This window comes from Choristoneura fumiferana, chromosome Z (genome assembly GCF_025370935.1).
Source record: "Choristoneura fumiferana chromosome Z, NRCan_CFum_1, whole genome shotgun sequence".
Taxonomy (NCBI): domain Eukaryota; kingdom Metazoa; phylum Arthropoda; class Insecta; order Lepidoptera; family Tortricidae; genus Choristoneura; species Choristoneura fumiferana.
In genome coordinates, this window is record NC_133472.1 from 7,418,014 (window position 1) to 7,472,509 (window position 54,496).

At 37.4% G+C, this 54,496-nt stretch overlaps 4 protein-coding genes across 11 annotated transcripts in view; 2 read left to right on the forward strand and 2 right to left on the reverse strand.

Annotated features, from left to right (window-relative positions):
* The window catches only part of LOC141445302 (protein obstructor-E-like), an 11,462-nt gene extending 6,458 nt beyond the window's left edge, over positions 1–5,004 (reverse strand). Inside the window, exon 1 of the mRNA XM_074111102.1 lies at positions 4,874–5,004. Within this exon, the coding sequence (XP_073967203.1) occupies positions 4,874–4,916 (43 nt within the window). The 5' untranslated portion in view covers positions 4,917–5,004. The remainder of the gene's footprint in view (positions 1–4,873) is intronic.
* Positions 5,005–21,641: 16,637 nt separating this feature from the next.
* Positions 21,642–24,119, forward strand: LOC141445339 (uncharacterized). 4 transcript variants are annotated; one of them, XM_074111155.1, is made up of 3 exons: positions 21,642–21,865; positions 22,024–22,206; positions 22,931–24,119. In XM_074111155.1, exons 2-3 carry the CDS (start codon positions 22,164–22,166, stop codon positions 23,302–23,304), a joined length of 417 nt encoding a protein of 138 aa, XP_073967256.1. In that variant the 5' UTR covers positions 21,642–21,865; positions 22,024–22,163; the 3' UTR covers positions 23,305–24,119. The 4 variants fall into 4 exon arrangements, with proteins under 4 accessions (XP_073967256.1, XP_073967266.1, XP_073967276.1 ...); XM_074111165.1 differs by having other exon boundaries at positions 22,032–22,206; XM_074111175.1 differs by having other exon boundaries at positions 22,058–22,206.
* A 95-nt stretch (positions 24,120–24,214) lies between these two features.
* Positions 24,215–40,445, reverse strand: LOC141445311 (uncharacterized). 5 transcript variants are annotated; one of them, XM_074111117.1, is made up of 17 exons: positions 40,318–40,401; positions 39,302–39,809; positions 37,560–37,722; positions 36,539–36,719; positions 36,404–36,457; positions 34,886–34,972; positions 33,533–34,052; positions 32,482–32,631; positions 31,613–31,668; positions 30,223–30,496; positions 29,339–29,510; positions 28,301–28,481; positions 27,276–27,368; positions 27,027–27,086; positions 26,889–26,948; positions 26,102–26,316; positions 24,215–25,455 (listed from the first exon to the last, which is right to left on the reverse strand). In XM_074111117.1, the coding sequence occupies exons 1-16, from the start codon at positions 40,361–40,363 to the stop codon at positions 26,147–26,149; spliced, it is 2,775 nt and encodes a 924-aa protein (XP_073967218.1). In that variant the 5' UTR covers positions 40,364–40,401; the 3' UTR covers positions 24,215–25,455; positions 26,102–26,146. The 5 variants fall into 5 exon arrangements, with proteins under 5 accessions (XP_073967218.1, XP_073967234.1, XP_073967210.1 ...); XM_074111133.1 differs by lacking the exon at positions 24,215–25,455 and having other exon boundaries at positions 25,948–26,316; positions 40,399–40,445; XM_074111109.1 differs by lacking the exon at positions 24,215–25,455 and having other exon boundaries at positions 25,948–26,316.
* A 2,693-nt stretch (positions 40,446–43,138) lies between these two features.
* Positions 43,139–52,757, forward strand: LOC141445354 (uncharacterized). The gene has a single exon (XM_074111192.1). The coding sequence runs from the start codon at positions 43,483–43,485 to the stop codon at positions 44,080–44,082; it is 600 nt and encodes a 199-aa protein (XP_073967293.1). The 5' UTR covers positions 43,139–43,482; the 3' UTR covers positions 44,083–52,757.
* Positions 52,758–54,496: the final 1,739 nt, after the last annotated feature.

The window sequence follows — 54,496 nt, forward strand, 5'->3', positions numbered from 1 at the left end:
AAAGTCTGAACGGAACATTTTTCCGTAAAAATATATTAACGATTTAAGACTTTAGGTATTTACTTAAATCCTATTATAATTATTCTTTGGAAATTTATACAATACTTTTTATTTATTGATACTTTACCATACTGTAAAGTTTTCTTCTGGCTGAGGAATTACTGTTGGGGTCCACTACCTTTATTTCCTACACTAATAGGTACAAGATAAAAAGTGGTTGGTTTTCGGGATCTGGAGACAAAACGCTACTAAAATCATGGCTATAGTTTTAATACCCTACACGTTTGTGTCAATGAAAATTTTCAAATATATAAATGAGATAATGTACTATGAATTATACCCAACACTGCAGAAGTAATACATAGGGGATTTGGGGGAATACAAATGCAACGCGAGCTAAGAAACCCGTATAACTAAATAATAATTACGTGCAGAGAATAGGTACGCTTCAAAAAAGATCACCTGGTTGCGACCACAAGATCCCAAACTGACTTAGCGACATTAATTGGTGTTTAGCCTCGTTAAAAACAGTACTGAGGGGTACTTTTGCTGGTGATATCAGGATAGATCCTTCAAATCGTATTTCCTAACCTGTACACGTAGATGCATTGTTAACACATGATTATATCGACGCTATTGCAACGCTCTGACGCAACTGAGAAGTGAAAGTGAAGTCCCAGTTACAACACTGCATCGCCACTGCATCGGGTCGGGTTAGGAGTGACCCCTTGATCGCTAATCATTGACCAGTCACACTAGTTGAATGTCAATATGACACGAGACTCCGAACATTGGAGTAATTATTTATATAGTTTCCCGCGTCGCTTCAACCCGCGATGTACAATTAGCGTCAAAAGTAGCGGGTCGCTTTTTGACTTTGTCGTTGTAGCACTTGTCAAATTTCTATGGTGTTAAGTATGTTGTTGTAAAACGACAAAGTACAAAAGTATGCAGCTACTTTTGATGCTGACCGTACTCCATGGCTAAGGCTAGCATTGTGTAAGGCTGGCGTCGTCGTGTAAGCGACGTGTGAAGAGTTCTACACAAAGTTATATGCCAGCACTACTTAATCGATAAAACGTGTACGATAAAAACTAGCCAAGTGCGAGTCCGACTCGCGCACGAAGGGTCCCGTACAAACAAGGGCGAAGATATCGACACGGCCAAAGTTACAAAAATATGTATACACGACTTTATGCACTTAACATTAAGGCCGTGTATACATATTTTTGCAACTTTGGCCGTGTCGATATCTTTGCCCTTGACTGTACCATCTATACAACACTAGACATTAGCAAAAAACGGCCACAGTTGTACATATCTGTGAAAATTTCAACTGTCTAACTATCACGGTTCATGAGATACAGCCTGGTGACAGACGGACGGACGGACAGCGAAGTAATAGGGTTTCCGTTTTTACCCTTTGGGTACGGAACCCTAAAAATCGAGGAGGACTGCGACGTGTGAACAGCCAGAGTCTGATTGATACGAAACTTAATGTCGATTATGTGTTTAGTGGCCGTAACATTCGCAATCGCATTCACCATCTCTTTCTATACCCTTGTTATACCGTGTGACAGAAGAAGTGGTGAAAACGATTATGATTCCAAGTGTGTTAGGCAATAAGGCCTCAGCAGGGCTACTACGAAATTCGAAAATCAAACTTAGTGTCGTTCGGTTCCTCTGACACTTATACTATTTAATACGAGAGCGAGAGGGACGGTACGATACGAACTTCGATTTTCGAACTTCGGAGTAGGCCCTCTGGTCGTCCAGTATGGCATTAATTGTAAACGAAAGTCTGTTTTTAAGGAAGAAAATTTAAAGATCCACATACGTGCATCTCGTTGATATTCTAAAATGTAAGTACGGTTCAAAACTATCAGATTGATTTGTGTCTAAGTTATCACGTGTTATCTCTTAGTGTGAAATATATTTATCGGGCGGACTTCATGCAGTAAAAGAAAAGTTTATGAACTGAACTGTTTTAAAGATCCTGTTTGTAAAATTAAATACGAGTATGTAATTATAAACTTGAGGTACCTATACATTTGATTATGTGTCATAGTTCAAATGGATCATATAAATAGAGGTAATGATTAGCGTGAATCATATAATGCCGGGTAGCGACAATAATGTTAATTCTATGCCAATAGTTTTAATATTCATAAAATGAGTCTCTAATAAACTAGCCTGATGGATTTAAAATGACATGCCTTATTTCTTGCTTCGTAATTTATGTAAGTAACAATAAGTTTTCCAATATAGCGCAAATGACTCGTTTCTCAAAAAGTTGTCCATTTCCAGTTGTTGTTCACTTATATAAACAAAATCTGACGCTATTTCAACGCAAAACATATTATGTTTAATTATATAAAAAAACTTTGTGGTAAAGGTGATAAAAATCAGATAATCTTTGTTGTTGGATCCAATAGAGTTTCAATGTAGTTACAAAATTGCGATTTTTTCCTCACAAGATTTCGTGAAGTTTTCCTGGCGTCAAGAAATTTAGGATGTTTTATGCAGGTCGTGTTTTATGATCTCGTCCTTAGTGTTAATAATTTCTTGACAAAACTGATTTCTTGGCAATTTCAAGACGGGACACTTTTTTGAGAAATTTATCAATACTAGTATATTTATAATACTAAAAGCTTTCAAGTTATTAGATGTATCAACGTACCTATCTAATTTTCAGAGAGCCACTTATTTAAATTTCATCATCAACTTACTACTAGAATTAACTTGGTCTTTATTCCGAAATATCAATTTCTAATATAGCCATCAATTTCTAATATAGCCTAGACAAATGATTGAATCTTAAGAATGAATATTAAGCTTCAGGTATATCTCTATATATCTTCTGTGAAAGTAGGTACATTGTATAATTATGCTGTACAACGCTCTATTATGTTTACATGAGAAACAATTAAAGCATTCGTAGATTTTATTAATAGATGTACCTACAAAACAATCGAGTTACGGTCATTGAAATCTTAACTTTTTACTTAGAATGCAGAAACTCATCGACGTATACCTATTCATAATCAAACCATTAATGACCTAAGTGTCTAATTATCAGATGCAAATTACACCACCCAAACTGGTTGATAATAGTCATACTTGATGAGCGTGTCTAAGCACCCTGTTTTGTAACCTATCAGACTTATAAATTTAAGACATTGTAGTAGCCATTAGGTACTTTTTTTACGGAAATATCTCTTTTTACAAATCCATTAGCCCTATGGATTTCAAAACAAAATGGCGCTTACAAAATTACCAATATTTGCGTAAACTTTTAATACGCGGAGTGTCAACATAGTTGCGGTTTGAAGAAATTTCTCATTCGAGAAATAAGTGAATGTCAATGTCAAACCCGCAAAATGGAGAGTTATTGCTCTACTATTCTGTGTTAAATCAAGTTTACAATGCAGTCCATAGTGAAATTCTATCGCCTCTATTCACTATGTTTTTGTGTTTAATTGACAATTGCTAAAAAGCTAAATGATCTAAGCGCCACCTTTGTGAAAAATTTGAAACACAGCTCAAATGACGGAGAAAAAATTCACTGATTCAAACTTCGAACATCAAACTTCCGTACTCAATATCTCAAAACATGTCGCTTAGATCAATTAGCCTTATAACCGTGGAACCGTTAGCGTTTGAATATCTATTAGTTTCCACCTACAGATGATAATATGAAGGTAGAAGTAAACGAGGACTTTAAAAATCTACCCTCATTTTAACTTCTCTTGTTAAAATTGGTTGAGAGCTTGGTATTCTACCACAGTTTGTGCATTGTTACAATTTGATGCAGTGACCAGGGTGAAATGCATTCCTGACACCTTTCGAGGTTCATTGAACTATGACAATGTGTTACGCTGCTACGTAGCTACCGATCTAAGTAGGCTACCTCGCAGACTGAATACGAAATAATATAATTCAAGACCAAACTTTTATAGACATGGGCAGTGTAAATAAAGTTGTATTATATATCCACAGTTGGCAATATTTTGCATCCCAAGACGTTTAATAAGCCAAGTTCCTTAAAATTGCAACCAACAAAATTACAGGAATTATCTAACGTGTTCATAATTAATGCAATGCACCGGATTATTAATGTATTACGTTGCATAATCGTCAGTGATAAGAGTTTGTAATTACTATTTGCTTGAACTTCATTGCTATGCAGAAACGAATCATCATTCATACCTACATACAAATGCGCACAAACTGTTTTCAAGAGATTTTTTTTCCATTTACGAATTAAAATTATAGATTAAATTTCTTTACGTGACATAATGAAGGCTCATACTTTTTATGTACCTAATCATTTGGGACTATTATATAATCTTCTCGCAATATTTGTCGTCCGACTTAAAGGTCACAGAACTAGTTTTAGTTACCTACTTACGAAGAAAACCACCTATACCTGGTTAAGCTTTTTTTAGCTTTAGTAAAGAGATTTAAAAATATATATATATATCAATTACTATGCAAAGTAGGGGTTAGTTTGAGCATAACATGTGCAGTACCATTTTGAAATGACTTACTCATGATGACTATTTTGAATTAACACTAACTTATTTAACTAAACGGGAATTTAAAAAAAAACATAAAACACGCGCGTTGATGTCTTTAACAACGTACCCACATAATAAAAACGCAGTCGTTTCAACAAAACATAATAATTCGCCAAAGTCACAAAAGCTTATAATTTAAGACCCGTAAAGCTATAAATTTGCCACGTAGAAAAAGGCATTCAATTTCAATAGCTTTACAGTCTCGCTATGCGATTAACATAGTGCAAGCTTAAAAGTATCAGGCCGGTTAGGATGCCATAACTTTTGAACTTCCATTTAAAAAAAGAACTTACTGGCTAGTGCAGCGACCGCCGCCATTACGATGAACACTTTCATGGTTGCTGTTGTAATTTAAAAAAGTATTTAAAAAAAAAAGTGACTAGATTTCAGTCCGACTTGATAGCCGGCGCTGGCGCAACTGACGGACGGACGCGGCGCGCGCGCCTTTTCTTCCCTCGCAGCAAACCGGTATACTACTCAAATCATTTACAAACACCCGACAAAACCTTTCCTTCATAAACTTTAGGTACATTTTCGCACCCATTAGTGGTAATTGAGTCTCGATTATATTTCTAGCTGAAACAATTTAAAATATTTAGGGTCCTAATCAGTAGGTCGTTAACTAAATATTTGCGTCAGTCATAATCATAAGCGTAATTTATGTAATCAAGATTTATTATGCGGTTGACGGATAAAAATTTGCGTTTTGTTTAACGAGATAAATGAGCACAATTGGAGAAATAATTAGCTAATTTAAATGCTGCGGTTTATTTTATCATCCTCTCGCTGTCTACCGAGGTTCCGCTCATGAAACTGTAGGTATATACTTTACTAATCATTTTTAACCTCCTGTGTCCGTATTGACTTTGGTAAAATTTCACAATTAGTATTGTAATACTTCCTTTTAACCTCCTGGGGTTCAAAGTGATAATACTAGTACATATTGTTAGCAATAGAAATTACATCTTTTGAAAAAGGAATAAAGCGTCATTTTCTCTTTATCATTCATTACAAAAATATAAATTCAACTTTATCTATGAGACATTAAGTTTTAAATTTCGATGTCATATTTTGTTGTATGATGGGACGCAGGAGGATAATTATGTATGTTAATCTACCCAATTTAATGAATTTTCTTTGGTTAACTTATTTTATTTTTCAACCACATTTGTACACCATAAGCTTAAGGCTATGGAATGGAATATTATTTTACTATGTTAAAAATGTTTGCATGCTTGGTTCATTAAGCAGAATGTATTGAATTTATATTAAATATCTACAACGTGACATTGTAATGGGTACTACATTCTCGCAAATAAATGATTTATGTCCCAACGTACTTGTTATGCCGAAAATTTTAAGCAGTGCAAATTCTACAGTGAAATAATGTTGAAATAATATTCAAATTCACTATTTATGTTATAAAAAGGCAGAACTTACCTAATAAGCAATTATCTACTGCAATTCAAGACCTTAGTAACTCAAGGGGAAATTGTGCTCTTTTTTCACCATTGTTCTTATCTTAACCTGCGACCCTAAGAGAAGTACCCTAAAGGGTAATCTTGGTCAGTGGGGTCAACTCAGTCCAGGTTTTACTATAGCATTGAAATTATGGCACATTTTTATACGGGTTGCTTTAGCTGTCCGCGCCCACGTGTTTGTGTATTTTATTAGTTGTTTTCATATAATAATAATAATAATAAATTTATATGTTTCAACAAATAGGATGGTTGGCATACCTTTGTACCTTTTTTGAGACTGCCTATAATAGTAGGTATAAAATACCTGTATCAGGCAATCCCGCTCCTCCAAAGTTAGTACATAATATTATAATTAAGTTCCCTTAGGGTAGGTATTTGTGAACCTATTTAAATTTAAATGATTACAACTTACTTTAAAGGTTACAGTACCTTATACTTAATTTACAGTAACTTACTAATGTGTGTGTGCGTGTGCGGGTGCGGGTGCGCGCGTGTACTGCTGTGTTAGTGTGATCATGTCCTTACCTACATATAATACCAAAATTGCTTTTCTTAATATTACTATTTTCATATTTTGCAATATACGACTTAATATGCGTTAAAGTTACCCTTCATTGGGCCAAAGTACCCCAACCTATAAGTGTAACCTACTAGGGCCGATTTAGGGAAGGACATTAGGAGCTTAAGCCAGGCCCCTACGAATTAAACATGACGAGTCGGCCACTTATAATTTTTTTTCGTGCACTATTTTTCCCTCCCAAGGGGCCCCCACTTATTGATTGCCCCAAGGCCTCTAGATCTCTAAACTCGGCCCTGAGGCCTACCTCAAGTTGAATGAACAATCTGAACCTCAATTAGTCTACGCCTCTTGTTGCGCGTATCAGCAACATTGTTCTAATAATCTTTGATAGATACTCTAATACAGTGGTTCTGAACTTAGGGGTAATTAATAATAATAATTAATAATAATACATAAACTGAATTTTTATGCTCTTGTGCATAAAGTAAAATCTTCGTCTAAGACCAAGGCAGTTAGGTGTAGCCACAAACAAAAAAGTTTCTATATATTTTTTAATACTTTTTTAATTATATAAAACTTAAACTCAATAAAAATAAATAAAAGTAAAAAAAAATATTATTAAGTATATAGCAATGCATGAAAAATAAAAGGTACCCAGTAAGTGAAAAATATTTCCACTGTTGTTATTTCATCTCCTCGCAATCGAAGTGAAAAGCAGTGAAATTCGAGCATTAAACCCGTTTTCCCCTCGACGTGTTTATCAACCCTCGCCATACCGACTCGGGTGGCTTTATGAACGTCTCGGGTAATATGGCTCGTTTTATGCTCTTGTTGTACAATCTACTATTAACTTGGCCTATGTAAAAACTTTTTCACTACATCTATAACTTAAACGTTACACTAACATGCATAAAACACACAATTTTTAAATCTAACTACGTGACAAAACGTCGTAATTACGCTCAAAGGGGTAAAACTGTATCTCGTGAGGGGTCAACATCAGTCATCGGAGCACAAACGTGGCCTAAAACTCGCATAGCACTTGTTTTTATAGGGTAAGGTCAACCGGGGCTAATGCGCCACAATACTTTAAACAGCATATTTATCAGATTATAACAAACACATCCTTAAAAGCTCTAACTTATGATACAAGCTAGCATATTTTATCTAATTTCATATTTTTGTGGCATTTTATGGCAGTTTTAATAACTTCTACGTGTAAATTACGTCTTTGTAAAAGGTGGGCCTTTTAGACGCTATAACCCCAGGTGGGTTGAAAGCGTCTTTTACTAGTATTATGTGTTCGCACATGACAAAGTTTATTATCATGTTGTACGAAATCATATTTAATACTTAAAACCGTACCATAAAAATATCGAGCATGCCACAGTGTTGCGTAGTCCCGTTTTGTTCGGAAATCTCTATCTCAAAACACAGACATTCATTGCCATGTAACGCATATTTGCCATAGGTTATTTTTCTGGGAGCAGTTCGTTATCTTACAAAAGAGAGTAATTAGAGCAATTTATAATTTGAAGACGCGTGAATCTTTAAGATCTTTTTTTAAGGAAACAGGTATCCTAACCCTGCCGTCGCTTTATGTTTTTGAAATAATCATGTGTGTAAGAAAGAACATATGTGATTTTCCCACTAACGTCGATAAGCCAAAGGCTACTAGAAACACAGGGAAGCTTAAAGTTCCATCTTACGGACTGGCTAAAACCAAAAAGTAGTTTCTGGGAAATTGCATATTGCATATTCTATAGTCCCGGCGTTCATTAATAGTCCAAACGGACTTTTTAACATTTCGAACAATTACAGAACTGCTAACGTTTAGGAGGTTGATCGTGCATTTTCTTTTGGATTAGGCTGCGATGAACCTCCTAGATGACGTTAGCAGTTCTGTAATTGTTCGAAATGTTAAAAAGTCGTTTGGACTATTGATGAACGCTGGGACTATAGAAACCTGAGTTTACGGTACGTTTTTATAATAAAATTCCAAAAAATATTATAAATGAAACGGGTACAAAATGCAGATCTATTGTCAAGAAGACATTAATATCTAAGGCGTATTATAAAGTTAATGATTATATCATGGACAGGGATATTTGGAAATAATTCCGATCCGCATTAGCGATCCCTTCAAATAGCGAACCTACTGTGTTAAAAATAAAGTTGTGTTAAATACTTCTGATGTATACATAATAATATCATTTAATAATATTGTTTAAAAAAAATATACCTCGTTGAGTTTCTTGCCGGATTCTTCTCAACAGAGGTTTTACTGAACCGGTGGTAGATTTTTTTTAGACATTCATAAGTGCTTGTTATAGCCTAAATTGAATAAAGATATTTTGACTTTGACTTTGACTTTTCTGTGGGGGGCGCAGTTCCAACATAACCTAACTTACTGTTCTGATAGCAGTGCGTTTTTGCGGGGGACACAATTTTAACCCAACCTAACCTAACTGTTCTGGTAGCAGTTTGTTTCTGTGGGGGACGTAGTCTAATCTCATCAACTTTTCTGTGGAAGAAGCAGGTCTAAGCTAATCTAACCTACTTTTCTGGTAGCAGTTGGTTTCTGTGGCTGGTTTGTGCGAAATGTCATTTTGAACAAACACTTTTTTGGAATACAACATTAGCAAAAAAAAACGTTTGCTTAATAAACGTTTGTCGTAATAAAATTTGACAAGCTAAAATTATGCCAAATGATAATTTGACCAAATAAATAAAATACGAAATGTATAAGATTCGTTTGGGAAATGAAACTACTGCGATAAGTTTTTTGGGAAGTGAAATTTGGCGAAAAATATTTTGCCAAAACGGCAGTACACCATTTCGGAGACCTCTCGCTAACTAGCGCCTCTAGCGGCGAATTCATACGCATGCAGTGACCAATACTTTTACCCGACTGCCAGAAGAAGGGTTATGTTTTTCGATCGTATGTATTTACATATATGTAATAATATAATAAAAATAATAAAACCATTTATTTCAGGAACCTTACCATACAATCCATACTTATATAATATTATAAATGCGAAAGTGTGTGTGTTTGTATGTTTGTGTGTATGTTTGTCCGTCTTTCACGTCGAAACGGAAAGACGGATTGACGTGATTTTTGGCATAGAAATAGTTTATGGGCCAGAAAGTGACATAAGCTACTTTTTATCCCGGAAAATGCACAGTTCCCGAGGGAACAGCGCGCGATAACCGAATTCCAAGCGGGCGCAGTCGCGGGCAAAAGCTAGTATAATATAATCAATAAATGTGATGTTAATCTCACTTATACCAGTAGGAGGTGGTAGTCATAACTAACTGAATCCGGTAGAGTAAGTCCTACCCACATCTCCCGACTTACCCTGTATTAAAGAAAAACATTGGAATAAATTAAGTTTTACACAGGTTCCGTTTCACCGTATTTCGCAGAAGGATTAATAATTTTACCCTCATGAAACAGCATTGTAATCTACAGTTTTCTGTACGGAAGCAATGCCCTTCGGCGTCATCTTAAGTACCTTCCTAGTTTTGATGGTCATTGACTCAGGTATTTTTCTGGTCGCGACAGGGAAATGCTCGCAGCGATTGGAAAGGATTATCAATGACGGCCTTCTGGACGGCAAGTGTGGCATACCTTACATTCATTACTTTAATCAGGCGTTACTTTTACTAAAACCAATTACCTTGCTTCGCGACCTTACGTGCAAAACAGCTGCGTCTATGCGACATACATATTTACATGCAAAAGTATTATAACGTATGTCGCATAGCATAGCATAGCTAGCATCACACGCAGCTCTATCTCTGCAGCGGCCGTGATCATGAGTTGACCATTGACTTTTTGCGATAAAAAATCGTTACAGGGGTATTCAATTCAATGTAACCCGATCATATATAATCATGCTAACGCTATTTTTCCCGATTCATATTAAAACACATTGCAACAGTATTGAATAAAATCTACATAGAACTACGAAACAATACTAGAAGCGACCATATACAGTGTGTGTGCCTGTAGCTCGGTAACGAAATAATTAAGTATGCATATCGAAAATCAGCGCAAACTTGTGGCACAATAATATGCCAGATGACACACGGTCGACCAGAAATAATGGAAAACTCCATACAAAGTGATCCAAGGCCAAAAGTCGAAAAAACATCGGCAATTTCTGTAGGAGTTGCTTACGATGGCAATTAGACGACAACCTAAACCCATTAATGAATCGAAAAAGAACATTCACAGATGCCATTTGGGCATTATCTTAACATCTTATAGTATATTGTTGTAGAGGCTGGAAAGTATGGAATAGATGAACGAGTTAGTTCGAAGGCTGGCCCGAAGGGGAGGCCTTCGATAATACGAGTTTATCTATTGCACTTTTGGCCCAGACTAAACATTGTTTTCACGAGTAGGTACCTACTGCGAGGCCCGAGAAAATAAATTATTACAAAATAAACAATAACAATCGAAAGAATACGTTGCTCCCGCCGATTTTTGTTTCTCTTTTGTTAGATAGTTTTTTTTAAACGAGTCCGCTCTTAGTGGCCAGTATCCAAAACCACCTTTAAAAAATAAAAACTGTATTAAGGTCGCCGCTGACTAGGCAACCTGGCTGCGGCAGCAAGTCGAACATAACGAGGATATACTGGAGCCCGCGCACTGAGCAGCCTGGCTGTTCAGCCAGTGCAGTACAGTGCGCGGCAGGCTTAAAAAGTAATAATGTTGCGGCGTTTTTTCATACTTAAGAAAATTAAAACATTTCTGCATTTAAGAAAAAAAAACATAAAAGTGATAAATGACGTATTCTTGTTGGTCACTTTAATTTCACATACAGCACATAATTAGTTTTTCTCAAACATGCTCGGAAATGTATGCGTTAATGTCACGAAATGGAGACATGAAGTTTCTCATTTAGATCCCTAACCTCCCTACATAACTTCTTGGCCTAGGCCATGAAGTATGTATGAAAATCCATTATTGTCCGCTGCTCTAACTTTTTAATTAGTTATAACTTTTTAATGGTCCCAAAGGAAGACCAGCGCCGTTCGCAAGACCGGCAGATTGCTGATTTGGGACCATTTCGTGATATGCATACGTAACAATTTTTATTTTATTTTTATTATTGTTGCTGTTTTTTTTTTGGAAAATAGGGCGCTGTCCATTGGAGGACAATATTGCCAGTGTCTAGTAGGTTTTGCCGTTGTACGGTAAAAATTCTAGAAAACGAAATATGAGATGTAATGGTGGATGAACGATGACAGCGCGAATTCTATTTCTGTTTTTATTATTATTATTCTTATCCTTGTCACTTCACGTCATGTAATGTCACGAATAAATGTTTTCTTTCTTTCTTTTTAATTTTGCTTACTAACAAAGGAAAAATTACGAACAGCCAACCACCACTACTCTGTAAGCATTTGCGATACTGCGACGCGATGCGATGCGATGCGATGCGCGAAGCGATGCGACGCGATGCGATGCGAAGCGATGCGATGCGATGCGATGCGATGCGAATCGATGCGATGCGATGCGAAGCGATGCAATGCGATGCGAAGCGATGCGATGCGAAGCGATGCGAAGCGAAGCTATGCGAAGCGATGCGAAGCGATGCGAAGCGATGCGAAGCGATGCGAAGCGATGCGAAGCGATGCGAAGCGAAGCGATGCGATGCGATGCGATGCGATGCGAAGCGATGCGAAGCGATGCGATGCGAAACGATGCCAAGCGATGCGATGCGATGCGATGCGATGGATGGATGGATGGATGGATGAAACATTTCCTCACATTGTTTGAGAAAAGCACTATACAAGCCTCGGCCAGAACAGGTGAAATAACTGGCACTTGAGGCATCCCATCTTAGGCCTCTAGGTTGGCAACGCATCCGCAATACCCCTGGTGTTGCAGATGTTTATGGGCGGTGGTGATCTCTTACCACCAGGAGACCCACTTGCTCGTTTGCCATCCAGTCAAATAAAAAATAAATAAAAAAAGGGATTGCCGAACTCGTCCATCAATCCCTTACTTCATGGCCTCTGCAGTAATGTACTATTACTAGTTTTTTTTTTTTGTGGCAATATATTATTTCTTTCTTTCTTTATAATTGGCCTGGAAGTTACCTATTGAACAATGCTAAGGGTGTTGTAACGGCCGAAGCACATCTCTTTCCCTGGACGGAACCAGAAGGGAACCGCAGCTCTTGGGCACACGCAACCAAAATACACGTATCTAGGCACCACGCATTTATTTAACATCTGCTTTTAAAAAAGTAAATTACTCAAAAATGTAAACAATTGGACATTATGTTTCTTATCGAAAATACAAACTGAAACATAGATGCACAGAAAAACCAGAAAAAGAGACCCAGCGCTGGGAATCGAACCTAGGTCCTCAACATTCCGCGCTACGTGCTATACCGCTACACCACCACTGGACAGGAGTACAGACACAGCGCTGGTCTCTTTTTCTGGTTTTTTTGTGCATCTATGTTTCAGTTTGTAGGTATTTTCGATATGGATTTTATGGGATGACCGTAAAAGTAACAAAATTTGGAGTTGAAATACAAAATACAAAAAGACTCCAAAAACCAATCTTATTATGTTGTTTTATTATGTGTCATTGTTTGTCTCTTTTTTAGAAGTAAATCCTTCATATGGAATAATTAAAGAGGCACAGACTGATTGCCTTGTGCAGCAAACACCATGGGTTTCTGACAGAATAGCAGCACTGCAGGTTACTGCAGTATATGCTGAGTCAGCGCCTATTCTAGACATCGTCGCAGGGCTCTCAATTTATCAATTTAAACAATAACAAGTGAACTTTATTTTGGTGCTAGTTTTAAGTTAAAAGGTATTATTGTATATTTTCTATTGTACTTTGAGCTTTGTATGCTGTTTTGAATAAAAATTCTATCTATCTATCTATCTTTTAATATACTTGTACAGTATTTTTAAATCATCAGATTTTATCAGAAATAGCTTTTGGCGTAGTGGGGATAACTGGAAAAAACTTCCAGTAATGCCGATAAAGGGGTACGGATGACTATAGGTAGAGTCATTCACGATGACGCGTGCCGTGGTTCTTATTCCAATGTCATTAATGTCTAATTTTGTCTTCTCACTTCCATTGTTTTTAAACCGAATTGGTGTCATGTTTCTTCGTCAACGTTAACAAAATACGCCTTGTAAAACAAGCGTTTACAAATAAGGACATACTTGGACAAATATCTGTACGGCATGAGTTGAGCTTCCATTGAGTAGTTGGACATCCAGCAGGGTTTCGATGACCATCGTACCCTAATCTTAGCTATGTAAGTAGCGGTCACTTTGCACGTAGCCGCTACTGTTGGTAACAATGCAAGCCTACGTTTATACTTAGTAGGTACGTGTGAGGAACGGAACGTTAATGTGACAATTGTCTTCTCGCTCCCTCATGAGGGCTCTCGCTCTCTCTGGATTTTGGCCTTGTAAAGCGTAGTGTCTAAGTGAATAAAAAACCATTATTAATTAATTAACGCGGTTTTATTCACATATACGACAGTACGTTAGTGTGGCACCGTAATAATTGTTACACGAAAGGGCAATGAACTTGGAAACCAGGGGGCTAATAAGAAATTCGAAAAATCGAAGTTCGTATCGTACCGTCCCTCTCACTCTCGTATTAAATAATGTTAGCGTCAGCGGGACGGCAAGATACGAAGTTCAAATTTTGCACTTCGTAGTATAGGCCTAGCAGCGACCACGTACGCATACATTGCTACGAGTCTGTTGCATTGTTTAAATAGCCTACTTTTTATATGTGTTGATATTTGATTTGGATTGTTTTCGAGCGCCGCATGAGGGCACCACTCTCCTTGTAACTGTCGCACTAAATATTGTAAATATAGCTACGTGAATACGTGCTTGCGTACTTAATGTTATTTTTATGTATAAATTAGGCTTACGTTTGGCCTCAATCTCGCTTGATGGAAGGCGAAGATGAGGCCTAAGATGGTACACGTTTGCGTAGAAGGTGTCTGTTCACTTTGGCCCAAAAGATGTCCAGATTATAGCGTTCTGGAAAATCTGACCTCGTTGTTATATTCTTGCACTCAAAAATGGTAGGAAGAATTGAAATTTGGTAGGTGGGCATTTCTATCTAACGTTGTACCATGAGTTTATCTCTCCGATTTCAACAAAATTTGGTAGGTAGATTCAGTCCATGATTCCAAGCTGGAAAAACAGGGTCTCCAGTGGACATGTGTCCCCAAAATATTGTCTGGATGTTTCTGTTTTGTTACGAATTCTTCTTAATATTTTTTGTAACAAAACGGACACAGTGGAGCTGCAGCCTAACGTTACCTATTAAGTATAATATGCAAACGTCAAACTTGGATCAATAATAAAATAAACAGTAACAAAAGATTAACAAATAAAAAAACCGGTCAAGCGTAGTAAGTCATACTCGTACTTAGGGAATAAATGTAAACTTTGTAATTTCTCTGTGCCTACCTACGGAATTTTCCGTGCGCGCGTTTGCGGGTTCTAGGCAACTTAGTAAAATCCTAGAATTTCAATAGAATTACCTAAAACAGCCAGTCATAAACGAGGCACTAGCCCGAGTGGTAGAACAAGTCCTAAAAAGCGAAATCATACACAATTAATGCTTTCAGTTACCTTAATACGAAAACAGGTTCTTTTAGGGGTCGTTAAGTCGTTAAATGCATTGCGACATTCGCGGGGCTGCGAGTTGAGTGCGTCAAAGTATCAAAAAATTCCATTGATAATTACCTATTAGTATCTGGGCGACCGAGCTTTGCTCCAGCTAAAACTCGATAATAAGCGTTTTCCCTAGAGATAAGACCAAGCTAGATCGATTTGTCATCTCCGAAAACCCCCCAAATACCAAATTTCATCGAAATCGTTGGAGCCTTATCCGAGATCCCTGAAATTATATATAGGTATACTAGCTTTTACCCGCGGCTTCGCCTGCGTGGAATTCGGTTATCGCGCGCTGTTCCCTCGGGAACTGTGCATTTTTTCGGGATAAAAAGTACCCTATGTCACTCTCTGGCCCTAAATTATCTCTATGCCAAAAATCCCGTCAATCCGTCGCTCACACTTTCGCATTTATAATATTATGGGTATATATATATATATATATGAGAATTGCTTGTTTAAAGGTATAGATAGATACCTAATCATTAACATGAAAACAAGAACGATTAATTTAGAATCATGATGCTAATCTTCATATTTCATACCAACCTGAGGCCATATTTTAATGTTTTTTTTTAATGATCTTTCGCCTCTCAAGTAGAGGATCATGATTTCAAACCCCGGCTTGAGTTTTTTGGAATTCATGTGTGAAATTATATTTGAAATTTACAACGAGCTTTACGGTGAAGGAAAACATAATCAGGAAACCTGCACAATACTGCGAAGTAATTCAACGGTGTGTGTGAAGTTCCCAATCTGCACTGGATCCGCGTGGGAACTATGGCCCAAGCCCTCTCATTCTGAGAAGAGGCCTGTGCCCAGCAGTGGGACGTATATAGGCTGCGATGATGATGTATGATGACCAGATAGTCCCAAAGGAAGATCGACGTCGTTCGCAAGACCGCAAATTTGCTGACCATCATACATCATTAGGGGGTTGCTAAAACGATTTTTCGATTCAGTGATTTGTTTGCAAAATATTCAACTTTAAAGTGCACATTTTCATTAAAATCGCGCATCCCACCCCCTCTAAAATCTAAACCGGTGGGTGGTTTTTTTTTTAAATTCAAATTTCAAGTATATCAAACTTTCAAGGAAAACTGTAACGATTAAGTTTGCTTGAGAATTATTAGTACCTAGTTTAAGAGTAAATAGCAGCCTAAGGTATAAAATATACCTAAACTTGGAAGATTCCGTATAAAATACGAAATCCTTAGGAAAATATTACTTATTTTTTCGTAATGGCTACGGAATCCTATTTTGGGCGTGTCCGACACGCTCTTGGCCGGTTTTTCATTTGAAATCAGTGTTTTTAGCGATGGTTCTAAGACATGTTTAATCAAAATCGGTTTAACCGTTTTTGAGATATTGAACTTTGAAGTGACAAAGTCGGGGGTTTTCCAACTTTTGGTTGGTTAGGTTATTGTTTTATTTTTCCCACGTTACCAACAAATGTTTGTTTTTTTCTTTCTTTCTTTCTATGTTGTCTAGCATACTCAAAATCACAACCGTTTCCACCACTTCTTTCAGTGAAACAGTATGGGATGAGCAGGGGTCGGACAAAAAGTGCGGATGACGTAAAAATTACGTAATCTTGCACACAAGATGATGTTTTTGTTTAAACTTCCGTGTGACATGTAGTAACAAAGTAGCATTAATGAAGTAATAAAATAATCGTAAATAAATTAATGGAAATCAGTGAATAAAATAAATTTTATATCGTTTAATAAAGAGGTTGATAAATGATAAGTGATAATTGTTTATTAAAATCAAAAATACTATTTGAAATCATCCTATAATTGGTTTGACGTCATCGGCACTTTTTGTCTGACCCTTGGGGATGAGGGTAGGAACAAGCTTATGCGATCACTAACCGTTAATCGCCTGTTCGCTCGTATAATCCATTTAGATCAGAGGCCGTATTTACAAGCTTTTCTTTAGCTTGCCCTGTTTGTTAGTTTATTTATTTGGGTCAAATCTTACAAGCTAAATTTGTCCCACTTCTAGTGGTACGATCTCAGATCTCAGATCATAGAAAAGATGGTCTGAGGGTCCGATTGACTCGAAGTTTGGCATACTTATGTAAATTTGGTAACAATACAATTATCTGGTATTTGACATCTTGGTAGAAACTTTTTTGTTGGTGGCTGTTGACACCTGGATTACCTTGGTCTTAAGTTGGTCTTAGACGAAGATTTTATTTTATGCACTAAAGCATAAAAAGTCATTTTATGTCGCCTAGATCCTGCATAAACACGAACTTACGAGCATGAGAAGTGAAAATTTAATTGTAGTTCTGTAGCTAATGTCTCCAGTTGTAGTGAATAGATTCCATCTTGCGATGCGATGCTGCAGGCCCCATTAGGAAAATAATTCACAGAATTATTATAGACTGAAGGGGCGTTAAGAAGGAGGATCATACTTAATGATAATGATGTACTGAACTGGGGGGCTACTGCGAAATTCGAAAATAGAAGTTCGTATCGTACCGTTATCCCTCTCACTTTCGTATTAAATTGTATAGGTAAGCGTCAGCCGGACAGCAAGATGCAAAGTTCTAATTTTGCACTTTGTAGTACATACAGGGCTTCGGGCCAGAATAAGGCATCTCCTGTTCTCAGTGAATTGTAGCCACAAGCGTCTAGACTTACTCGTTCTCTTGCATTAACTACAGAATGTCTGACCTTTGCAATATTGCAACCGGAACTAAAAAATATAAAAGGTGCGTACGTTTGCTTAACATCAAATAAAAGCATTACATCACTAAGTAGCCTAGTCGCCTGGTGTGTAACTATCGTTAATTTTCGTTTATGGCTTGTACAGTTCGATGGTTTACTTTGACAAAGTACCATGTTGTATGACAGCAGCGTGCGATGTGGAACCGTGTGATATTGACAAAACGATTGCCAAATTAGTTGCTGTATCGCCACGCTGAAGTAAACGCAATATTGTAAAATATTTCTATAGAATAAATTAAGTACTTACTCTGTACAGTCAAGGAAACCGAAACTCGTACCAGGGAGGACCCTTTGAGCTAGTAGGTACTAATGTCATCTTGACATCCCATACATTTACCAAAGAAATCATAGCGAAATTGATTATGAAAAGATTTCCACCCAAGAAAAATAAACTTTCCGAACAGGAGAGATGAAAATTTAATTTTAAGTATAACTGTGTACCTATAGTAGATGATAATCTATACATTGGTTCCAAGAGTTTATCCAACACGGACGTACAATGTGCGAGAATTAAAACTATTAAAAACATGATTGTATGACAAAGTACATCAATTTTTGATACGACATTATGTTATATAATACTCATAGTACCTACTCATTTCATTGTTATGTATACTCATTTCATGTGCACCTTACAAATTGATACGTTTCTAAAGCTTTCAAAATGACGGGTAGGTTATTAAATATAATAATAAAAATACGCATGATCTATACTTACTCCATTTATTTTAACATTTGAAACTTAACGGTAAAAATGCACACTTTTTTAATGCAACAACGGATCTATTTTAAAATACGGTATTTGACAACTCCTTAATTTGCCATATCTTAATATTATTTTGAAAATATAGATATACAGATAGTGTTTAGCGAAGAGAAAATTTAAATCGGTTGAAAATTGGATTTATAGTGATTTTTTGAAAAATCTGTATACCTGTCTCTTTCTCAAATGCTTTTCTCTATGCAGCAAGTATGGCGGTACTGGCGTGTGACGTCACATGCCAGTATGTCTTTCTCTGTCTAATCATAAATTTCAAATTGTTATTTGTAAAGGTAGCTTAAAAATTGTTTCTCTATTCACTATTCGATAACAGGCATTGTGAATTTTTAATTTATAAAACATATACAAAATAGTCAAATACCGAATTGTGTGAACTTCTATAATAAATAACGCTAGTAAATGTACATGTAAAAAAATATATAGAAACTTTTTTGATTGTGGCTTTTGACACCTTGGTCTTAGACGGAGATTTTACTTTATGCACTAGACGCCAACTGCCTACCCTGGAATCTCCTGGAATCGACCCAATACACACCAAATCCATCAAATGCAGCTAAATATCGCACATTTAGAATGAAACTGACACAATTCAAAATGCTGTCATTATTCTAAAGGTGCGATATGTGCGTAATGCTTGCTACATTCCTAATTTAAATGTAGTGGCGTCAACGAACGACGACACAGCTTCTAGTATGAGGGTCTCTTCAATTCAGTGTCATACATAATTCAGCTGAAAAAGCGAGGTACTGGTATATGTTCGTTTACAAGTTTCAAAAATTTCATCACCATGCCTTATTAGCATGAACGAAACTGGTCCCGCTGCTTTGGAAAGGATCGCAGACAATGTGGCTGATAACGCTCACTTTCACCTCTCGGATTGAAATATCTCTCCGTTACTTTTAGTAAGTGTTCTTTTGTTCCTGTTGCATGTATTTTGTGTATGATAAACACAAAGCGCTTATGAAGATCGATTATGAAAATCGCATCACTCGAAAGTAATGTTTGAAATTAAAATAGGTATCACTCGAAAATACTTAAAGTAGGTATTCGAAAGTAGTAAAAGTCTGTGTTTTGCTACAAAACAACGGCTCAATAGTCATGCATCTAATTGATAATGATAATTGACAAGATTAACAAAATTAGAGCTGTAATTTTTTTCTTTCTTTCACCACTTTCGAATGGTATTTTCGAGTGATGTGATATCAAAAACGGTCGGCAGGCAACTCCTTCTGTCTAAGTACATGGCAAAATGGGTCATGAGAAACATCACATTTTGCATTGCTGTGTTATAACTTATGATACGCGTTTATACACGCAAAAAAAGTGTGTATGTATAGTAAAGTGTAAAAATATGAACTTAATCAAAGTTTCAAAAATATGTACCACAGACACTTATTCCGACGCAATAAGGCCGTAGTAACATATTTTTGAGTGGTTCGAATAGATACTTATTTTTGCACTTGACTGTACGGTACGTAATGTGTTAGAGTGATGTCTGACAAACGGCATCTTTTAAACCAGTTTCTACGAATATGTACCCAGCTGCCGAAAATGCCCTCCCAGACTCAATGCTGGTTGGTACCAGCGTGGGTAGGCTGTTATGAGCAAACTGTAAAAAATTACCCTTGATCCTCCAGACTAATAGAGATCCATCTCTTTTTAGGTTCCGTAGCCAAAATGGCAAAAACGGAACCCTTATAGTTTCGCCATGTCTGTCTGTCCGTCCGCGGCTTTACTCACAGACTATCAGTGCTAGAAAGCTGTATTTTGCACGGATAATTTAGTAAATATGCCGACAATATGTTTAAAAAAAATGAAAATGACTGCACAAAACAATGACTGCAACAAACCCTCTCACTCTTGTAGTATAATATTAGCGTCAGCGATACGATACGAAGTTCGATTTTCCAATTTCGTAGTAGATCCCCTGATTATATATTTTTTAAGCCGTCTACCATAGACGCTAAGTACTGTTTAGTTTTGAATTCGAATGGTCATACGGCCAGATTCTTCCAACATGCTAAAAAATATTTACTAAAATTATTGCAAAACAATTTGATATAAATAAAAAATATAATAAAACGAAGTTGCATGAAGCTTACATAAGTTTTGTGGTGTAAAATTTAAAGATACTCGTATAAATAAAACGTTGACAGACTTGAAACCTCTTTAGTCTGAAATAACATACAGAACTACCTCAAAGTGCCACAGCCCCTTACGACCCAAATATTAAAATAAATACATTTACGCCATTTTTCAGCTCAAATATTTTATTTCATGTCCCTTAAGCTATTTTATTTTAAAATAATAAATGTTGATAACAGCAAAAATAAGGGGCGTATCGTAACTTGAATACCTACTACCAATCGACAGAGAAAAAAAAACTCTAGTTTTCTATGTTTAAAAGTGATTTTTGGTATATTGTCCCTTACGCCAATTGAGACTTCCACCATCGATATATAATCTAAGGGTCAATTAAATTTAATTTACATTATTATTTAACGATACTTTTGAATTAACGTTAATTTTATGAATAGCTGATAACGTTACCATTTTTATACCGGTAAAAAGGTGTATAAGTAACGGTAAATCGTTTCACGTTAAATCTGTATGACAGCGATAACGTTACCAACTTTTTAACGGTATTTGAAGCCCTGGTCGGGATAGTTTGCTTACATTCGCGGTCCGACACCGACGAAACTCCCATCCCAGCTGCGCTACTAAGAAACTCGAAACTCGAAGTTCGTGTCGTGCGGTCCCTCTGACACTATACTATTTAACACGAGAGCGAGAGGGACGGTACGATACGAACTTCGAGTTTCGAGTTTCGTAGTAGCCCTGCAGCCCAGTTCGTCAGTCAACGAGTCGCCGCGCGAGCGAACACATCCGTAAATTGCGTGATGAGCCCCTGACTACCGCCGTTCAATCTCACCAATCTCGCCCGAGATCTCGTCATTTTATGCTACGGGATTTAATCTCGTAAAATGAGGCGAGATTGAGTGTCACCCTATTGGATGGAATAAATTAACTACTGCGCATTTTGAACATGAACTACTGCGATCGATGATGATGTAACTACTGCGTTGTTATTATCGTACCACTACCATGAGTTTACAGTGACCGTACGCGATAGCGACGGCGTAAATTATTTGTAGAGGCGCTGTACAATTCTCCATACAAATAAGTTACGCCGTCGCTATCGAGTACGGTCACTGTAAACTCATGGTAGTGGTACAGGGCAAAACTATTGCTGTTTATATGAGGCGTAACACAAATTATAACAACATTCGACTGCTGACTCTTCAAATGAAAAGGACATAATTTTTTTTTATGTAGTTGCAAAAGTTGTTTACATTTTTCTGAAGTATCATGAAGTGTTTCATGCTGATCATGGCTCTAGCCATTGACATTGGTAAGTGGCAAGTGGGCATATTTATATTTTAATACAACTTTTTCCATTCGGGGCCCAAAAATTCTTCATAAATCCCTTCCCATTGGATCTGGTTAGCATACGGGCGTGTTATTTTTGAAAAATACTCTTATTTATATCGAATTTCTAAAAAGATTATTTTCTAAGGATTTCGTATTGTGTACTGAATCTTCCAAGTTTAGGTATATTTTATACCTTAGGCTGCTATTTACACTTAAAATACTAATAATTTTCAAGCAATCTTAGCCGCTATAATTTTCCTTGTAAATTTGATATATTTACTACCATTCTGAATTTTGTCAAATTTTTCCACCCAACAGTTTAGATTTTAGAGGGGCGGGGGGGACGCTCGATTTCAATGAAAATTTGCACTTGAAAGTTGAATATTACGAAGAGATCACTGAATAGAAAAATTGTCTTAGCAGCCCCTCTCCCCTCCCCCCCCCCGCTCCACCAACCAACTCCCCATCACTACCTACTATTTGTGCTGTGCAATAAAAACATTTCCACTCAGACCGATCTTGTGCTTTTCGCATCCACCGCGATCCCGCGATCTTAACCAGGTCCTCGCTCCATCTTGTTGGAGGCCTACCGACAGCTCGTCTCCCGTTCCGCGGACGCCATTCGAGAATGCCGCATATGTGCCGCATTTCAGATTTATTTTAAAACACATTATTTTCTCACATGTTTTTTATTCTGTCAACAGTATCTCCTGATGGCACGTGTGTAAGCACGAACTCTTACATCAGCACAAACTCCCAGTGCTTTTCATCGACGGTGACCAACTCCTACATCAATAACAGCCAGCTCGACGCCACTACCTGTACAAACAGCCAATACAACGGCGCCCATGTAATGATTTCAACAACGACCAACTGCAACATCAATAACAGCCAGCTCTTCAGAACTACCTGTACCAACAGCCAATACAGCGGCGTCTATATAACGTCTTCAACAACTACTAATACACATATTTCAGGCCCTGGGTGCTCAATTTCCACTTGCACTATCAACGGGGGTATAGCTAGTCCATCTGCTTGTTGCAGGATTACTGGATGTATATTGAGTGCTATTATGTAAGGCCATGAAAGTCGCCATGAGAGTTTGGCCATTTCATATGTAAGTAGAATAGGCTAGTGTCCTAATAAATATAATGAGTCAGTTGGAATAACAAAAAAAAACCGGCCAGAGCGTGTCGGACACGCCCAGGATAGGGTTCCTTAGCCATTACGAAAAAATCAAATATTTTTCTAATTTTCGAAATATTTAATTTTAAAGTGCAAATTTTCATTAAAATCGAGCGTCCCCTCCTCTAAAATCAGAATGGTAGTCAAATATCAAATTATAGCGGCTAAGATTGCCTGAGAATTATTAGTAGTTTATAAGTAAATAGCAGCCTAAGGTATAAAATATACCTAAACTTGGAAGATTCCGTATAAAATACGAAATCCTTAGAAAAATATTACTTAATTTTTTCGTAATGGCTAAGGAACCCTATTTTGGCCGTGTCCGACACGCTCTTGGCCGGTTTTTTATTTTTCTACTTTCTCGGCGTGACTGATATGTATATTCACGCCAAATTACATTTTTCTAGTACTAACGGTCTCTGAGCTTAGCCGCGGACAGACAGACAGACTGGCAGACATGGCGAAACTATAAGGGTTCCTATTTGACCACGCATCCCTAATGAAGATATTACCAGTTAAAGCTCCGCGTGACAACACACCGTGAGATACTTTAGCACGTCGTGACGTCGTGGCCCCCACTTCCGAACTTTGACGCGCTTCACCCTTGTCATTTTTTGTTTGTGTGATTAAAGATAAAATATATGTACAATATTTTCTGATACTCTAATTGACGGACATAAGAGAATGATGATGATATTTTTTGTTATAGGTTTTGTTTTATTGCGAACCAGCATGCCATTTGCAGTGAATAAAACTACGTATGTGTATTTACTAATAATTTATAAATGTTATATACAATTTGGATGCATATATTTTGTGGATTTAGATTGGTCAAGGCTGTAGGTACCTACTTACTTATACATCGACTTTATGGTACTTGGCATAAATGTGTGTAAGTACATATTTTTGAAGTCTTGGTAACGTACAATACAGGTCTTGAGTGTACTACGAAATTACTACTCGTATTCGCTGCTCTATGCAAACTACTTATGTGTTGAATTGTATCATAAAAATGTGATATAGAATAGAATTGAAAAAAGCAATGTTTATATTTTTGTAGGCTTTTCTGGCATTAGAAAGAAAAGAAAAAAAGAAATCTTGTTTTTGTAAAACTTTTGTTTTTCTTATCTGTCACTTTGGTATTTCCCTTTGTGAGACACAGAGACGACACTTTTTGCTACGGATTATGGCAGGATGACAAACTCTTGCGCAGGGAAAGTTGCAAAAGTGTCCAGCTTTAAGCGATTAATAGCAGTTAAAAACCCTTCCAAATTGGTGCTCGAGCTCGAGTAGCAAGAGCCTGAAATAATTTAGTGAATACCTCGTAAGTTCATAAGTTTTGAGACGAATAAAAACATCTTTTTCTCGAAAACTATTTAATGTATTTAAACGAAATTTAGACAGTAGAATAATCATTATATTACATAAAAAATTAAATATAAAAATCAATGCCACTTTACGTTGTAATTTAATAACAAGAACGGGCTTACCTATCCAAACCAAATGTTTAGGCTTTGTTCGGACTATTTAGTAGATGGTTTATGTGAAGTTTGCACAAAATCGGTAGAGCGGTTCTTCATTTATCACATTTTTTGTATACGTAGCGAAGCACGTACCGGGCCGCTAGTTAAATATAAATGATTCAAAATGACGGCACGCATCTTTTTCAGCGGAATACGCTTCGTCTTAATCAGGGCTCGCTTGAGGGAGTCCAAATTTGGGAGACTTGCGACAAGCCTTCAGCTCCAAATCAGTCCACAGTGAGTAGTCCAGCAGGTTCAAGTCTGAACTTTGTGATGGCCATTCTTCCTTACTGATAAAACCGTCCTTTACTCGTAGCTAATTTTGTGTAGACTTCGCCTTGTGTGACGGAGCGGAATCTTATTGGCAGTCTTTATTTTTTAAAAGGGCTTTTGATAATGGTTTCACAACACATTCCAAAATGTAAGCCTGGTATTCTTGTGCCTTCACCTTAACAGTCTGTTGGCAAAAATGCAACTCCGTTGCACCTTCGTACGAAACATCCCACCACACCACACACTAGCTGGAAGATGGAGATGAGTATGCTGAATATTTCGCACAGAGACCTTTTTTGAGCATTTGGCATAAACTATGTTGTTTCGTAGATTGAACTTTTTTTGCGGCGGTTAAGATTTGGGCGGTAAGCCTCGGTAAGCGAAATCTTTTTGGGACCGTGTCTGCTTAGCCCTTCTTAAACGTTCCTTTAAACTAAGTAGTGATTTTATCTTCGACTGTAGGCCCTTGTTTTTAGATCATATATCAATATGTAATTTTCAACACAATAACTGTATTGTTTATGAGATAAATGAAAATATATATATAAATAAAAAATTACGGCTGGCTCCAAGACATTTTATGTGCCTCAAAATCTTCATAGGTTTCTTTCCAGCTTTATGTAGAGAAATCACTGTCGAGCGCAAACCATTCGTTTCCGCCATTTCAACAAAGAAATGAAAAGTAGTATTCGAATAGTTTTTTTTTTCTAATCAATAACGTTCTAAACTTAAAATTTAAATTGCTTTTCATCAGGCTGCCACTGCAATTTTTTTTCTTGGCCATTCAAAAATCGTCTCAAAACATAAGTTTCAGTTTTGAGTTCATGAACACACGAGGTAATACCGTGGCATAAAAAGTAACGTGGACGGTGACTTTATGCAAAGGGTTTGTACCTTTTTATTGATAAGGGCACTTCATACACACTCCTGTTTCCTTAGCTAAATTGTACCACTGTACTGTACAACCTCGAAAGTATTTCTGAGATTGTCGGACCTGACTGACTCTTGTAGTTTCTTCACTTTTAGCAGGGTCTCTTCATGAGACGAGAGGTTCTTAAGACGCTTCTCCAATCTGCCATGTTTTCTTGATGTTCCCGTTTGTGAAGTATCTGTGAGCAAAATGACATAATGTGGGTTAAAATAAAGCATTACCGTACGTTGGTAATAGGAAAGAGATATACGACTCCAATCAGAAGGTACAGAAAATTATTATTTTTTTTTTTATTCGACTGGATGGCAAACGAGCAAGTGGGTCTCCTGATGGTAAGAGATCACCACCGCCCATAAACATCTGAAACACCAAGGGTATTGCAGATGCGTTGCCAACCTAGAGACCTAAGATATTACGAGTACAAACACAGATTTACCAGGTGATGGTAGTTCGACCTATTCCTTAAAGGGGTAGATTCATGAGCTTATTTGCAATAATAATTTTGTATCATTTAAATTGTCTTTTTTAAAACAATAACCGCCTTTCGCCAAAGGTGGGAGCAATAGGTACTCAAACTTCCTTGAAACATGTCTAATATTGACAGCCAAAGATCGTCTTGTCGATGACATAAACATCACTGCTCTTTCTCAGATTACTGCCAGAACTATTTCCTTATTAAAAGTCTAACATTTGGGATCTCGGGCTATCTTGTTGATGATTCTAATCTAGATTCCAAATAAATTATCATACCTGACTGAACTATGCAAACTTCTTTGGCATTATTTTCTATTCTTTCTAGTTGATAAAACTCTGAAATACATGTCACATTTATTCGGTGAATCCTAGGAAAGCCGAGCAGCATGAAGACATATTGTTATAATAAAATACCTGGTGTTTGCGATGCAGATTCTTTAATACCAACTTGAACGTATTGAGTCTCCGTTTGATCTGCACAAAAGTCAAAGTAAACATTTTTGTATTAAACTTATGCAATTATGATAATTATGTTTTTTCTATATTTTCTATTTTCAACGGGTTATTCACTTGTAGATAGAGAAAAATCATGGGACAACTACTTGCAGTTTAGTGTCAATATCGTCCGCTGTCCACACAACATTCAATGATTACTTTACTTACTGCGTGAAGAACGCCGGCGTTTCTCAGCTTGTCCCTGTACCGTCTTGAATTGAGGATTCTCTTTCGTTGCACTGCCATATGTCGCTTTTAAATCTGTAGAAAACAATGGTTTGTCTTAGAAATAATAATAATCTATAAAACCTTTAAACGAGCAATTCTTGTTTCATTCATTTATTTAACTTATTACGTGTCGTGCGTGTTGGCGGCGTGGTGGCAAAATGGCGGAAGTAAAAACTTTGTCTGTGAACATCTGCCAAACGTCAGTTGTCAAACCAACCATTCAGGACCTCTCGAGTAATTTCACTTTAGCGCGAAAGTTTAAATTTGAGATCCGATAAATGTTTATGTACAGTGTAATGTACACTGGGTGTTTAGGTCAAAATTTTATGGCTTAATTCTGGGCGATTGTGCTAAGTGTCACTTTGTACAATTTGGTGTTCATTGGGCGGCACGAGGATATACTTTATATAAAGATCAATTTAAGGAAACATTTGTTAGCTACAATTAAAAAATTCTCAAAAATTCTTAACCAACTCATAACGCAACAAACACGAATGCTACAGACAACTTAACATTTCCGCACCAACATGAGACAATTATCTCCCTCCTGTGATCAGTGCCTTGTACTCCCCTTGTATATTCGACCAAGAAAGTGCTTTGCCAATTTTAATGACAGTTCCTACTTCAGAAATCCCATTAATATTATAAATGCGAAAGTTTGTGTCCGTTTGTTTGTTTGTTACTTCATCACGTCAAAACCGCTGAACCGATTTAGATGCAATTCGGTACACATATAGTTTGAGTCCCGGGGAAGGACATAGGATGGTTTTTATCCCGGGAAATTGCACAGTTCCCGCGGGATAGCCATAAACGAATTCTCCGCGGACGGAGTCGCGGGTAACAGACTAGTAAAACAATAAGGCTGATTGTCATAATTGACTTGTGAGTGAAAATAGGCTTTGACGTTCTAAGCGCTACAAATGACCTTAGGGTGGCAAAGAAATTTCTTGGTCGACTATACTCACCTTTGAGTTTCTGTGTCAGAGCCTCGAACCTCTCCTCGGTAAGCTGTCGTTTCTCGTTGTCCTTTGTCATCTTTACTCGGACGTTGTGGAAGTATTTGTCGTATATCCGCAGGCCGGTTTCTGACGTCACATATTTTCTGAGCAGGTCTGATTTCGCGCCCAGAAACAGCAAGTCTTTTATCTAGAATTGTTGAAGGGAGAAATTGTAAACGATAACTATACACTGCGTGCGATTTTAGCTAACCGCTGTGCGGTGCGCGTGGCAACTGTTCATTGCACAAAGAAATTAGTCTCCCCGGCCGTTCGTTCTTTCAGTGAACCAATCTTTCTGTCATCGCCCTTGCCATTTGTTGCGGAACAAAGACTATTGACAAAATGGGAATACTAAATAAATATTAGTATTATTACTAGTTTGTACTTATTAGTAGTATCTAATCCTTTATAGTATAAAATAAGTACGCACGCACGCACGCACGCACACACACACATATATATGCACATATCTATAGACATGTTTTTCCGCCCATAGAAACTGACATGAGCTACTATGGGTGTGTAGATGAAAAACCGGGGCGGTATTTCCATGTCGGTATTATCCGAGCCGGTAAAAGAGTGTCGCCTGTCAAAACGAACGAGTCAAAGACACATAAATTCTTTTTAATGTTTTTTATTTTGGACTATGGAACAAGCCGTAACCGACCGGACTATCGTAATTTGGCAGTAAAGAAAACTCTTTAATTTTTTATTATTAATTGATGCTACTTAAAAATCTGATATTTTTTTCTGTTAATAAGTAGAAAGGTTATTCCTATCGATAAAAAAAGTTTCAAGCGTTTGTAAAATGTTCATCCATTCACCATTGCGACCACAATGCACGAGCTGAGCTAGCGAAGTGCCAATACCAAATTAAGTTATTAAATCAACGTTATTGTTAAAACAAATGTAAGTACATTCATGTTTGGGGAAGTTTAATTAGTAATGGCACCCATTTCAAAAATGTATTGTTTAAGAGGAAGGCGCTTGTGAATCGGTTCATACCTCCTCCTTGATGTGTTCAGGCAGCCGGCGACTGTGTGGCTGCGCGTTGAACAATTGAGCATCGAGCGGGTGGTCGTGGTGGTTGCAAGAGTAAACCACCGTCAAGTAAGTCGGCTCAGAGTTTAGACGCCGCAGCCTGATCTGACAGGGGCACTGGGTTGTCAACTTGGCTCTGGAAGTTGGAGAAATGTAGCTTTGAGTGCGCTTCGCTGGTCTAATAATACTTATGTGGGTATTTCTCATTTTTGTGCATACAGCCATTGCCATATATGTCACTAATATAATAACTCTCTAATATTTCAATGCAACGCGATGGAAATTGTCGTTACGGTGTCACGCTACTGGTGTCGATTTAATGAAACCTGCTAAGTCTTCAAAAATTGTTAGAAATAGAATGCGAAAAAAATGTACCAAGAGGGCGATTTTGAGGCGCGTCGACAATTTCTAAACCAAGACTAATTTCGCTTAATCGGGTTACGTGCAGCAGTTCCTTTCTTTTCATACTAATAATTCTCCTTTTCTCTCAAGCAGAGGGTCGTGGGTTCAAACCACGGCTCGCACCTCTGAGTTTTTCGAAATTCATGTCCGGAATTACATTTGAAATTTGCCACGAGCTTTGCGGTGAAGGAAAAACATCGTGAGGAAACCTGGACGAACCTGCGAAGCGATTCAATTGTGCGTGCGAAGTTCCCAATCCGCACTGAGCCCGCGTGGGAGCTATGGCCCAAGCCCTCTTGTTCTGAGAAAAGGCCTGTGCCCAGCAGTGGGACGTATATAGGCTGGGATGATGATGACGATGATGAATTCTCCTTTTTAGAACTGCTGCGAATAATCCGTCAAGTCACTAAATAAGTGAAAAAATGAGCATAAAATAGATCAATTACCTTTTTCGTAATCCTTTGGCTTGATAAGCGTTCTTAGACGCCCTGTGCTTCCCGAATACGCATTTGTACACATAAAACTCGGGCACCTTTCCGCTTTCTACCAAAGAATAGTAGAAGAACCAACGGCTCGCACGCTCGTTAATGTATTTCAGGAAGACCTGGTGTGTCAGGAACTTGGCGCCAGGTAAAATTACGTCTGCATCTGACAACATCGTCAGGTCATCGTGACCCAAGCATATCCGTAGGGGCGGGGGGGTGTCTTCGGAGTCGGGAGCTTGAAGATAAAGGTGTTTCTATTAGTCATAGTGGGCTGATTAGCTAGAGCTAGGATTTTATGGGCAATTGTGATGGAAAATTCTCGAGAATATCCTCTCAGAGAGATTTGCTTTAGGTTCTCGAGGAGATTCGTTTTGGAGAGAAAGCACAAATATTGTATAAAATACATTCCTTTGGAATAGTTGGAACTTAAATTATAAATAAATTGTCACGAGCTTGTACTGTCGGGAATAATCTTGAATATATAGGTTAAATTAACATACTTTTTTTCATACATAAATTAGATGATACAAGCGGTGCTAATTAGGTAATAAATTAGAAAAAGGTACTAGATATTATGACACATTTGAAAGCTTTTTTTATATATGTAGGTAATTACACCTTAAAACCTGCCTTATTTTACCTAATGATTAACAATCTGCCATCCCTACTAATATTATAAATGCGAAAGTAACTCTGTCTGTCTGTCTGTCTGTCTGTCTGTCTGTCTGTCTGTCTGTCTGTCTGTCTGTCTGTCTGTTACCCTTTCACGTCGAAACCACTGAACCGATTTTGATGAAATTTGGTATATAGGTAGTTTGAACCCCAAGGATCAACATAGGATACCTTTTATTCCGGTAGAGGGCGCCACCGCGCGATAACCTAGATCCGCGCAGACGTAGTCGCGGGCATAAGCTAGTTTCTTATAAACGGACTGTACGCACAGTGACTTTCTAAGAATGTTTTGTGATCTATCTGACAGCTGAACATTTTCTATACAAGAATATAACGCCCCAGAAAATATTCTCGACCCATCGATACACTTACACATATTTACTAATTAGAAAGGTCTAGGGTTTGCGTTAAGTCGTTTTTACAGGTGGAGTACTAACTATTGCCAAAAATATCTGCGATGATCCGATCTCGTAATGCTTTCTAAAATATACTGAGCGGCAAAAAATCTGACCCTAAAATGTATGCAAATAATAGGTAATTTTGCATGTAGAGTGGGCCAAATTTTGTGCCGCTGAGTATATACATTACAATACTACTTTACAATATCATTTAATATATACCTATGTCTTGCTCGGTTTCGCTCTTTCACTTTAAAATGTCTATAACAGTCGATACATACCTTTTATATATTCTTGACAATTTATCGCCTCCTTGGTCATACATTTTTGACTGTAACTGTAACAATCAGTAATAATATTAAATAAGTAATCGGCTTGCTTTAAGCAACGGTTCTCATGATCAAAAGTAGTTTTAAAAATGAAAAACAAGTAATCAAAAGCTTAGGCCCTTAAGACGACTTAACCCAAAAAAAGCGCCGCCAGGGAGCAGTGGCGCGTCGATTATGGTTTCTATTCATGCGCGGTCGAAATGCTCGCCACACAGTAAATCCTGACAGATTGCACAACTATGAAGTTTCCTAATGTTGACAACACGAATCACAGGCAAAAATGCGGTGCTGACAGTTGCGAAAAACTAACCTAACCTAACCTTTGCAGGTGGTAGAACCTTGTGCAAGGTCCGCCCGGATTGCTACCACCATCTTACTCGCTAATCCTGCCGAGAAGCAGCAGTGCTTGCACCTTTGTGTTTCGGCGTGGAGAGTAAGACAGCCGGTGAAATTACTGGCACTTGAGCTATCCCATCTTAGGCCTCTAGGTTGACAACGCATCTGCAATAGCCCTGGTGTTGCAGATGTTTATGGGCGGTGGTGATCTCTTACCATCAGGAGACCCAGTTGCACGTTTGCCATCCAGTCAAATAAATAAAATAAAAAAACCTAACTTGGTTAGGTTTAATCCCGATTGGTCTTCAAAATCGCCGTCTACATAATAAGGGGTCTCTATCTGTTTACATAATTGTGGAAAGACAATGTAATTTTTGTCATAATCAGGGATCGTAAAATGCGAGCAAAATGACGCTGATTGATGCTGATTGTACGTTAGCCCTTATAGCTAAAGTTATTAATTAGATATTATACAAAACACTTACCGATTTATTTGTGTTTCTTTGTTCGCTCTCTGTGTTAGATCATTGCTATTTCCACTTTCATATTTAATGTATTGATGGTCCACAAAGTAATATTTATTAAAGATATCCATATCAGCATACACTGCTGGACCCGCGTGGGTAGGGGACAGGCTAAAAAAATAACAAGGAGCAATTTGTGTGTATACCCCATTTATAAATTATACTTGCAGCTTTACACAACTAATAATTCCAATCGTCCTGAAACTGGGACTTAGCGCGAAGTCAATATACCAATAACAGTGCTTATTAACAATAACAGCGCAGTTTCTCGCGGTGCCTACTAAAATTCGGGAAGACATCAGGAAGAAATATTAGTTCTGTTAAACTGTACGCGACCATGCTAAATAATGAATAATTTATTGTATATTCTAAGCTCGATACCACATACCATTAGTCATCCCCAAATTACGTCAGCCATTGAAAGTGAACCCCCTCTGGCATCGACATCTATTTACGTTACGGCACTAGACTGGCTGTTTAGAACAAAACGCGCGGCACATCAATTATCAATATTACTGTGACAGATTCCTGTCACGGACGTCAACAAACTACGGTGAACTGTTCACAAAAGCGCGCTGTGAACTAATTTTGTGCGCCGTTTTGATGTAAGAAACATGCAGTCTAGTACATAGATGACAATGCCCTCTGGTTGGTGATTTGTAGCAAAATAACAAAATGATTGTGATTTTCATAGTAACAAGAGTGACAAAGGGGAAAGGGGATATCTAAAATCTAATACCTTTAAACGTGCAAATATAATCAGAATCTCGGAAACGGCTCCAACGAATTTTCGGGGGTGACAAATCGATCTAGTTTGGTCTTATCTCTGGGAAAACGTTTATTATCGAGTTTCAGCCCAGGTACTTCGTAGATTTCTCCTTCCCGAGAAAAAGAGTAATGCAATGACACACACCCAGTCAGCCATTGAGAAAGAGATCGAAGTGATCCTATAAGAGTTCCATTTTTTCCATTAAAGGTACCTACAGAAAGCTAAGATCGAAAATCTTTATACCTTTTATCACAATTCACAATACTGTCACTTAGTACTGTAATCCTTGGCCTGTTATTGCTTTTCATATCTTGATCTGGATCAAGCTCACAATCAGCTGTCGCCACTACCATATTACCGTTAGCTGCTACTACATCTTCAGTTGATTTAATATTTACTTCCTCAATTTCAGCCTGCGTTTCTTGTACACAGCGCCAATCTAACGTGTATATATTATCGGTAATATTCTCTACTAGCTCACTAAATCCCGTCCCTTCTTCGAGAAATCCGTCTTTCATATTGCTTACGGCCATAGTGTTTTCGTAATTTGTAATCAGCTGCATTATAGCTGAACTATTGGTGACCGGTGCGCCATTCTGCTCACATAGTACGCCCTCATCATTTATATATTGAACTATAACGTCGTGATTATTGAGGTCTACATTAGAATCGAGAAGGTTATCAAAGACATTGGCATCTCCTGGTCCTTTTAATTTAATATTTACATCGTCATCTATTGTTGTATCCAAGGAATTGTTTTTATCTGTAAGTATAAAAAGGTATGTATTTGAAAAGAAAATAGGAATAGTTCATTACTGCCCAGGCCAATGCCAAAGAGGTAGTTTAGATAACTAATAGTAATAAACTGCGAATGATCCTAAAAACAACAGAGACAAACAAAAAATTAGTCCAGGAAAGACCAAGACAAAAAACTTACTTAGAGCTTGTTCACACTTGTGTTTTTGCCGGCTGTTTCCCGGCGGAGCAGGAACGCGTCGTTCACACGGCGAGCACGCTGCGATATCGTGTGCCTCCGCGTGGACGCCAACATTAGTGACCGTACGTGGCTTGATCGCCGCGTCCACGCGACGGCACCGCGGCGGCACGCAGGCGGCGAATAATCGCGAAGAAATCTCAGGGTGCGATGTATGCACGGCGCGTTCCCGATCCGCCAAGAAACCGCCGGAAAAAACGCTAGTGTAAACAAGCACTTAGAGAGAGACAAGTTACATAATTTGACAAAAAAATAAAGTGACGGATAAGGTCACGAACAAGACGAATAATTAAAGAACCAGTAGGTATGACGAATAAAGAATTAGACGAAATGAGAAGTCAATGAAACACAAATGAGACGAGACATTAGGTACATTACATAAAAGAGTAATACCTTGATATATTGGTAATGTAACTTGAAGGAATTGTAAAATTAAATAGGTACAGTCACCAGCACCAATATCTGACACAACAAGCGTGCATAAATATCTGATACGACTCTATTTCTAGGGCCGGAAGGACGTGCCAGATATTTTTGCACGCTCCGCTGTGGCAGATATTAACGCTGGTGACTGTACTAAATAGGTGGGTACGTGTACTAACCATCTTTTGCATTCCCTTGCGATTTTCGTCGTTTACACTGTTCAGAGTTGTTACTTTTGATTCCATGTGCTACATGAGAATCTTTTTCTGAAAATTAATTAACAACTTAACAAGATTATGTAAGTACTTGAGTAACCTAAAATTGAGCAGTATCTAAATCGCGCTTACGCTTGCCAGCTCAACCCGCCCCGCGATCACTTAGATATTTTGTAATTCTGCGCATTAACGGTGACTGCTATAGGTACACGTACCACGGGTTGTAGTTCGTACGGGAAAAGATACACGATCATACAAGTTCTATTAGACATTAAAGTGATCTATTTGACATTAAATTATTTGTAATTGTTTTCACTTTGTGTCCTGAACAGTTCCGAGCGAGCAATCGTTCGCTCTTGCAGTAGATAAAAACACTTGGGCGTTCGAACGTGAATTTCGAATTCAGTGATGATCGGCAGGACTCGGCGAACGATTGCTCGCTCACTCATTCATTCAGTGAAAACGTCCATCTTTGGAACAATGTCCCACCCAGCTCGGTTAATAAATTGTCATTTCTTGTTACTCTCTGTTTAAAAAAATTAGACGCCTGACACCTTTTTTGCTTTTTTTTTATAAAATTCCGATTTTTACAAACGCTGCACTAGCTAAAAGTAAATCACCACCGGTCATGATCGCTGGTGAAAACTCTGCCAGCGAACTGTTCGGTACGATTTTTTGTTCGTTTCCTCATTGAATGAAAACAAATGTTTTGTGTTTCGAGCGAGCTTCGGCATAGCAGCACATTATGCTCTGAGCACTAGGTGAAAACGCACCTTTATAGGCTAAATTGAATAAATATATATATTGACTTTGGATGGAATGCCGTGCGCGACGATCATTCGCCAGCGGGCAAAACGTTCAGTTCCGAACATTCACGAAAACAAATGACGCCGCCGACCCATAGTGCAGCAGGGCTACTACGAAACTCGAAACTCGAAGTTCGTGTTGTTCGGTCCCTCTCGCTCTCGTATTAAATAGTATAAGTGTCAGAGGGACCGCACGACACGAACTTAGAGTTCCGCCCGTGCGACATACGATGTTTTTCATCACATTTGTGAGTAACAATTTTATTTCTAAAAGAAAAAATATAATTCTTCCAAATATTGGCGATACCTTGGGCTGCGCTCTTGGCAGCGCCGCCCTCCCCCTCCCCCTCCCGCAGCACGCGCCGCAACGTGCGTGTGCGTGTGGGCCTGCAGCAGCGCGCGCAGCAGCTTTAGTACGGGCATGGACTCATTTACCGACCTTGGGCTTCATGGCAAGCAAATTTTACGCGCAATGACTCATTTACCGACCACGGGTTTCATGACAAGCACATTAAGGTCGAGGGTTGTATTTGGGGGGTTGCAACCAAGGTAGCCTGCATGTTACGACACTGTTTACGAGCAAGTGTGATAAAAAACTATTAGACATATTTTAGACGAGACGTAGGTAAGCCGCGGTTACCGCCAAAGGTTAGTTGTTTAGATAGTTCTTACTCACCCGAGTCTCGTTTTAAAGCCACGTCCATGGTTTCTTTGTAAGCACCCCGGATTGCTGAAAACAAATTAAGCACAATTTTAAATATTATATTTTCTATTATTTCAAACGATATTTATGAAAATAACAGATACTTACTTGCTATTAGATCTTTAATGTATTGTCTTCGCTCAACCGTTAAATTTCTTTGCATTGTTTTCCTTTTGAATTTGTAGGCATATGATGCTATATGTCTTCTCTTTATTGTTAGGCCAACTAGGGAGTGGATGTACTTTTGAATGAGATCTGTCTCTAATCCGAGGTAAGCCAGGTCTAAAATCTGTGTGACATAAAAATTAATAAACACAATTAAATTGCGCACACACATAATTAATTGCGTCGGTCAGGGTTGGTCCAGGCTCTATATTAAGAAATAAAAAATTCGAACTTCGTATCTTGCCGTTTCGCTGACGCTAATGCTATTTAATATGAGAATGAGAGGGACGGTACGATACGAACTTCGATTGTCGAATTTCGTAGTAGCTCTCCAGACCACGCCTCAAGAATCGCTCCGTATAGCATTTATCTTGCCCGCGACTGTCTGGGAAGAATTCGTTTATCGCTATCCCGCGCGAACTATACATTTTTCCGGGCTGAAAACTATTATCTGTAGACAACGCCAGCAGCAGCAGCAGCAGTGCAAAACTCGAACTTCGTATGTTGCTGTCCGCGAGTGAAAGGGACGGTGCGATACGAACTTCGATTTGCGAATTTCGTAGTAGCCCCTCAGGGGTAGAGCAGGAGGAACGGTCGCTCAAGGCGCCAGATGGTAAGGGGTGCCATTTTCCAGTTTCCAGTGCAGAATAAAATTATGATGGCACCTTTTGAGAGGCACGGAAACTGTAGACCATCTCGCTCTACCTTGATCAAGGGCGAGTGCCGGCGCTGTATGTAGACCCAGGGTTTAAAAGTATTCCCAGTTCAAATTTCATATGAATCGGTTCCGTGATTTAAGTGTCAAACAGACAATCAAGCTTTGTAATTTTAAGAAGTATGGATTACAGCTGAGTTCAGTAACCTTTGTTTGATTCACTTTATCCCAACTTTTCTCCTTACAATAGCGGTAAAAGCAACAAGGTACTTCCGGCCTGAGGCTGGCTTTACCCAAATATTTACGTACCACATCCTTGACTTCTTGAGGTAGATATTTGGCGTGCGGGTACTGGTAAAACGCCGACTCCGTAAGATCGTGGTCGTGGTGATTGCACACATAGTACACAGCAACCTTTTTTGTGTCTTGGTCAACAGCTAGCCGTATTTTGCAAGGGCAAGCAGTGGTCCGCCTGTACAAAATTCATACACTTTTTTTGTCAATCTAATCCTGGCAAGATAATTAAACGGAACTTTTAGGGCCTACGCTGCGGGTGCAGGTAAAATCCGTCGCACGCGACGCGTATGGTGTTGCCATATGAAAAAAATAAAAATCCTGACATCACCCTAAAAGTCCTGACATTTCTTGTAACAGAGATTACGCAGTACTACGCTAGCTGCTCACTGTTTATTATTGAGATCTCTTTAGCTGTAATGTAACTTATCCTATGTTAAATTGCTTTGAAAGAAGTATTATTAATTTTGTTGATTAGTTACTACTTAATTTATCATTTCATTTCACTCATAAAAATCGGAGTAATCATCAACACAAATGTTAATTATTTTTTTCAAATGAGGTCATTTCTAAAAATCCGGAGACTTGGCCGGAATCCTGACAAAGGGTCAAAAACCCGGACATGTCCGGTCAAATCCTGACGTATAGCAACCCTAGATGCGTAGCGCTGCTCATACTATTTTCCAATAGGCCACCCGCTCCGTACAATACAAACCACGTCAACTAGCGTAGCGTCGACAAAATTCTACTTTTTGATCTAAGTAAATATTCAAGCATAACACACAGACTATCTATAATATAAAAGTGAACCGCCAGAAAGGACAAAAAACGAAACAGAGCAGGATAGCGCTCTAAAACACCATTTTCACACGTTTCTCCCAAACAACACATTATTTCTCTGGAATTTTAAAGCAATTCGATTCTTTGACCTTAGGAATCGCAAAAAACTTGAGAAAATATGATATTGGGTGGGTACATTTTGTATATTACGCAAAATAAAATCACAAGTTCGAATTTCGAGCCAAAAACGAGCGATCTATTATCTATGCAAGTGTTGCCATTCAGGGAAAAAGAAATATTCATTATCCTGCATTGCAGTCTGTAAAGTCCCTCTAACACTTATACTCTTTCATTGCCGCGCGTTTCGTAGTAGCCGTGCAGATTACGTACTTTGCTGCGATGCCGACGCTTCTGCAGAACAGACACTCATCGGCGTCAGCGGCATCCAGGGAAAGCTAAATTAGAAGCCCATCGGCGTTTTCGGCACTCCAGTTGCAGATTTGCAGATATGCATAAGAAACAGTGTTCGTAACCTTTTGTGATTTTATATTATCACTGTTTTTGTACAGAAGTAATGTATTTTGTCGGTTCGTATTTAAAGCCTGACCAAAAATATATGACTATTCGCCATGTTGCGGAATTTCATTGGAACTAATTTCTTACACTGGCTATTATTTTAATGATTGTCAGTAGACATGGGTAATGTCGACTATGCAAAGTGATCTGACTCACTAAATACAGCTCCGGTGTCAGTACCGAATCCGCTTATTGAATCCGACTCCTTTATTGACTCCGGTTCTTTGACCCAAATAAATAAACAACCAGGGTAAGTTAAATGAAAGCTTATAATAACAATAAATATAAAAGTGTAATAATAGTGTGCATGTTAGCATGCTTGAATACACAACAAATCATGCAAGTGAATTTAAAAAGGCGAAATTGGTTCAAAATATTGTAGAAATTAATATTTTACTTACTTCTTTTGCTTCCTAATAATATGTGCTTTGGGTTTAAGCTTATATGCCATACAAATACAATTGTACTCTAATAAATTTTTCTTACTAGTCCGACACACATAATAGTAAGACCATCTTTTAGCATTATCGTTAATATATTTCCGAAAGGCCTCTCGAGACTCAAAAACGTTCCCCAACTCAACCAGAGTCTCATCATAGTGTTCTGTTAATTTTGTTAATTCTTCAGTTGTATGACAACAGCCTTTTATTATTATTTTAGGTTTTCGATGATCTATTAACCCAGTTTCAGAGGAACTGGAGCCATCTTCAAAATTGCTTGGATTATCAATTTCATTCTTTGGTTCTTTTTCGTTTACAATTGGATCCTCTAGGACTCCAGTGTTACAGTCTACATTTTCTGTGCAATGATTTGGCGCGTGAGCATCAATATGATTGAAACACATTAATCTTTTTGCATCCATTTTCGGCATAAACCGCTTCAATTTTACCACTTTGACTACTTTGGGTTCTGTAATCATGAATAAATTATTTAATATTTTGTCTAAATAATACAAATACAGTATCCCACGGCTATGCCACATGAAAGGAAAGTATCTTAATTATTGTACCAAAGATAGATAATATTGTTGAAGGAAGACTTCATTTGCATCATGCTATCTTAGTTAGAAAAAAAAACCTTATTGTTGAGCCTTTTGGGTGGGTTTGATTGAACTTTTTTTTAATAATAATAATGTGTTGTTCCAGACATTTTTTTCTAATTACAATACAATATCTAAATACCTTCCCTTTCCCTTAAAGCGGCATAGCTGTGGGACACCTGTATACAGTCAAAAAGGTTTACATTGACACCAGTTATAGCAATGTACGGATACTGGTTACAATCTCATAAATTACATGTAAAGACGTTTGCTTAAATGATGTAACCTTATTCTTTAAAAACTTCTTATTCTTATTCCTTTATATTATAACCAAATAAAACAGTTTTGACTGTACATATATCGAATTAATACACTTACTTGATCTAGCTTCACTATTTTTATTTATTTTACTAGCATCCATCATCTTACAAGAGGTTACCAGTATACAAACACACTCACCATACACTCATTCTCATCTGTGCTCTCATATCTATGGTTTGATACCTGCAAATAAACACAACACTAGATGAAAACCCGGCTGCGCTCGGGTAAAATGTAGACTCGAATAATGTTTGAAAAAATTTTGCCAGTAAAGACTGTCTACTTATCGAAAAATCTGACGTATATTCCAGCCTTAATTATTATCACAAACACTTTAACGGCTAACCTACGTATCGGTATTTCACCAGTAGATTTTCTCCTAAATCTTATTTGCCTAAGTAACAATGATGTCTCTGTCTCATAATCAAAGAAATTAGACCTAAAGGGCCCCATATACGGTACGATTCGTCTGTGCGATCGATCTGATGAAAATCGATGAATCGTACCGTGTGGGGCCCTTAAGAGGTCACAATGGAGAACGAAATGCAAACTTGTGACACCTGTGACACGTGATGACGTGACACTAACGCCACTTTGATGTGATGACTTTGACGTGTTTACTCGCAACGACATTATAATACTTAGTAATTTATTCAAGTTTATATTGAAAATACTCGATAATCCGAATTTTTCGCCTACAAGTTGTCGACTCGGATTGACAAATTTTTAACGCTCTTCAATTTGATGTGCATTTCGTTCGAGTCTACCGTAGACCGGTACGAAATTATTAATATAGATTACATCCCAAGCATCTAGACATGGGTAATCTCAACTCCGCGAAGTGATCTGACTCACTAGATCCAGCTCCGGTGTCGGTACCGAATCCGCTTATTGAATCCGACTCCTTTATTGACTCCGGTTCTTTCGAGCGATTATTAATTTATCTATGGCCGATGCGGCCCGGCTCGGTTCGGTAGGTACCACGGGTCAAGGTACTGCAGGGCTACTCCGAAACTCGAAACTCGAAGTTCGTGTCGTGCGGTCCCTCTGACACTTATACTATTTAATACGAGAGCGAGAGGGACCGCACGACACGAACTTCGAGTTTCGAGTTTCGGAGTAGCCATGCCGAACTGAAGTACCGATTCGTTTCGTCCTTTTAATGTTGAAAAATTCTAAAGTTTATTTTTCGGCGTTTTAACTCAACATTTTCAGCTTTATCGCTATAATGTCGCGTAACCGAGACCCTAGAAACAGGCGTCGAGCGACTGCATGTGGCCGCACCTTGAAACAGCAATTTGCTTTGCTATTAAAAAAACCGGCCAAAAGCGTGTCGGACACGCCCGAAATAGCGTTTCGTAGCCAATACGAAAAAATTAAGTAATAGTTTTCTACGGATTTCGTATTCTGTACAGAATATTCCAAGTTTAGGTATATTTGATACCTTAGGCTGCTATTTACTCTTAAACTACTAATGATTCTCAAGAAAACTTAACCATTATAGTTTTCTTTAATCCTGAATTTTTTCAAATTTTTCCACGCATCGGTTTAGATTTTAGAGGGGTGGGGGGGGGGCTCGATTTAAACGAAAATTTGCACTTTAAATATTTTGCAAACAAACCACAGAATCGAAAAATCGTTTTAGCAACCCCCTAATGATTTTAAAAGACCTATACTATACTATATACTATACTATCTAACCCACATCGGATGAGAAAAAAAAAAACACCCCACTTTACGTCTATGGGAAGTACTCTAAAAAAATTTTATTTGTCGGCATAGTTTACATAATTTTGCATATTCGTGACGGACGGACAGACATGGCGAAACTATAAAGGTTCCGTTTTTGCCATATTGTCTACGGAACCCTAAAAACTGTGGGACAAAGGAAATGTTATACCTACATACAGCCGTGTTTTCCTTTCCTTTTGTGGATGACACACAAAAGTTATCGATCGGCGATCGGCCAAATTACTTTGACTTTGAAGCTGCCATTTTTTTTTATTTAATCATGACCAAGAGTCCAAGACCGTGGGGTGGGTGTGGCCCTTGTCAGCCAGTGTGCCCACATGTGGCAAGACGTCGCTTTTTTGGCGACTTTTACTCTTTATTTAGTCTGTGACAGATTCAGAGAAGCCAGAAGAGCTGCAGGGCTACTACGAAACTGGAAGTTCGTATTGTACCGTCCCTGTCGCTCTCGTATTAAATAGTATAAGGGGGTGTTTCACCATCCACTAATTAGTATTAACCGACGGTTAAATGTGATGCCATCTCCGTCTATTCGAACAAAACAAATAGAGACGGCATCACACCTAACCGCCAGTTAGCACTAATCAGTAAGAGTAAGAGTAAGAGAGAGGATGAGAGAGAGGACGATGAGGAGGATGATGAGGGTGGGAGGGAGGGTGAGAGAGTAGGAGTAAGAGTTATTGTATTGTATTGTATTGTATCAGTGGATGGTGAAACAGCCCCTAAATGTCAAAGGGACCGCACGACACGAACTTTGATTTTCGATTTTCTTAGTTATAGTCTGTCAAAAAAGAGAATAAATTAAAAAGTGGCAACACTGTAGTGTCCTCCCTTTTTGGTTTGACAGGGTTTGAAAGGGATGCCACTACAGTGCTGCCTTTTTAATTTCTTCTCTTTTTTGACAGACTATACACTGCTGGGCAGCTGATACGAAACTTGAAAATTTAAATTCATATCGCACCATCCCTTACACTCGCGTATTATATAAGCATGACAGTAGCGTCAGCGGGATGGCAACATACGAAGTTCGAGTTTTGCATTTCGTAGTAGTATTCGAACTTCATATCTTGCTGTTACAGCGGGGCTATTTATTACGAATATTACGATGACATCATCACAAACCTTCACATTTATAATATTAGTACGAAGGAAAGGTTAGGAAGTAGGATAGGATTTCCAGATTTATAAAAGTTTGGCTGGATTTGCTTGTATACGCCAGCCTACGTTCGGTGGGTCGGATTTCTAATTTGATGTTGGCCACACAATAGCTAACCCACCAAACCATAGACCTATATTTGTATTTACTTCCTCTGGGCACCAAACCCAACCAATGTCAAAGTTGACAAACAAAGAGCAATATAAATGAAAATGTCTATATTGTTTACTATGTTATGTTTATGTATCACTTTAAGGAGACTAATTAAATTATAGTGTCTAAAAGTTTTCGCAATTGCCGAAGCATCTTTATTCTACATGAGTGTGGAAGTCGAGGAGGCGAACGAAACCCAACAACTGATGCAGAATGAGGGCGAGGAGGACGAGCCCAAGATCCCGCAAGCAGCCACATCCCCTGTGACAAGTAATAAAATGTCCAGCGGCGCCGCCAGCCTCACCTCGCGGACGCCTGGCCAGGTATTCGCCAGTACAGGCAACAACAGCATAAATGACTCAACCAAGGTTTCCATAATCAACGAGAGACGATTACACCGCGATCTAATGCGCTCCAATTACAACAACAGACCGAAACATATGCCGAAGGAAGCGCCAGACGTAAAGCACATGGAAAAGTCTCTTCTTGACCTACTAGATGATTTCCACACTGGTAAGTTAAGTGCTTTCAGTGCTGGGTGCAGCATGGAACAGATGATCAACATAAGGGATCAGCAGGAGCATTTGGCGAGGCTGCATTTCCGCCTCTGTGCTGATGTGGAGAAACCTACTGAAGACAGCTTCGACAAGTCCACCTCAAGGTTCAAAATGACGCAACTAGTACAAAGTCTGGAGCAGCTCTCGGCGTCAATAGAACATCTGCATTCAGATGGCAATTTTAGCAGTGCCAGTAGCAATAAATAGTTTAAATTATACTAGGCTCATGTATAAAATGAGTACAGATCTAATGAATAAGGCTTTTCCATTGTATTTGGTTGAAGAAGTTTAGATTATTATATTTATCAATTTCCTTACTGAAGTTTACTCAAGCTAATTGGGATACGAAGAATACAACCTTTCCCAATGAAATACAATAGCAAAACATTATTCACATCTGAAACTAAATTAAGGTGGGTATGAAAATAAGGAGTCAAATATTTGTTTTCTTGGAAAGGGTTTCCTGACCATGTGCTGTACATAATAAAATTCTGTGTACTGTGCCTGTCTATGCCTGTCAAACACATTCCACAGAACTTTTAATAAGCAATATAGAAAAGTCATTTAAAAATAAGAGATTTATTCAGTACTTAGTTACAGTTATGCATCGCAAATGATATAAACAATCAAAGATACATACTATTGAAAGGGTAAGTGACTCCCTTATCCTAGAGCCTTGAAGACTAGTCTTGGAAAACAAAAGACATTTATAGGGGTTACGGACAACAACCAATATTTTTTTGCATTAACCCAAATTTTAAGAAACCCTACTTTTTTTAAACAATGACAATAATGTTCAGATAACTGATAATCATACCTAGTAAAGTTCATGAATGGTGCGTTATGATTATGAGGCATATGTATAATCCTTGTTACCCATTACTAGATACTGCTGTGCTTAACATGTCTATGATAGGTGCCTCATATTTTTGGTTGTTGTGACATTTCTATTTCTCTTATTATTAGTTTTGTGGACAGCACAGCAGTGCCCTTGAAAGTGTTGACACACTAATTGATGTGCTGATTAAAGTTCTGTGTACTTAGATAGTGTCGGCAGGCTTATATTTACTTGGAGCAAATAAATAACTTATAAGAATAATATGCAGTAAATTTATCAGCACTTATGTACACAGGTGCTGAACATAATTTGAAACTTAAATTTAAATGCAATGTGCAATGATTTAGAAATATTATTGTTCCTTAAATTTTGGCTTTTAATGTTGTAGAATATTTGCTCTATTGCTCTTAATTTAGTATTTTAATGTCATGTTTATTATAAGGATAGTGTTATCACATAATTTGTTTAACTTTTGCTTTATAGTTTATGTGTTAGAAAATTAATCAAGAAGCAATATTGTTATATTCAGTGAACAAAATGAATACCTATTTGAAGCTATAGACGTTTTGTAACATTACCGGGAGTATAGAGCATGTATTGAACTGATGAAAGTGCCTCAGATTCCGTAATATTTTACCCGGACTATTGTTGCCAGTGAGAAAATAATTTAGATATTTAGACTAAGAAGTTTAGTTGCTAAAAACAAAAAAAATGAGTGTAGGTCATGAATGTGCAGAATCAAATTTCAATACCTACTTATTCAATACTTCATAGATTTTATATGGCAGATATCACTTACTAGCCAATTATCTGCAAGGACGATTTATTTATTTCAAAGCATCTATCATATCATTCGTAAACTATACAAAATAAAAAAATATTTAATTTTCAGGGATTTTGTCTTAGAAATATTGGTTGGTGTTTTAAATGTGTTTTTCTAGATCTAGCTTTATCTTTTGCCAATGCCCAGCAATAAACACTTCTAAGATCAATGTCTAATGCATACGCTTGAGCAAACTACCTATACTTGGTTTGGATAGGTATTTAACTAAATGTAAACAAAACAATGTTAATTGGTGTCTTAAATATTGAAATTCTATCTAAAATTTTACATTTCTGAATTGAAATATACTATCATAGTCTGGTTTGTATTACAATAATAGATAAGTAAAATGCTTAAAAATCCTTGAATATACCAAATCAGGCAGCTGAAGTTTGTTTACATTTAGGTAATTAAATACGTATCCACACCAAGCATAAGTATAAGTATGGGTAATAAAGATAGCATTATAGCAATACCATTTTCCTCATTTATAGCGCGACCATGTAAGGGGTTTTACCTCGGAACGAGAGATACAGCTAGGAACTCTATTAAAACCTACAAACAAATAATATTATTATATTTGTTGTAGATTAAAACTTTTATCTACACCCATATAGTAAATCCTCAATTATGCGTTCAGTAGCACGTCGGCACGCGCGCAGCGGGCGCAGCTCGTGGGGCAGACATACCTACCTAGTTCTCGTTAATGCAGGTCATTCTCAATGGTTCTTGAACACATGATAGAGGATTTAAGATATGGATATAGATAAAATATTGTATGCAACTGTACGTAATTAGGCCTTAAAACACTCATGTGACCCTATTATGTAACTCGGCTACGCCTCGTTTCATAAACCCACACTCGTGTTTTAAGGACCCATATTACGATACCGTTGCATAAAATACTATATTTTGGCATTTTAAAATGGTGTCGAAAGTCTCCTAAACCCTGGTGCGCGTGTCTTGATTATAATACGGTATTTGACTATTTTGTATATGTTTTATGAATTAAAACTACACAATGCCTGTTATCGAATAGAAAAACATTTTTTAAGCTAGGTACCTTTACAAATAACAAAGTTATAAAGGTTTGAAATTCAAGATTAGACAGAGAAAGACATACTGGCATGTGACGTCACACGCCAGTACCGCCATACTTGCTGCATAGAGAAAAGCGTTTGAGAAAGAGACAGGTATATAGACTTTTCAAAAAATCACTAATTCCAATTTTCTCTTCGCTAAACACTAATCTATATTTTCATAATAATATTAAGATATGGCAAAATCAGAAGTTGTCAAATACCGTATTAAGATTAAAGGTTACCAAAGACGATTTTTTTCAAACTTTCGCTTTCTATGGACTTAATCTCATTCTGAGAGGACGCCTGAGCCCAGCAGTGGGACGTATATAGGCTGGGATAATGATGATGATGGGTGTGATATTCCACCTACACTTGTTCCAACTACAAAATTGTAGAGCATAAAATTATCTAAAAAAGGGTGACACTCTTGACCGGTCCAGATAATACTGACCCTGTTTTTCGTGATTAGTGATTACGCTCATAGAAACTGACATGAGCTTCTATGGGCGTGTACCTACACAAAAACAGGGTCGGTATTATCCGGATATCCGGGCCGGTAAAGGTTTCACCCCCTACATAACACTATTTTATATGCTCTTGATTTTATGTTATTTAATGACATGACACATAAAGCACGCAGCACCCAGCCTTCTCACAGATTCTTTATTCTTCATCTCGCGGGAATTTCGGGAAATCTTGTAAATAGTTTTTGAACATGCATGAACATATAAAATTACTAGCTTTTGCCCGCGGCTTTCGCTTCGGTTATCGCGCACTGTTCCCTCTGGAACTCTGCATTTTTTCGGGATAAAAAGTAGCCTATGTCACTTTCTGGCACATAAAATATCTGTGTCAAAAATCACGTTTCGACGTGAAAGACGGACAAACATACAAACACACACTTTCGCATTTATAATATTAGTATGGATTTAAGCTCTACTCGTATAATTTTATAGCAGATGGAAACCATCGGAAGCGTGATATTTGTTAAGAAAACGATTTTCGTAACCTTTGATCTTGAATATCTATTTTAAGGCTGCGTTCCCACCAGAGATGTGCGAGGATTGTGTTTTTCATTAACCAATAGAAACGCTTAATTGACCTAGCTTCACTCCGCTCAGCTGTTTCCACTAGAGATGTGCGAGGATTGTGTTTTTCATTAACCAATAGAAACGCTTAATTGACCTAGCTTCACTCCGCTCAGCTGTTTCCACTAGAGATGTGCGAGGATTGTGTTTTTCATTAACCAATAGAAACGCTTAATTGACCTAGCTTCACTCCGCTCAGCTGTTTCCACTAAAGATGTGCGAGGATTGTGTTTTTCATTAACCAATAAAAACTAACGCTTAATTGACCTAGCTTCACTCCGCTCAGCTGTTTCCACTAGAGATGTGCGAGGATTGTGTTTTTCATTAACCAATAGAAACGCTTAATTGACCTAGCTTCACTCCGCTCAGCTGATTCCACTAGAGATGTGCGAGGATTGTTTTTCATTAACCAATAGAAACGCTTATTTGACCTAGCTTCACTCCGCTCAGCTGTTTCCACTAGAGATGTGCGAGGATTGTGTTTTTCATTAACCAATAGAAACGCTTAATTGACCTAGCTTCACTCCGCTCAGCTGTTTCCACTAGAGATGTGCGAGGATGTAAATTAAGCGTTTCTGTTCATGAAAAAAACATTCCTCGCAACACATCACGTGGAAACGCGGTCTAAGACGCGGGCACGATTGCCGTAATAAAGTTTTTCACGAGTTTTCAGTTTATTATCTTTCATTCCGAGGTTGGTAACTCTTAAATTGCCTGTGCGACTGTCTTGTATAAATATTATCGCTAAGTACCTACGCCTCTTTATACTTAGTATTTTTAGAGATAAAAAATGTAACCGCGTGTAGCCCTGTAGGAAATTTTGTTTTTAAATTATAATAAGTATTTCGATTTCATGCTGATTAGGTGGCATTAAAATGTTCCACACTATAAGTCCCCTTTCGTAAAAAGTTACAAGCCAGTTTTAGCAAAATAAATGTATGTTTTGTCTGTTAGTGGTAGTGGCAAATAATGTGGTTGCATATCAAAGATGCCTTAAGGACTGTTTATCCTTCCCTCATAATCATAAGTTCCTAGTATTCTATGCAACATTAAAGTCAGAGTCACAGTTATCTGGCATAAAGGCTGTTGTACAGTCGCCATTAGATATTTTGGAGCGGCCAAGGTGGTCACAAATATCGGGACATGCACTTTATTACTAAGCTATTAAAGTTCATTTTTCGATCACCTTGGCCGCTCCGAAATGCCTAATGGCGACTGTACCTACGACCTGTTAATTTAAACCCTAACGCGATTTGCATAAGAGTTAATTATCCAGTCGTGCATCATTGTCGTTCATTCCGGGCCCACAAAACACGGGGTTGTATATTAAAGCTTAAACGCATCTCCACATAAAATATGAGGAAGTTATCAGAGGGCGGTGATTATTTCGCGATAAACCTATAGCATAATCGATCTTTGTAATGTCTGTATTTTATTCGTAATTTAATCCTGTAGTAACTGAATTTATATTAGCTTTAGCTCGGAGGCAATTATTTTTGTCGACTCAGATGTCGGAAAGACAAGGAAATGTTAAGTTAAATAAAACTATTACAAGGATTTATGAATAAGGGGATATTCATTAAGTAACTACATTATACACCATACCACTCTAGCTTTTAGATATAGAAAAATAACTGCCTATTTTAAGCAAAATTTGTATCATAAACATGACAATACTGAACAAATACAAAGTAATGATAAATTATAACCGTTCAGAAATTATTTGGCTTTGAATTTATTTTTACATTATGTTTTTAATCAATGATTTGATCAGGTATCAATTTTTCTAATTCAGTAATGAAATTAGGCACGTTCAGATCGCAGATAGATGGAACCAAATTTATTTTCTTTGATATTTTTTATTTCGTACCTAACATTAATATTACGAAATAAAAAATAATAAGCATTTGCTGTCCAAACTATCCAACGTGAAAATGGCAAGGGCATACGCATGCGAAAGTTTCTGAGTAAACTTCAGTACAGTTTGATTAATTCGAAGTGAGCACTTGACAGATGGGCGTGCCTTCGGTCAATTTTCAACTTTGATGTCATACAAATAAAGCCATTTTTAGTATACCGCTACCCACGTTTACAAATTATGTAAAAACTATTTTATTTGTATGACCTCAAAGTTGAAAATTGACTGAAGGCACGCCCATCTGTCAAGTGTTATCCAAGTAATCGTACTGTAAGCAAGTTAAATATGAACTTTTCCGACAAAATACTATGGCAAAACATTATTCCATAGATCTGCACCACAGGCCAGGGTAAAGAAGAAGGGGTACACCTCTGTATAGGTAGTGCCACCAGAGTTGAGGTCACGCACACAAGAACATGTCATGTCATGTAATGTGACAGCGGGAATTTGTCATTCACCCATTCATTTGTCCTTTTATGAATAAAGGCAACTTTAAACGAGTAATTCTAGTACATATCGTCACTACTTTGAAAAAAGCTGGTATCTCAAAATCGATGATCTTTCCAAGTGAACTTAATGAACATTGTTTTAAGGGTCAAATTTGTTGACGTATTGATTTGAGATAAGAGATTTTTTCAAAGTAGTGACGATATGTATTATATATTTCGAGAATCTCGGAAACGGCTCCAACGATTTTGATGAAATTTAGTTTGAGGGGTTTTCGGGGATGAAAAATCGATCTAGCTTGATCTTATCTCTGGGAAAACGCTTGTTACCGAGTTTTAGCCCGAGCAAAGCTCGGTCACCAGGTACTTTAAACCTGTTCGTTATTATTATGTGCATGACGTCAGGACTCTTAATCTAATTCTAGGTGTCTTAGAAGCCTATCTCGATTGCGAGATTTCATTAAACTAGGTGGGGCAGGAGGCATGCCATGTATTGAGTTTGAGTAGAGGCAACGTGAAAAAAATAATAATTTGGTAACTGCAGTTTAATCATTGATATCATTCATTAAGTATAACATATCTAAGTTTACATTATACATAGCATAAAGTTAGGCTTGAGTAGGTTTTTGCCAACTAGTAGTACCTAACTACACAATTGTACGTTGTTCTAAATTAAAGCTTTATATACTTAAAATTATATTATCAATAAATTTCGTAAGGTTAAGGGCCTACCACTCACTTTAACCTTAACCCTTAAAAAGGTAGAGGCGATTTACCGACCACACGCATTGCTTTGGAAATTCAACCTTATTGCTTTTAAAATACGTCACAATATCCATTGTAATTGTTGAAAATATGACTAGCTCTAAAAATATATACTCAGCGGCACAAAATTTGGCCCACTCTCCATACAAAACTACCTATTATTGCATACATTTGAGGGCCAAATTTTTGCCGCTCAGTATACTTTCTCAGGTATGGATTTGTTCGCTGCTTTTGACTATGTGGTAGTATGCTCCAATAAATGGGGCCTTATTAAGGGTTAACCTAACCATTTTTACGCCAACATTTTTAACCATAACGGACAAATTTAAATTTTCTGTAGCTATAATTATAGAATCGACAAATTAAAATAAAAAAAAAATGTACACAGTACACATAGTATATATAACCAACCATAAGGTCAAGGATATGTACCTATGTATACCTTCACAACATAGTTGTAAATACATGTAAGTACACATCTTTTTACTGTGCCTATAAGGTGAATTTGATGTTTGCAACCTTGTTCCAAATCTTCCTTATTGGTTTCGCCTTATACAGAAGGTATGAATTAGAAAGTATTTACCTAAATAGAAATTTACAGAAATAATAATCACCATGAAATATTACCACAGCAAGCAAGTTGGTAGGTAATAAGTTAACAATCAAACATGTCTGCAGTAACATGTGTTTATACACAGTGCGCCAGTGTCGTAAGTCTAGAAGTTACCTACGCACATCAAGAAACTTAAAAGATTCTACTATAGTTAAATATGGCAAAAAAGTATATAAATATAACATTACCTACTCTAATTCCATCTTACTACTACAATTTCTCAATTCAATATTCAAATAAAATATTAAAAAGTATTAAAATTAAATACAGGTACTTTAAACTACCTCACACACCCCCATTCCACAAACATACAATTATTTATTATAATAATTCACCTACTCGTACAAGTACTTTTTCTCGAAATTTTGTGTTGTTTTGTTTTTCTTCAAATTAAGGAAAGTTTTCTGATTACTTACACGAGATGAGAAGTTTGAATAATCAACTCATAATAATTTTAAAACCTAAGTAAATAAAGCAAATTAGAAATAAGTAAATAATATTTGAGAAGCGTCTATTTATAAGGGCTTATATCCACTTATTATCCAAAACGTGAATGCAGACTACATAAAATGGATAATTTTTCAGGATTGTATAGGGTCCCAAGTTAAATTTTACTATACTGAGATATGTATATTATCTCTACTAGTCGAAACAAAAATTATGAAAGTATCTACGTTCAAACAAATGAATTAGATGTGCAAGTCTACCAATATAGGTATTTGAATTAAATTTAAGACTCCCCATGTCAAAATATTATGTAGTAGTTATACGCATGAACGCATGATATAAAAGTAACCTGTGGAGTTTTTCTGATTTCCCGAAAAAAGCTAACAGTGAAAATAAGCCCTTAACTTAAACTACACTACACATCGTAAGAATAACTATACCTATCAAAAATGTGTAAGAATCAATCATACATGTGTGATCTTAAGGCATTTTTGACCAGTAAGTACATATTAAATATCTTTATCTTCTTGTACAGTCGGCAGCAGAAGTGAATGAGCGGTTACGGAGCTCAAAATCTACACACGACTCCACTGCTAAGGTTTATAAGTGTTTAAATCATTTTTAACACCACAACTGCTCATTTACTTCTGCTGCTGAGTACCTACCATACACATTTCTAATTATCATTGGTAATAGGGCATTTGGATGGACAGGTACTTTTTTAAGGGCAAAAAGTAAATTGTTTAAGAAAATATGCATTGAAAATGATACCTCTAGATACAATCAATAACAATCAAATTTAAAAACTTGAATCATCTGATCGTTATTGATTGGTGATTATCTGATAATATAGTCTGATAAATTGACACACACCTAAATCGACCTTATGGTTAGTGGCATAAAGTTATTTTTGACGTCTTGGTTACGTACAGTCACCAGCACAAATATCTGGCACAATAAAGCGTGCATAAATATCTGATACGACTCTATCTCTAGGGCGGGTAGAACGTGTCAGATATTTTTGCGCGCTCCGCTGTGACAAATATTAATGCTGGTGGTTGTACATAAATATTTATCGCCTTGGCTGTACAATGTAAGGAGTAAAAATTGAGAATAAAAAACTTTATTAGGTATACCTGAAATATTTGCCAAATTTGGTATACTGGAGACTCTCTTGATCTGTCTGATATGATGCATCAGTTAGAAAGTTGTATTTTTAGAAATGACTGCACAATCATGCAGTTGCATAGTAGTATACAAGTAGATATTAATTAATTTTATTATTTTCTGTTTCTACCTACTTTTAGTGTAAGTAGTCTGTATCGAATAATTTTGTTTTGTCACTAAGCACAATAGTATAATTTGGACATTTTAGTGCCTTGTCGCGTTTAGCACAATCGGTTTGAAGTGTTTCAAGCTATACTTGTCTTTATTTTTGAAACTGAGCTAATCCCATTACTAAAAACAAAAACAGTTAAGACGACATTAAATTATCAACTATCGACGTGCCAGCCTGGTAGGATATCTTGTCGATGTTAGTCTAATTGCCAGTACATAACTGATAAGTGTTGGACGGTGCATTTGTATATTTCAAGGATGTAGAGTCGATAATTCTATGTACCTACATTCAAAATTTATCTTTGTTAGTATTTAGTTTCCGATTAAATGAACAAAATGAGATAATAGTATGGTATCGATACAAATGACTGTGTCCTCATAATGATATTATATTAGCATAGTTAAAAAATAAAAACTAATTTGTAACATGTCAAACCATCTTTTGTCTATTGCTACAAAGAACTCAAGAAGAAGATTTGAGCTCAAAAATAGCTAAACAAGTGTCGATTGTGCTATCAAATTAATATAAGTAGAGGTGACGCATTTTTACTTGGTGAATCAGTAATTATTGGTAAAATTAGTATCTACGCCACTCTGATACTTTAGAACATAAAATAAAAATTACAAAAATATCAAATGGTAACCAACACCTTTCAATGTTTTGCGACAAGTCGGACACTTCTTACCATTAGTACGCAAGCATGTCTTAATACAGTCCAAACAAAACACATGCCCACACGTAGTTGACGCAATGGATCCTCGTGCCAGGTTTTCCATGCATATAGGACAGTCTCCGAGTCTTCGTTCCCCGTTCGTAGGTGGATCTGTTTGTACATTTGTGGATGGTGCAGCATTTTCATTATTCACTGAACTTGACTCTTTTGGTGGCCCTTTTGATTTCTTCGATTTTTTCCTGCGCGACTTTGGTCGCGAGTAACTGCTGGAACTATGGTCATCAGTAAGAAATCGGAAAAGAGTGTGCAATTCTGGGGTCGGGTCATCATTTGATTCCGAGTGTGACTCTGTATCGTGACGATGTCTAAGATTACCAAAAAAGTAACGCGTCATCACAGACTGCAATTCTTCATCATCATCTATTGAGTTGATAGATGAATTATCCGTGAAGTTCTCAAGTACTGTTTCACTAACAAATTCAACATCATTTGTAGGAGCCTGAAGGGCTAAACGATTGCGGGGTTCTGGAAAGCCCGATACACAATCTGGTATTTCTATGATATCTACTGGTTCTACTATATTGGCCCT

Bases quoted from the DNA above. Each gene is read 5' to 3' on its own strand.
- LOC141445339 (XM_074111155.1), top strand. From the start codon at position 22,164: ATGAAGTGTTTCATGCTGATCATGGCTCTAGCCATTGACATTG. The intron at 22,207-22,930 runs GTAAGTGGCAAG...TTCTGTCAACAG, and splicing joins GGCTCTAGCCATTGACATTG to TATCTCCTGATGGCACGTGT.
- LOC141445311 (XM_074111117.1), bottom strand. From the start codon at position 40,363: ATGATGGATGCTAGTAAAATAAATAAAAATAGTGAAGCTAGATCAA. The intron at 36,720-37,559 runs GTACGTAAATAT...TATGTCACACAG, and splicing joins CTCAAGAAGTCAAGGATGTG to ATTTTAGACCTGGCTTACCT. The intron at 32,632-33,532 runs GTATAAAGATTT...TTATTTTTTTAG, and splicing joins ATTGTGAATTGTGATAAAAG to CCTGTCCCCTACCCACGCGG.
- LOC141445354 (XM_074111192.1), top strand. From the start codon at position 43,483: ATGAGTGTGGAAGTCGAGGAGGCGAACGAAACCCAACAACTGATGCAG.